General features: G+C 46.0%; 13 protein-coding genes, 1 non-coding gene and 1 pseudogene across 20 annotated transcripts in view; 5 read left to right on the plus strand and 10 right to left on the minus strand.

Annotated features, from left to right (window-relative positions):
* scpp3c (secretory calcium-binding phosphoprotein 3c) overlaps positions 1-169 on the minus strand; it is a 1,084-nt gene extending 915 nt beyond the window's left edge. The window contains exon 1 of the mRNA XM_029850113.1: positions 1-169. This exon is cut by the window's left edge and continues 213 nt beyond it. The gene's annotated coding sequence lies outside the window, so the exon portion shown is untranslated.
* Positions 170-868: 699 nt separating this feature from the next.
* On the minus strand, positions 869-1,674 carry scpp3a (secretory calcium-binding phosphoprotein 3a). Its single transcript, NM_001037853.1, is given in 4 exon segments — positions 869-1,243; positions 1,344-1,400; positions 1,485-1,546; positions 1,621-1,674. Coding segments are annotated over 3 exon segments (291 nt in total). The 5' UTR covers positions 1,539-1,546; positions 1,621-1,674; the 3' UTR covers positions 869-1,063.
* Positions 1,675-4,126: 2,452 nt separating this feature from the next.
* odam (odontogenic, ameloblast associated) lies at positions 4,127-6,124 on the minus strand. 3 transcript variants are annotated; one of them, NM_001037851.1, is given in 9 exon segments: positions 4,127-4,295; positions 4,390-4,452; positions 4,525-4,557; positions 5,073-5,192; positions 5,271-5,327; positions 5,422-5,628; positions 5,700-5,747; positions 5,841-5,876; positions 5,965-6,124. In NM_001037851.1, coding segments are annotated over 9 exon segments (660 nt in total). In that variant the 5' UTR covers positions 6,025-6,124; the 3' UTR covers positions 4,127-4,259.
* A 3,313-nt stretch (positions 6,125-9,437) lies between these two features.
* sparcl1 (SPARC-like 1) lies at positions 9,438-14,358 on the minus strand. Its single transcript, NM_001032552.1, is given in 11 exon segments — positions 9,438-9,765; positions 9,874-10,022; positions 10,553-10,701; positions 10,812-10,948; positions 11,018-11,138; positions 11,215-11,336; positions 11,641-11,749; positions 11,999-13,012; positions 13,097-13,153; positions 13,291-13,346; positions 14,244-14,358. Coding segments are annotated over 10 exon segments (1,941 nt in total). The 5' UTR covers positions 13,345-13,346; positions 14,244-14,358; the 3' UTR covers positions 9,438-9,736.
* A 1,905-nt stretch (positions 14,359-16,263) lies between these two features.
* scpp1 (secretory calcium-binding phosphoprotein 1) lies at positions 16,264-18,476 on the plus strand. The gene is given in 10 exon segments (NM_001037849.1): positions 16,264-16,355; positions 16,551-16,605; positions 16,763-16,813; positions 17,034-17,087; positions 17,168-17,177; positions 17,179-17,195; positions 17,300-17,356; positions 17,444-17,479; positions 17,561-17,620; positions 17,717-18,476. Coding segments are annotated over 9 exon segments (645 nt in total). The 5' UTR covers positions 16,264-16,355; position 16,551; the 3' UTR covers positions 18,023-18,476.
* On the plus strand, positions 18,129-18,202 carry trnai-aau (transfer RNA isoleucine (anticodon AAU)). The gene has a single exon. It is a non-coding gene; the product is annotated as a tRNA-Ile (tRNA).
* aptx (aprataxin) lies at positions 18,337-20,524 on the minus strand. 2 transcript variants are annotated; one of them, XM_011612311.2, is made up of 7 exons: positions 20,304-20,524; positions 20,061-20,107; positions 19,718-19,984; positions 19,576-19,635; positions 19,240-19,466; positions 19,022-19,125; positions 18,337-18,927 (listed from the first exon to the last, which is right to left on the minus strand). In XM_011612311.2, the coding sequence occupies exons 1-7, from the start codon at positions 20,431-20,433 to the stop codon at positions 18,773-18,775; spliced, it is 990 nt and encodes a 329-aa protein (XP_011610613.2). In that variant the 5' UTR covers positions 20,434-20,524; the 3' UTR covers positions 18,337-18,772.
* Positions 20,525-21,553: 1,029 nt separating this feature from the next.
* Positions 21,554-27,926, minus strand: LOC101070833 (WD40 repeat-containing protein SMU1-like; annotated as a pseudogene).
* Positions 27,927-28,436: 510 nt separating this feature from the next.
* On the plus strand, positions 28,437-30,027 carry LOC101077279 (perilipin-2-like). Of its 4 annotated transcripts, none has more exons than XM_029850936.1 (6): positions 28,437-28,626; positions 28,701-28,890; positions 29,068-29,150; positions 29,220-29,460; positions 29,534-29,624; positions 29,720-29,889. In XM_029850936.1, exons 1-6 carry the CDS (start codon positions 28,603-28,605, stop codon positions 29,745-29,747), a joined length of 657 nt encoding a protein of 218 aa, XP_029706796.1. In that variant the 5' UTR covers positions 28,437-28,602; the 3' UTR covers positions 29,748-29,889. The 4 variants fall into 4 exon arrangements, with proteins under 4 accessions (XP_029706796.1, XP_029706795.1, XP_011610637.2 ...); XM_029850935.1 differs by having other exon boundaries at positions 28,443-28,626; positions 29,531-29,624; XM_011612335.2 differs by having other exon boundaries at positions 28,448-28,626; positions 29,534-29,628; positions 29,720-30,027.
* A 136-nt stretch (positions 30,028-30,163) lies between these two features.
* Positions 30,164-32,829, minus strand: rps6 (ribosomal protein S6). Its single transcript, XM_003971944.3, has 6 exons — positions 32,681-32,829; positions 32,070-32,201; positions 31,501-31,711; positions 31,048-31,194; positions 30,418-30,575; positions 30,164-30,292 (listed from the first exon to the last, which is right to left on the minus strand). The coding sequence occupies exons 1-6, from the start codon at positions 32,684-32,686 to the stop codon at positions 30,197-30,199; spliced, it is 750 nt and encodes a 249-aa protein (XP_003971993.1). The 5' UTR covers positions 32,687-32,829; the 3' UTR covers positions 30,164-30,196.
* A 701-nt stretch (positions 32,830-33,530) lies between these two features.
* On the plus strand, positions 33,531-39,902 carry acer2 (alkaline ceramidase 2). Its single transcript, XM_011612334.2, has 6 exons — positions 33,531-33,883; positions 34,155-34,269; positions 35,328-35,469; positions 35,838-35,975; positions 37,766-37,903; positions 37,994-39,902. The coding sequence occupies exons 1-6, from the start codon at positions 33,770-33,772 to the stop codon at positions 38,178-38,180; spliced, it is 834 nt and encodes a 277-aa protein (XP_011610636.2). The 5' UTR covers positions 33,531-33,769; the 3' UTR covers positions 38,181-39,902.
* A 433-nt stretch (positions 39,903-40,335) lies between these two features.
* LOC101076826 (tetraspanin-5) lies at positions 40,336-45,530 on the plus strand. Its single transcript, XM_029850379.1, has 9 exons — positions 40,336-40,747; positions 41,743-41,793; positions 42,770-42,916; positions 43,007-43,177; positions 43,334-43,459; positions 43,970-44,017; positions 44,666-44,782; positions 44,884-44,945; positions 45,496-45,530. Exons 1-9 carry the CDS (start codon positions 40,664-40,666, stop codon positions 45,506-45,508), a joined length of 819 nt encoding a protein of 272 aa, XP_029706239.1. The 5' UTR covers positions 40,336-40,663; the 3' UTR covers positions 45,509-45,530.
* A 2,748-nt stretch (positions 45,531-48,278) lies between these two features.
* LOC101066241 (keratin, type I cytoskeletal 13-like) lies at positions 48,279-50,523 on the minus strand. Its single transcript, XM_029850378.1, has 8 exons — positions 50,120-50,523; positions 49,861-49,943; positions 49,627-49,783; positions 49,126-49,287; positions 48,913-49,038; positions 48,593-48,813; positions 48,498-48,508; positions 48,279-48,423 (listed from the first exon to the last, which is right to left on the minus strand). The coding sequence occupies exons 1-8, from the start codon at positions 50,507-50,509 to the stop codon at positions 48,326-48,328; spliced, it is 1,248 nt and encodes a 415-aa protein (XP_029706238.1). The 5' UTR covers positions 50,510-50,523; the 3' UTR covers positions 48,279-48,325.
* Positions 50,524-53,569: 3,046 nt separating this feature from the next.
* LOC105419536 (keratin, type I cytoskeletal 13-like) lies at positions 53,570-55,790 on the minus strand. Its single transcript, XM_029850380.1, has 8 exons — positions 55,399-55,790; positions 55,140-55,222; positions 54,906-55,062; positions 54,417-54,578; positions 54,204-54,329; positions 53,884-54,104; positions 53,789-53,799; positions 53,570-53,714 (listed from the first exon to the last, which is right to left on the minus strand). The coding sequence occupies exons 1-8, from the start codon at positions 55,786-55,788 to the stop codon at positions 53,617-53,619; spliced, it is 1,248 nt and encodes a 415-aa protein (XP_029706240.1). The 5' UTR covers positions 55,789-55,790; the 3' UTR covers positions 53,570-53,616.
* A 2,369-nt stretch (positions 55,791-58,159) lies between these two features.
* LOC115253170 (MYCBP-associated protein-like) lies at positions 58,160-60,320 on the minus strand. Its single transcript, XM_029850180.1, has 7 exons — positions 60,111-60,320; positions 59,854-59,947; positions 59,391-59,523; positions 58,943-59,135; positions 58,684-58,871; positions 58,475-58,597; positions 58,160-58,400 (listed from the first exon to the last, which is right to left on the minus strand). Exons 2-7 carry the CDS (start codon positions 59,928-59,930, stop codon positions 58,239-58,241), a joined length of 876 nt encoding a protein of 291 aa, XP_029706040.1. The 5' UTR covers positions 59,931-59,947; positions 60,111-60,320; the 3' UTR covers positions 58,160-58,238.
* Between the last annotated feature and the right edge of the window lie 5,727 nt (positions 60,321-66,047).

Raw genomic sequence — 66,047 nt, forward strand, 5'->3', positions numbered from 1 at the left:
CTGCTCCTCCACCATCACTTTTATACTCCCAGGCACCCCCCTGTCAGCCCGCTGCACTGTTTTGGGAATATCAATTATTAGGAAATCTGCCACTGGAACGGTTTGAGGTGGTACATTTGGTGGGCTGCGCAATTATCCAGGACACGCCTGAGGAGTCTGGCAAAGGAGAACGTGCACGCTCCACACAGAAAGGCCCGGAACATTTTTCCCATCAGGCCACTGTGCTGACCACCGTTTTTGTTTATTTTTTCAAGACTCCGTTAATGCAGATGCCAATTTGCTATGATAACATTTATGAGGCCATGAGCGGGTGTGGAGCGTTGCGCACGCTTCATCTCGCTCTTGAACCTGAGCCGCCATGTTTTAGGGGTTTTTTGGTCGCCACCTGTACGAGGGGGACCGCATGGGAAGAATTTCGCGTTGCACCTCCAGCGTTGCTAAACTTCGACTCGTGTTGTTGAAGCTCTGTGGTCTCGTGGTCTTGCTGTATTTGTATTTTTGTGTGTTTATCAAGAATCTGTCGGCTCATCACGTTAATGGGCTTCTTCGGGTTTCAGACACAGCAACGATTTCAAACCGGTTTCATGTCTAGACGCCATAGTGGTCAGCTGAGTTGAGGGATTTACTATTTTGTTTCTCAATAAAATATGCTTGAACATCATTCTCCTACTTTTCCCTTGGCGGGTTGGCCTATTGGCTCCGATCTGGAGAACCCTTATTTTTGTGAAATGTAGGAAGAACTCATAGTCAGCAGGAGCTTTGCGTGAGTTTAAAACAGAAAAATGCGTAAAACAAAAGGAAAATGGTCTTCTAAACATGGGGTGCATGTTTTTTTTATGCACATTGACTGCACACACCAGAAGATAAAGCTTTAAATTTAGGTTTTATTGAAGAGAGAGAGGAAACATGTATGATTACGAAACAGGTCCACATTTCTGCTAAAGCTACAGTGATTAACAGCCAACAGAAAACAACAGCCACCACAGGAAAACGTATTACTATGACTGATTTATGGTTAATATTGTTCCGCAGAGGTTGTAGCAGATGCTGCAGATGTTGACATCTACCCAGAAGCCTGCAGCAGAAGCTGCAGCAGCTGTGGCTGCTGCAGGAGCAGCTGCAGCAGCTGTGGCTGCTGCAGGAGCAGCTGCAGCAGCAGCGGATTCGGCGCCACTGTAGTTGCAGCTGTAGTAGAACCTGCAGCTGTTGTGGTTGTTGCAGCTGTGGTGGTGGCGGTCATACGCTTTAAGAAACCGGGGAAAAAAAGACATTTTAATTTCAATTTACAGCACTTCAGCACCTTTTAGTCGTGAAAAATGTCAAATTGTTAAAGAGGAGCTCACCTCATTCGATCCTGAACCAGAGTTGGAGTCTGAACGAGCGAGTCGCTTGCGGGCCATCTGGATGGAGACAGTCCATAAAGGTGCATGTTTAATATTCCCTCATTGACTCAAATGGCGTCTGTACGCCCATGTTGCACTTACAGGTTCAGCCAGAGTGAGACTCAGGAGGCAGAGGAGCACAAACACCTTCAGCATGGTTACAGCTGCAAGACAAGAACAAAGACAGTGAGATACCAGGAACCTCCAAAAGAACACCAAGGAAGAAAGTTCTAGTTACATGGAAGTGGTCACAAGCTCTGCAGGCTGGTTTGAAAAGAACTGAGAAGATGCTGCTGCTGTCCTGAACATTGAGGTTTATATAGATGTGTAGAGGACGGATGTTTACCTTGACACCGGGCAGCCTGGTTGTGAAATATCAGGTCAGCTTTTACTCAGAGAGTTCCAGGTGTGGTTGATTAAGACAGAAGAAACCGCATCTGGAACTAAAGCTCACAATACCAATACTGACTTATCCATTTAAACCCTTCCAAGTGTGTGTGTGTGTGTGTGTGTGTGTGTGTTCTCATAGTTGCATAAGGGGCACCAACATCCGCATTCTACTAATTAACTGAGGACATGAAGACAAAGTGGGACCATTCTGCTGGTCCTCAAAACAGGACTGAGGGTAAAGACATGCTTCTAAGGTTGAGGTTAGACTTGGTCTAGGTTAGGGTTAGGGGTGTAGCTGCAATGGTCGGGGTAAAGGCTTTAATATGCTCGTGCCTGCCCACAACGTGGCCGTGTTTCCTGTGAAGATGGGTTTTGCCTGAAAGAGCAAAGAGGGGCCACATTCTTCACTAACATTTAACACCAGCCACTTTGGACTTAATCAGAAAGTCTTTGGTTGGCAAAGAGCACACAACAACAACACAAGTCTATGTAAGGCTTTATGACCAGGCTTATAGTTTACTATAGATTACTATAAGCATGAACCAGGCTAAAGGGTAAGAAGTTGTGTTTTGTCTGCAAAAACCCACACAAAGACAGAACTGTGAGTATGTGTGTGTTTTCACGCTCTTGAAGCCATTTCTCACCCTGCATGTGTGTCAGAGAGTATTGTTTTATCTGTTTACTTCATAATTAATATGAGATCACTTGCTGGCAGCTGCCGTCGCTATAAATAATGGATGAGCTGAAATATTTGTCAGCCTTTGTTTTGTGATGCAACTGGGTGTGAGAAGTGATTTCAAGTTCCCACTAAACCCTGATAAACAGAGTGTGGTCAGCTGAAGGCAGACAGTTACATCACTGCTTTAAAGGTAGTGCACTCGTATCTTTAGGGATCACATCATCAAAGATTTTCATATATTATCCATAATCCTCCAGCTTTTGGTATTTCACTTTAATGACATTGGGCATTAACATTAATGGATGACATCAAACAAATCTTTCGTCAATCTTATTAGTCAACTTCTGGATCCAGTGGTTTGGTTTATTGGATTATAGTCAATCGAGTAAGATCCTATTCCTGCACAGGAACGCCTCGTGTCATTATGATTTAAACCAATAGGGGGCGCGATTCCATCCTTTATCTTTGCACCTCTCACATTAAGCACAATTCTGCAATATCGTGAGGGAATTTTGATAATGGTAAATCAATAATAACCCTCAGATCCCTGAAAGTTGGATCATCTGGTATCCTACTAGTTATACCGTAACATCTTCCATCTTTATTATGTGTGTTTCTGAAAATAAAACACACACCTGCTTCCCTGTGTGTTGGGGCTGTGTAATATTTCAACATTGTTAATCACAGGGCTGATGAGGGAGGTAGGCCTTCTGCAGGTTTGTTCTAACCTGTGTTGGGTTGGGTGAACACGCTTTTCTTAGAAGATGACGCAATGTTGATGAGGGCAACATGATATTTCTGTCAGGATTATTTCAAATTAATAATTTAAAGTAATAGGTTGGACCTCATTTTGCTTTCAGAACTGCATTAATTCAGCTACTGTTGCCTCTTTAATCATGTGGAATCAGTCTGTCCATTCGCCTCCAACCTCTCACATCAACAACACATTTTTGTCCACACAACTGCCCGACGGGATATTTTCTCTTTTCCAGGCCATTCGCTATAAATCCCAGAGAACGTCCCAGTAGATCAGCATTTTCTGAAACACTCAGACCACTCTGTCTGATACCAGCAACAAGTCACATTCAAAGTCACTTAAATCCCCTTTTGTCCCCATTCTGACGCTGCTTTGATCTTCAGAAAGTTGTCTGGACCACGTCCACAAGCCTGAAGGAGTTGAGCTGCATCCACTGATGGGCTGATTGGCTGCAGGTGTTACCAAGCAGGTGCCCAGGTGGCTGTAACAAACCTGTGCACCCTGCAGTGAGAGGATGGATCAATGTAATAGTGCAGGTGTCACTTTACGTAATATTCCACTTCTTTTCATAAAGAGAACGTCTCTGATTTTACACCAAACGAGGTTAAAATGTTGTCAAGCATAATCTTATTTGATTGCCTTTGATACGTTCGGTAGGGAGGACATTTTCCTAATGCCAAAGGTGCTTTGACTTATTTAAAAACTTAGAAAAGGTGACATCATCGCCATACTGTTTTTGCCGTAAGGAAAAATCTGAAAAGAAATTGCCACAAATTTCCACAGGCAAACCACAGACGTCCCCTTGAGATCACCTGCATGTGGTGAAAGAATCTTCTGGATCACCATTCTGATGATTGTGATCTAAAATTTACATATGCCACAACAAACCTCATGAAAGCAAGTTTTTTTTTCAAATATTACATTTATTTGGTTGAGATTTCCCCTTCCGATATAACAGGAGTGCAAAGAAATTCCTAGAGTCGCAGAACTCGGCAGTTTTCAGAAGAGTTTTGAGTATTTAAGCTTCTGAATAACATTTCCCAGCCGACGTCTACGGCTCGAATAGGAACGGGAAGTTGGATTGAGCCTGGTGGGGAAACAAGAATCAATTAAACCGAGAAATGTGATGTTTTCACCCAAAAAGACGCTGATGAAAGGATCATAGATAAGAAAAGCCCCACCTCATCCACCCCAGGGCCGGACGCATCGCCACGTGGGTGGGGTAAAATGGTCGTAGGCTCTGTCTGTGTTCCCAAACAGGTAGAATTTTAAAAACAGAGCATCAATTTGTAGCATTTAACAGTCAACAGGCTCACCTTTTCCGGTTGGACCTTAGACTGGGAGGACTGCTAAAACAGGAAATATAGCCAAAGCATTAAGGAAGACATTATATTGTACACCGTATATGTGACAGCAACCTGTGGCAGCCAAAAACCTACAGGAAGTCTTACAAAAAAGCATCTGGGGAAATGTGTCTGATAAAAACAAGAGATTTCAGTTGTTCTTTTAGTCGCTTTGCTCGTATGACATAACAACATAATTCAGTGCAATGCAATAAAATCCTTATACAGCAAAAAAAAAATCACCTACTTATATGAGCACTAACCAAGATCAGTTACATTTGCCCTCTTTTGTTCCATTCTGCTCTTCTAATGTCATTTGTGTGACGTTGTGCTGCAGGAATGCTGCCAATTTCCCAGCTGTGGGATAATTGATGGTTATCTTACTCCCGTTCTTATTCAGAAATCTCAACAAAACAAACACGATGGACAAAACTGCCAATTATATGTTAATATTTTACTGGTTTATAAAACTGCAGAAATCTAACACTCGAAAGGTGGGAAACTGTCTTCTCTCATCTGACCTGCAGAGGGAGCTGTGGTCTCTGCGTTGCCCTCTCCAAATTCTGTCCGTTGTTTGGGGGCAACAATGCAGTGCTCCTCTGCTGAGGGTAGCCATAAGGAGGCATGAAATACCCAAAACCCTGCAGGGGACGGGATCTCTGTAAGTCTTTGCTGAAAAAAATGCACAATCAATGGAGGTATTTGCTCTTGGCGTGCACCTGTTGTCCAGGCAAATGAGGGAATCCATACGCTGGGTACTGGAACTGTGGGAACATCTAGAGGATTTTCCATACAAGGATTATACTCAATTTACAGTAATCACATGTAAATGAATGAATAACCATGTCAAACCTGTGCTGTTTTTGGTACCTGGACAGGATTTAGGGGTGGTTGAGGGCCATTAGCAGCATTTGGGTCCTGTGGCTGCTGCTCTTGACCATTAGGTAGGAGAACTGGTGTAAGATGACTGGCCTGATTGGGGAAGAACTGGGGATTGAAGGGAGCCACCAGCTGTGGATTCCAGTTCAGCAGCAGCTCAGGCTGCTGTAGCATCAGCTGTGTTAAAATGGACGACGCCTGTGGATTAAAGGCTCCGGTTCAGTCTCAGGTTGGTGTTTAAGAGCCGTTATGGGTGTTGAAGAACCTGCCTGTGTTTGTCCAAGCGCTGCCAGAGTCAATCCATTCAGCCTCAGGACCTAAACAAACAATAAGATTGCGCTGAAGGAAGAAGCCTCAGGGGAAATCTTTGATTTCCTCGTCTAGTTTTTCTTTTTTTTCTTTTTTTTTACCTCGTTGCTGTTGCTGGCAAGGATTCCAATCTGCACCTGAGAGGGGAATTTTGAGTCAGACATTTGAGTCATTTTAGTAGATATGACAGATATTTTTGTTAGCAGGTCACAAGTGCCACTATACCGGAAGAGTGATGCTCGTCTTGAGCAGACAGAGCAGCAGAATGACGGTCTGGAGCTCCATGATATCCTGCAGTCCACAAACCTTTGTTAATAGCGTCAGTGGCACAAATGGCAGCAAAATACGTATTTACTGCCTCTCTGCCTCTGCAATTCCTGTCTGTGTCCCCTTCGTGTCCACCTGCCTTTTAAATCCTGTCCCTCAGGGACGCCCAGCCTCTGACAGACACCCGTCCTGACACTCAGACACAACACCGGACAGGTGAGTGTGTCATTAGGCACAGGTCACGTCTCTGAGCAGCGTGTGGCCGTCTTAAAAGAATAAAGAATCTTTGGCCGTGTCACATGGGCCAAAAAAGCTCTTGGTCAGACATTGTGTCAGGGGTTATTCTTCAGATAATGGCTGTTGTGCGTTTGCTGACTAATGTTGAGGACAGTGGGCAAAATACTGAAGCACAGTGATGTCACAGAGGTGAGACATAAAGGCTTTAGGTCATTGTATCAGTGAACACTCTGGTGGTCATAAACTCATCCCAGGTATCCACACCTGGCTTGATGTAGTCAAACCTTCTCCTGCAGCAGCAACAGTGACTTGAACCAAATTAAAGCAGATTAAATCGTTACTTCTTCCTCACTCGAGCTGGATGAGCGGGTGTATTTCCACTCCACCCCTGTAGGGGGCAGCATTGGCTCATAATTAACTGGTCGAGGAACTTCTTTTAACTGGTTTCACAGGGAGACACTGGCAGACCCTTTGAGTATGAATCACCTTTATTCTCAAATCAGAATATAACTATAGTTTAGGTATATGTGGAACACGTAGACAATTACAACCCGTTGCCACAACAGCTGTATCTTGGCACCTATAGTGACAGGGACAAGAGCAGGTTTAATCTAGCAGAGCCGTGAAAATCAGTTTTCATTAGTCTGACTGGAGTTTAAAATATAACAAATTTTATTGGAGTTGGAAAAAATTCAATTACAGTCATTTTTAATTGAAAGTGAACAAGTAGTGAACACTCAAATCCAGCAGTGTGGTGGACATGGACATCCTTCTTTGGGAAAGGGTCCCACGTGTATCAGACTCTGAGGCTGCAGGTGGGACTGTTTAGTCAGACAACTGTGGATTAAACTTTATTGCACGCGATTGTTTGCAACATTAGCAGAGCATCAATTTCGCAACATAGAAGCAGGTTTGGCGAGAGGCTAATGTCTGCCTCGACATACAATACAGGGAATTAAATCCAGAGCGCCACAAAATAGAGCTCCGGAGCACAGGGCAAGTTTATTGGGGCGCCACGCTGGAGTCGGGACCCAACGACCAATCTGCCAAATCAGTTTCGAGGACATTTTGATGTTTGTCTCACATTTGCAAGGTGAATGAGACGCCAGCGCTGACTGTCGCAACCAGGAAACATCAGCATTAACTTGTTCAAGTCTATTTCCTCATCTCGACATCATGAGAAGTCCTATTTTCAGCCACAGAAAACAGCAGAGGTCATGCGTCGGTTTTTTGGAGGCTTTTGGGAGCTTCTGACTAGAATCCAGCTTGCGATGCGTCTAAATATTGTGGACTGTGGTCAGCGGGAGGCAAACAACTGACATCAGCATGAAACGACGGAGGAGGCGTGAAAACAATCGGGTTTACGCCGAACCGGCCTCTCGCAGACAGAATACTGTTTACGAAAAGCAGAAAAACGTCCAAATACGGCAGAGAGACGTGCAAAAGCAGATCCATGTGCAGAAAACTGGTCGAACGTTAAGGGAGAAGGTGTGAAAGGCTCCAAATGCTGCCTTCAAACGCAAGAACAACTCCCAACTGCAAAGGCAGCGACCGCGAGTGAGGCTAGCTGGGTGCGTGGTCACATATTGAGGTTGTCTAGGAAAGTTTGTTGGGGTTTTTTTTTCCTGTTGCTGACTGCGCAGACAAGGTAAACACCCTCGGTGGCAGTCTGGGCTGCAGCTTTGTGCTGAATACACACTGTCATCATCGTAATTAAGTCACATTTCTTCCTGTTTGCCAGCTTAGCGACACGAATCAAAAGTCCTAGTTCGGTCCGCAACAGCGAGAACACATTAGCGCGTGTTTGTGATGCGTAGATCTCTGCAGGTTTACACCCAGGGATCCGTCTGTTAAGGTTAGTCGCACCGATCCACTGCAATCTGTCTGGGCTATTTTTAGATCCAGACAGCTGAATCACAGCGCTGCGAGCTGCTCCAAAGTAAATAGACATTTGGTTTATTTCTTCTATGGCAGGGAAAAAAAATAAATAAATGTGTCATATCAGCAGATTTCTGTGGTTTGATGTCGCACAGTGGGAAGATTCGCGATTCGGTGATATGGAAGAATAACGACTCAGCATTGCCTGGTTGACTTGGCCAGGACAGGCGTTTATTGATTACAGTATAGAAGAAGAAACGTATATTATGCAGCTACTCTTGACACCAGTTCGTTTTGGGACGTCCTCAGGGGCCCTCATTCGATTAAGTCTTCGTCCGTGTCCATCCCAGAGTTCTCTTCCTCTTCCTCCTCCTCAGTCAGCAGCTCAGGCGAACGCCTCCTCCTGATGGGAGTCTCAGCCGAGCGCTGGAACCCCGGCGGTCTGGCGGTGGCACCCGACCGTGGCTGGTTGCTCAATGTGGCTGCTGGGAACAGGTCGGGATTCAGGGGGGCAGCCTGCGGGTCTCCGCCGGCGGTTCCTTGTGGCAAAACAGGAAAGAGTGTGACCGTCCCCCCCCGCGGCGCCCTGAGCCAACAGCTCCTGCAGGTTGAGATTGTCTGGCTGTCCCGCGGCAAAGGTCCCGTCTCGCTGGACTGTTCCGACAGGGATTAGCGGTACCCGACCTACTTGCGTCCCGACCGGCTGGATGAAAAACGACCCACCCAGTTGGATGAGTTGTACTGAAAGGCGTTCAGCATTTGGTTGGGTCCCGGGGTTGGGACCGGTCCCGGCCGCCGCTCCGTTGCTGTTTGCGGCCAGCTTGGCGAGCGCCTCAGGGCTGGCTGAAAACACCCCCCCCTCCACGGCAACAGCCCAGGCCTGAAACACAAGCCACAGCGTGCAGAACATGTTGGCGCTCACAGCAGGTGGTCGACGGGCACCTTCGCCTCGCTTAAGTAGGCAGCGCCGCGTTGGCCGGCGACCAACGGCGGGCCAATCCGCCTTCGCTACTTTATCATCAAAACAGCAAGTCATCGTAATCACGGCTATTTTAGTGCTTTGTGGGCGTCAGTGTTGGGGATTAAGCGGTAAACCAGGTATTAGCCACCGTGTTTTGGCCGTGTTGTCGTTTCTCCGGGCCCAGGTTCCGACATCATGACCCAAGAGCTTTATTTCAGCCCAAGGAAACATGAAATCTTCTGACGGTCAACAGAACAAATTGTGATTAACAAGAACGAGCGTCACGGCGTCGCTCGCGTCACTCGCTGTTTTTAATGAATTATAAGATGCCACAAAAAATAAAAATAACCTGGTTGAGCTACAATCTGCTTTTATGTTTTCTAACAATACAAAACTGTGTTTTATTGGCTTTAACATACAAAAACAACTACAATCAAAGTTCTTTTGGTCATTAATTGCTACACTTTTTCCCCCTGGTAGTCGACGTTCCCGGTGCGGAACATAACCAGCTACGTGTAACTCATCCTTACAATCTATTTAAAACTGAATCACGGAAACTCTCAACAGATGCAGATGTAAAGCGTCTTTCCACATTTACAGAGGTGAGGGTGGCTTCTCTCCGCCGCCGCCAAGAGACGAGGAACAAAACGAAGCTCAGAATAACTGGTTGACGTCCATGTCCTCTGTGGAGACAAACATAGGCATCAGAAAATGGCAGCGTGGGTCAGGTGATGCTTCCTGAGGGTAGAGCGATCGTTTGGGGACAGTTTAGTGCAAAGACATGCTCTCACCGTTCTTTATGCCAAAACAGGAAGTCCACTCTTTAAAGGAGACCTGTTTGTCCTTGTCAGCGTCGCACTCTTGGAAAAAGCGGGAGGTGCAGTGTTCCATAGGCACCAGAGGGACTCGAAGTGGAGCGAGCTCTGAGTGCGACAAGAACCTGGAGGACAGGACAGGTTAAGGCCACAGGCAGGGTCTGGTCCCACCACCGATGTCTTTAATCTTTTAACAATCCAATTCAATCCAACTTTATTTATTGACTCTCTGTAACAATCAAGATCTTGTGTAAGTGCTTCACAGTAACCCAGAGACCCCTCCCCCCCCCCCACCACACCCCCCATCCCCACCCCCCCGAACAAGCAGGTGTCGGGAAAACCTCCCTTTTAACAGGAGGAAACCTTGAGCAGGACCAGGCTGGTTCGTAGGAAACTCGAGTGAAGGAGGAGGGGAGGAGAGAAGGAGAGGGATTGTACTGAAGATGAAAACTGGGTCAGCGGGGTCAGAGGTCAGTGGGCAACTATGGGGTCAGCGATAGCTGTAGAGAGACACTCAGAGGGAGAGAGATGCTACCAGCTTCTCCAGCTTGGCCTCTAAGGGCCTTGTATTTTAAAAAATGCTCTGGATTTGGCAGCCAAGGAAGGGACGCTGGCTCCGTCCTGGGGACTGTGGAGGGACACGTATGAGGCGCACCTGTCAGATGGGTGCTGGTCCAGCTGGGCGAACTGCCAATGTACTGGGTAGATGTACATGTTGTAGTTCTTCTCAAAGTCCTGCGCCAGCAGCTCAGCCGAGTGATTCCCGGCATGCAGTCTCCTCTCGCTCTCAAAGATTTTCTTCACCTGCGGGACAGAGGGGAACAAATGTTCTTATTGACCTTTTCCCACAGACTTTAGGGGGGTTTTTCTGCCCGGGCGACCGTTTCAAGGGCTGCGGTGTTCACGCGCGTTACTTTGAAACGCTGCTTGGCGGTGAGGAAGCCAGGGGCGGTGGAGTCGTGGTCGTAGAGCTGCAGCAGCACGTTTTTCAGCCAGTCGCGCATCCGCAGAGGGAACTGGACCAGCTCGGCGTCCAAGCACGAGGGAATGACTGACGGAACGGAGAGAAGCGTCAGCGTTTTGCCAGCACCTTTAAAACGACACAGCACCTGAGGCTCACGTTTGCACGGGCCGGTGTAGTCCAGGTGGAGCCTGTGTCCCCTCTTTGTGCCCTCCAGGTTACATTTAGCCGCAAAGAGCTGACAGGACGAGTCGTACGTCTTGTTGTCCGTCCCGCACACCTGCGGCAGGAAGGACAGGATGACGGGGAGCAGCGGCGAAAGTCGCCCGCCCGACAGCATCCTCCTCTGTACTTACACGGTCGAAGTCGTTCACGCTGGGGGGACATTCCGACGCCTGTTGGCACACACACCCCGGCTTATTGTCGGCATCGAGTTTGCACGTCTTTCCACGCTTACAGGGGAAGTTGGTGCACGGATCTAAAAACAGGGAACCACATGGCAATGACTCCCGAGCTGTACTCTTGGGGTGTTGTGCTGCCTTTAAGGAACGAGTGTAATTTGAGTGTAATAAGGTGAAAGATGCGTGTCAGTCCTCTACATTCCTACGTCCCCCCCCCACCCCTTTGGTTTGAACAGGGATCGAATTCGACTTGGTCGCTCTTATTCACTGCCTAAGCCTGTTTTGGTAGTGATGAGACGCTCCATGTGGAACCCTTCGGAAAAAAACCGAGCCAGTCAGCGGATTCCTCTGTGGGAATGTTGGGAGAGTGAGTCCACCAACCAGCAGGAGCTTCTGGGTGATGCACGTGACCAGCAAGAGCGGACCTGGTACTGGGGTAAAGATCGACCGTGGCTCTTATCTGCACTGGATTCATCCCGACTATGGAACCCTGGGGGAAAGAAACATAGATGTGACATTTGAAAATGACATGTTCTTGATGGGTTTGCCTTTATTTCAGCAACTTCAAGTGAGAACGTGGGTGAAAAATCACGTTTTAAAACTAAATTCTGCCTTTGGGAAGTGTTCACTTATCTGATGATTCTCCAGAACTACAGATCACCGGTCTGAGAGTGGCCGGTGAAGGTTCTGGGCTGAAGAAGCACAGTGTCAGCAGAGACATAGCACAAAGCTCCATTACCCATTTCCCTGCCCTCCTCCTCTTGGCCTTGGAGCCTGTGTTTTCAGCGCTGCTGCTCTCAGACTCCTGTTGACTCTGTTCCTGTCCAGACTGCGGTTGTTCGCTCTGAGGAAAGTGTTTCCCCACCATGTGGTTCCTCTGCTGCTTTTTTGTTTTTCTCTTTGAGTGACGTCTGCTTTTCTCTTCCTCCTTTCCGCCCATCTTAGACATTGGGACATCGGCGCTCTCCTTCGGGTCTGGAGTGACCCCGTCTAATTCCTGGCCCTGCTCGTCTTTAGGCGTGGCCTGTTGGTCCTCGTCGTGTTCAGACATTTCTCCGCCGTCTGCTGCCTCAGCAGAGTCGTCTGAGGCCGCCGGCACCTCTTCCTCGCTGGTTTTCTGCTCATTACCTTCTGTTTCCGGGAGCAACTGGCTGTTAGGGTGTTTTGCAGGAGTTAGGGTGTGCAGAGCTTGTAAGAGTCCGCTGTCGGCAGCGTAGTCGAGGTCAGCCGGGATCTCGGACTCGGCGCTGCCGTCGCTTTCCTCAAACAGCGCTCCTCGCTCGTCGGTTTGGGCCACTTGCTGAGCAGCTTTTTCCACGTTACTCTCAAGTGGCATCATTTCAACATCTATCTCTTCTTTATCCAGCATCTCAGCATCCTCCCCGTCCTCATCTGCCCCCTCTTCAGCATCTTCCCTGTCTAGCTGGTCGTTCAACATCTTCTCGGAGTCTTCGCTGATCTCAGCAGACTGTTCCTTGCCTTCCTCCACCTCCGCTTCCTCCTCCTCTTCTAGCTCTCTTTCTTCCACCTCCTGCTCTTCCTTCTTTAGGAGCTCTGTCAGTTCTTCATCGCTCATCAGGACTGCTTCGGTTTTGCTGCTCCTTTTCGGCATCTTAATGCCTCTAATTTCCTTATTAGCATTCGCATTGTCTTCGGAACTCAGATCCTCGACTTCCTGTTCAGTGCCGCTCTCCTCCAATGGAAGGAGCGTAGGCAAAGCCTGTGGCTCATTAGCCTCCTCTGCAATAATATCCTTAATCAAGAATCAGAAGACACATTTATTTAACCATGTGAAGGCGCTGCTAGCTTTTATAAATCATTTACAGTTATACACCACCTTGTCTTTGGCCACATTTAGAGTCTTATGATGTTTGCCATGAGGTTTGCTTTTAACCTTGATATATTGGGGGGAATACATTATGGACATCTGTTAATTTGCAGCTTTAATACATCAATATGTGACATGAAAATACATCTAAAGGCTAAGTTAATCAATTGAAAGGGATGTTTTTAAAAATGGTTCCCACTCACAGAAAGGGCAAATGTTGCCGCTAGTAAGTACAGAAACACGCAGCAGGCCCTCATACCTGGAACACAATGAAAATGGGCTCATTGGTGGGAAAAAAGCAGGTTAAGAAAGCCTGGTAACAGACAGGAGATTTTTTATTTGACTTAAAAGATGTGAACAAAAGTTTCAATGTAAAATAGATAATGTTATGTGTTGCCAATGACCCTGACTGTTGTCAAGGTTACTGTCTCTGAAAATGCCTCTCTCTCTCCCTCTCTCTCTTCCTCTCTCTCTCTCTCCATCCCTCTCTCTATCTCTCTCTTTCTCGCCAAAGTCACATTCAGAACTAAAGTAAACATCAGAAGCTAGCAGACTGGAAAAAATGTTAAATCCACAAACGTTTGTCTTCCTGCACGGCGGAAGAAAAGCTCAGCGCTCTGTTCCAAAGCATGCCAAAATATTTGTGTGTGTGTGTGTGTGTGTGTGTGCGTTGTGTGTGTGTGTGTAGTGTGTGGTGTGTGTGTGTGTGTGGTGTGTGTGGTGTGTGTGGTGTGTGGTGTGCGTGTGTGTGTGTGTGTGTGACAGAGAGAGCGATAAAGAGAGATAGAACCTGATTTCACCCTAAAACACAATGTTAAATTTCCGTAACATTAAGGAAAACTGGTCTATGATCAGTTAAAAGTCAATTATGAAACAACTTTTAATTATGAAACAACTTTCTCTATGTCATTTACATTAAAATGCAGAATAGAATAAAAATGACTATATTGTCTGTCAGTAGTATTAATATTTTTTTTCATTTTACCAAGCATTACTTTCTGATATCAAAGAGTGCAGTAATAGTTGTGCTTTCCTGATGATCTGAACAAATACTTCAATTATAAATATCAATATGAAGACTGACAGTAATTTTTATTCTCAATAGTTTTAGGTTTTGTCTTAAAATTAAATGGAAAAAGTCTAAATGTTTTGTTACCTGAAGCTGGCAGATGCAAAAAGATATGAGAATCCTGCACAAACTAAAGCAGTGAGCGTGGTATGAACCTGCGGAGATGATGTCCTTTTGTATTGGAGACAAGGCTCCCAATGCACACACACACACACATGCACTCACACACACACACATACAGAGGGTCAGGGTCTTTTTCAGCCTTTGGGAGGGTCTTTGGACCACAAAGGGGACACAAAGAGATCTGTCAAAAGTTATATATTCTGATAAATAACATGAATAAAAGTATCACAAATGACGTGGAAAATTAAAAGATTAAAGCTATTTATTAAAATATATAATGTCTGAGCGGTCCCTAAACATTGGTGTAGTGCACACATTTGACCGCTAGATGTCACTATGTCAATTCACCTTATGGCGCGCATAGAGGAAATAAATATATTTAAAATATCAACATATTTTCTCACATTTTGGAATACGTTTTTTTTTTTTTAAATAAAACTCTAATGATCCAAAATGTACAGCACCATTTGAGGAATTATACGTATATATTTTGCAGAGATTGGATGTAATCAGTGATGTGTAATTTTCGGTGTAGCTTTGACAGCTTTGAGCACTAAACAAGCACCATCCAGTAAGCATCTTGCAACTGTGCAATGTTTTGCTGGGAAACCTTTTGGTCTGCACTACTTTGTGGATTTTTAATTTGACATGTTCCACCCACACAAATATTGCCCAATTTCTATTGCAATGGCATTCCCAGTCCACCACCAAATATCACAAATGCCATCCAGGCCCCCAAATCTCCCCAAATCCTCACTCCACAGACCAAAAAAAAAAAAAATCATGACATGACCGTGGCAGAACCGCCTGCGGAGGCCATCAGAGGTCATCTGTCTACATGAGAAGGGTCAGTAAAACACAAGGCAGGAAGTCAAGGCACAACATATAGTCAATGTATATTACCAGTGTTCCTGTATAGTTTTACATTCTGCCCACAGCTGAGGGTGAGACACCATATTTAGCCAGGCTGTGACCAAAACCCACGGTCATGATGGTCTGTGGCCATCACATCTGCTGTAAGCGTCCAGGGGTTCCGAACTGGCCCGTGCACCATTAGAAATGAAAGGAGGGTGGATGCCGTCACGTTCCAGACGGGGCAATAACAAGCATCAATCATCCGCTCTTCGCTCCTGCCCTGCTCCAAAGCTGCAGCTTCCAACAACGGGTGGCTGTGGTTTTAGCAAACAGCTCCAGACTGGCGTGGATCCAGGCTAATTGCATGCTTCCTCCGCGTGGTTCCAATGCACAGAGAGCTCAAACAAGGAATTCTGTCTTCCTATTTTAGCGATGACCGTGTATGGACTTCCAGGAAGCAGCTATGAGCTCAAGAGAGGAAATGCATGAGTCTTTATTTTCTACTGTGAATGGTTTTCAAAGAGAAAGGGTTGTTTTAGTAACTGCATGGAACAGTTTAAAAAAGAACCAGGATGCTGATATTTACATTTGTCCACATCCCATAATCTTATTTTCTCTGCATGCTTGTGCATCAAAGGGTTTTTCTACTTTAAAAGGTACTTAAGGGGAATATAGAACAAGAGCAAGGCCCTCTGGTCCCCATAACTGATCAATGAGACTATTGATGGGGCAGACAGCGCACCGTAGAGTCTCTTTACATTTTTTTTTATAAAGAAAGAAAAGAGAAGAGAAGGTCGCAGGAAGCGTGACCACGTCTGGGCCGCCGTTTCTCTCAGTGGGTGAGTTTGTTTTCCAGCAGGCCACAAACCCTGTGGTTTACTACGCTGGGCTGTAGTTCACTCAAGACTGGAGAGGGGGTGGAGGAAATTTACAGTATGTCTGAATGAAACCGTGTGTGTGTGTGTGTGTGTGTGTGTGTGTAATTATCTTGCCACATTGTGTTTGTTTTTTGCCATCCTAAAAAAAAAAAAAAGCCTTGGATAGAGAGAGAGAGAGAAGCGGAAGGAAGTGATGCAGCAGCTCGGTGGCAGGGCGACTTATATAGAGCCATCTTTGGAGTTCCCTGCAGCATTTTCCTCAAACTGGGACTTCGGCGACACAGACACTGGTTTGACTCTTCTCCCAGTACATAAGGACAGTCAGGCTGTAATTGGTCGACAGGTATTTTATCTTATACTGACTCATTGTAACTTTTCTTGCGATGATCTTCGTTCGCGCTGGTTGGTGTTTAGTTTCCATGGAAACAGCCTCAATTACGTAATAATGGGGTCATTCTGAATTTCCTTTAAATGTCTTTTAATGTCTAAAATGTTCAAATATTAACAGCGGGCCGCTCATACTGTGCCTCTTTACCAGAATGAAGGACTTCATAATAACAGTTTGCCTGATTGGAGCCCTTTTGGCAAACCCAGTAGTAAATGAAACATCTTCTTAAAAATGGTGTTTTCCTCCATTAACACGCCAAAACAGCCTTGGTTCCTGCGCGTTTGTAAGGAGAAGTGTCTGAATGGGTCTAATTTTCCATAAAAATCACACCATCCTGATCTTTATCACCTCCTTCCTGACAGATTTCATATGACAGCACTGCTTCGGAGACTACGGAGGAGGACTCGGACCTGGTGGGTTCTGCAACTTCGTCTCACACCCCAATGTTTACACAGAACCACAGAACTGATGCAGCTGTTCTGACAGGCTGTTGTTACTGTCTGGACGTCTGTGGGGGTGTATGACAACAAGCCGTTCAAAGAACGTGATAATTGTTGTTTAGGCACCCTTGGAGCATAATTAAATATATTGTGGTTTGTGATTGTTGGGTTTTTTTCCTGATTTTTTCACCAGGTGTTGAGCGTTTCTGTCTCACAGTCGGCGGAAAATGACACAACTGAGCTTCAGGTAACAATCTTTTCTCCCCGAACGAGGAAACTGTCGTGATCTTCACCTTCTAACTTGTTTGTCATGTCTCTCTACTGCAGAGTTCTGAGGGAAAACACGTCCAACCAGGCAAGTTGTGCATGAATATCTGGGGTCTTCACCACCCAATCAGCTGTTGACCAGAACTTTGTGAACGTGTTTACATTTGATTTATCAAACATGTGTCTTTGCAGAGCCCAGAAACATCATCAGAATCATCCGAATCGGTAGAATCGACATCAGAGGACAATGTGGGTGCCACTATTGCACACAGAGATGTAAATGCTCAGATAACTTCAGTGATGCAGATTAATCACGTTTCTTGCACCCTTCCACAGACATCAGAAGAGAGTGACAGTGAATCAGATGAGAATGTAAGTCTGGCTACTTTCAGCAACTCATGATTTACATGTGCTACATTGTTTCTTATGATATGGACACTATTGTGTCCACAGTCAAACCCTATGGGGGAAACCAGAGATGACAGTATGGGGAGTGAGGAGAATGTCCGGAAGGTGAGATGATCAAGTTCCCCCTCAACCTGAAATCCAGCCATGCCCAGTTTCAGAGAGATCTGGCCGACGCAGTATTCTTTTTATTATTATTTTCAGAATTTGATTGAGGTGATTCCAGACAACCTGGGCACGGAGGAGAGCACCGAGGCTCCAACGGTGGAGACCCCCACTGCTGAGACGACCGCCGCCACCAGCGACAGCAGCGAGAGCACCAGTGAAACCAGTGAGAGCAGCGAGAGCAACGAGACGCGACGAATCAACATCGCCGACTGCGTGAACGCAACCGAAAGCTGCGAGAGCGACGAGTATTTCTTCCAGGGGATCGGAGACGACGGGCTCTACACGGTGGACAACCTGATGGCCCCAGATGACGGCGAGAGGGAGTTGCAACTCAGGAGATGATGGACCCCCAGGAACCTAACTGTAACATCTGTACGGAACCTGTCTGGAAAGCTTGGGATAATATATTCCGCCTCAGAAAAAATGAAAGACTTGCGGGCCTGCACGTGGCCGGTTAGCTCAGTTGGTTAGAGCGTGGTGCTAATAACGCCAAGGTCGCGGGTTCGATCCCCGTACGGGCCATTACCTTTAGTTGTTTCAGATGGGAATTAAATGCTGGTTTTCTAGCTGGGATTTCCTGATATAATATATATATTATTAAAAAAAAAAGAAGTGTAAACTTTGATATTGTGGTTGACATAAGGAACAGCGCAGCATTTGCCATTTATCAACTGTGTTTTTATTAATACGTGGCACATTTGTAATACAATATTGTCAATATAAACTGTCTAGAACAACATTTGTTCAGGATAACATCATTTTAAGTCTGTCAAAATTAAAAATTTTATTGTGTTAGTGAAATGATATGTACTTGTGGTGTGCTGGTTATTTTCATCATCCTGAGTTTGTAAATACAGGGGACTCTTTTGACATCAACATACCAAGTAGATTAATACAGTTTCAAGATGTAAAATAATCCACTCTGCCAGAGGTATCTCCACACTAATGACCCTTCTAATGACAAAAGAATAGAAAACAAACTGAAGGTGTCCTGAAAATTTCACAGGTAAAATAAAAACTATAAATGAGGCTACTATTGGGGGGGGGAAACCCAAACATTTTTAACATTATGTCAGCTTTGAAGACACTCTCCTAACTGGGAAAGTGGGAATTTAGGTGTTGCTTCAGTGCTGGTATGTTGGAAAACTCTTTGCGGCATACGTGACACCGGAGAGGTAATTTTAACAACTCTGTGGCTCCTTCTTTGATGGAAATGCTGCCATCTGTTTCAAGCATCTGAATAACCGCTGAAAATTATTTTTAGAAAAAAAGAAAAAAGTGAACATAAATTAAGACTAACTACAAAATTTGACAGTCTGGAAACGTAGTACTCTCCTTTACCTTGAGACTCAATGAAGTAATCAGTCGTGAAAGAATTCCAGTGTTTTTTGTTCTTTAAACAAGGAGAGTCAAAGTCTTGGCTGATTACATGGAGGTGTACATGGCTGTAATAGAAAACAACATGTTAGTTTTAACATCTTGATTTCAAATGCGTGCCAAGCACAGGGTCGGACATGGACAACGGATCATTTAAATCATCACATCTAGTTTATCTTTACCTCATACTTGGGATTGCATGGTACCCTGAACGGAAACGTGGTGTGCTTGCATCTGGACACTGCCGAATCATCTGCTCAGCGACCTGCTGCATGTGTTTCACCAGGTCACAGTGCTCCTTACGTAAGGCCTTCAAACTGGAAATGGACTGCCATGGCAGAACTAGCCAGTGGTAGCGAGCTTTAGGATATTTATCCTTAATTACAACTACTTTATCATCCTTGTATACCTAGGGGGGGGGGGGGGGGAAATGTTTCTCACTGACAATGAAGTCAAGCAAATGTGATTCAGATCGTTGGACATCAAATCACAGAAAAATCCCCTTTTTAGAGATTTACCTGCATCTCTGGGTCTTGCATTGAGGCCTTCAGACCTAGGTTCCAGTGTCCAACGCTTCCCTGCAACATTTTACCAACACCCCTCAGACAGGAGTCCAGACAAGAGGATAGATAGTAGAGAAAAGTGGACATTGCTTCTTACACTCATTTTTGGAGCTTCCTTGTGGCTGACTGAAACAGAAACCTCTCCCTGTTTGGATGATTTCCTACAGGGCTCCTCTTTGTCATTGTGTCTGGTGTCTGAAACTGCCTCTCTTGATCTTTTAGTGCTGCCAGAGAGATCTTCCTTGAACTGGACAGTGTATGGGTAGAGCTGATTGACAATATAAAGCTGCTGCCCAGGCTTCATTTTGGACACACTGCCTTTACCAACCACCAAAGAATCTATGGAAGTGGGGTTCAAACCCAGCTAGAAAGAGTTTGGTAGAAGAATTTGGTAAATAATGAGTTACAGGCTTACACACAAGTCCAGGTAAGTTGCTCACCTGTTTAACTTTGACATATCCTTTGTTGCACTCTGCTTGCAGTTCAACTTTAAAAGGGGATCGTTGCACAGGTTAGTTTGTCTTGATATGATAACAGTAGCTTTTACAATAAAGAATACACAATCTATGGACATATCTAAAAATGTCTGTTGTGATAGAATGTAAATATACACCTAAATGTATATATAATGTATCATGCTATTAGCTACTGTCCAAGAGGTGCGACAAAGTAAGATATGTTACCTTGTTCTCGGGAACATTTCTTGTCTTTAATAGTCGTTTCTGGACCTCGACCCAGGACAACTGCTTGTAGGTGAGGCAGTAGAATAGGTTTATGATTCCCCTCTACACTGATAAGCCAGCAAAGTGGCATTTTGACATGTTTGTGCCACTTAACCGTATAGCAAAGCTGCAAAACTCGTGCAGCCCACAGCTTGTTTTGGCGACGTCCGTCGCACGCATTCTACGTCATCGCGTCAGACTTGTTTTTCCTTTTAATTTACTTTCGCAACCAGTTTCGTCGTCTGTCTTTATAAAAGGTGTGAAAATAGCAGCATATTTTGATATTGTTTTTAATTTATTTTGTAAGTATATCTCAAATGCTCAAATTCAAACTGACACTAAACATTTAGGGTTTCAACAGTCTCATAAACTGACAACTATGATGGTTTTTGACTTTTATTTGTTAATTTTTTAACAGATACACGTGGTATAATATACAAAATGAATGCAAATATAGTCAAGATGCAAACATCATCTCTCAAGTTACAGTAGATGGATATTTATAATGCTAATTAAAAATAAATTCTGGTCAATGTGGACTGCACAAAGACTGATTATGGTCCATTTAAAATCTGTGGTTTATCTTCAGTCAACATGCACATTTTAACAAAAACAAAATACTACATATTTGGCCATTGTTGAGGTAGCATGCAATGGACTAAACCACACATTTACCAATGACTATTATATCATTGTAACAAAAGTTTTGTAAAACAAACCTGAAACATATAGTACCTGATACCATTTATAGTCAAAGAAGAGGCAGTTAATTATTCAAAATGTTTGAATGTTCACCACTGTTCACAGTCATGCAATTTCATGTCTAATGCAGACAGAAGAGATTAAAATGGGGATTCAAACTGCACTGATGAGGTTGGATCCACATGTGTGTGCTGTATGGAGGACCTAGAGAGTGCTGCAAGGCATGTAATCAAATCATCATAAAGCAATTATCTAGAAATGATTTCCTAATTTATTAAAGAGCTCATTTTAGCCCAATGGCACCTCTGATAAAGATCTCTGTTAATGTGAACAGCTAAGCAGCTCTGTCCAACTAAAACCATCTCCAAAAGGCATAAAGTTAAATGTGAAACACGATTTCCAACATTTTAAGCAATATTGGTGTATTGACGTTGTTTTGTTTACTATTAGAGTAAAATAGGGAAAAGAAAACGTGAGGTCTCAGAGGAGAGGAGATAGCAGCCTTTTCAGGCGCTCTTTCCTCAGTTAGGAAGGTTATTGGAATTGGTAGTTAACAGGAGCAGTGGGAGTAAGGGAACTGCACATATTATTGTTAGAAAAGCCAGAACCTCCATTTGACTGCAGAAGACTTCCAGAAAGATCTGGCAAACTTTTGGAATTTTGGTGAACAAAGAGAGAAGAAAATTCTGGATCCTAAACATACCTCTAAATAAACAGTGGTCCACCTGAAGGTTCTTGCCTAAGAATCACACAGAACTGGAAGACTTTTGTGAGTAAGAATGAAGGAAAATCCCTCAAATGAGACCTGAAAAACTCTTGGCTGCTACAAAAAGTACTTTGCTGCGATAGTGGCCAGAGGGGGCGCTACTAGCTACTCACTATGAAGGGTACAAACTTTTGCTGTGGGCCCCTTACCTTTCCTGTTATTTTGAAAATGGAAAAGATCCAAAAAAAAAAAAAAAATTTAAAACATGAAGGGAATATGTCATCAGTAACTTTATGAATTTTGGAGATCATTTTTTATCTTTCACTTGCTAAACTTCATATTAACAGACATAGTTTAATATCTCCACAAGGGGGCGATAAATGCTCTAAGACTTGTTTTACAATGGAAGCTGTAAAACAACTGGAGTATTACAGTTTCCCTGTCATTAGAATTCAGTCTTTTAGGTAGTAAAAAAACAGAATAATTAACATTTTAAAAATGCACTAACGGCATGATAAACAGCTGCCGTGTCATTCTGGATTGATGGGCAAAGCTGCGAGATCTTTACCATAAAATAATTACTTTTTCTTTCTCACATGCTTAGACGTGACCTTCAAAATGGACATTATGTTTTTAGCTGCCTGTTAGGAGAATAATATACCAACTATATTATGCATGGGTATCGACAGATCTTGGTGGGGAACTGCAGACTATTTATGCATCTTTGTACCACCCACCATCACAGCTTCTTACTCTACCTGCAGGGTGTCAGAGGACACCCCTCCCCCATCTGTTTCTAAAAGAATTTGGAGTTATGAAATCCTCCCAAATTATGTAGTACGTCAATAGGTTAATTGACACCACACATCCATAAATGTGCTGCCTTGTTGGTTTGTCTGGGGGCCCTTTTCCGTAGGCCCCCAGTCTAAGCAGGTTTTGTAAGATCACTTACAAACAGCACCACACACTTGATGTGTTCTTATGATTCTTGCACACGAAATACCATAACGTCAACACATACATGGGAATAAATGTTGCTCATATCTGTGTTAGGTCCCCAATAGTTGCATAAACTGAAAGAACTGCATTTTAACCATGTGTACGGCTCCCTGGGTCCTCCATAGGGGATGCTGGCGACGCTCTAAGGTTTCCATAACCTCAGGAGGCCGTCCTCGCTGTACGTAGCGATCAGGTTCTCGTGTGGGTGGTGGGTGATGCCGATGACTTCTTTCTCATGAACCTGGAGATGCAATAGATCAGCACACGCACATATGTCTTTATTTCCTTCCTCTACGACTCATTTTGAAAGAACGTTAGTACATTAGCCTTATTTTATGAATCCTTCAGTAAAGCGCGCCTGGTGCTCCCGGATTTAATGCTCACCGTCAGCGTTTTCTGCAGCTTCCCCGTCTTGTAATTGAAGCAGTACAGCACTAAGTCTTCCCCCACACAGTAAATCCACTCTCCGCGGGGTGACACGGTGCTGCACACAAACTCAGCTCCCTCCTGCCTGCCAGAGCTGAACGTCTTCACAGTCTGAGGAAGAGGAGCGCCAGAATTTGGACTTTGTTGTTGCCACAAGGGCCTTCGACTAGGAGGGTGCCAGTCAAGGGTCCTCTTATAACTATAACTTTGGATTTTTAAAAATAATCCATGTGCAAAACTTTATGCGAAGGTTTGTATACGATTCACTCAGTCACCATATGTGAAAGGCGTCTCACCTGACCGCGCATGTTCAGGACAACCACCGTGTTGGAGTGGTTACAGACCACAAAGTGCTCTGGGTGTTGAGGGAGGGGAATCACGTTGTTGACCGGGACTTCTGATGCCCGGGACACAGACTTGTGAGTGTGGATGCATTCCCAGGACTTTGTGTTCCAGATCTTAAACAGAACAAAATATGCACATATGAGAGTTGTTCTAGCGCCACAACAGTAGTAAATGACACCAAAACGCCACGAGTGTACCTTCACTGTGCCATCAGCTGAGGCACTGATGATGTGACGTCCATCTTGAGTGAAATACGCATCATTTACAAACGACAAATGTCCCGTTAGCTCCTTTAACGTCTTGCCTGATCTCAGTTCGTGTATCCTGAAAATCACATTAAAAATGGCCTTCAATAATTCTGAAATTTATATAGCTCCAACTTTACAGCAGGAATAAATACACAATAATACTCTGTTGTAAAGTTGCAAAGGCCCGACTGTAGTTTAAATTTACAATCAAACAAAATAATCATGCAACAATTCTTTACCTCTTCTTATAGACGTTCCACTAAAACCTTATTTTAAGGTTAGTTAAGAAAACAACTGATTGACTGAACAATATGATTAGCTCCATGACGATATCTAATGTGCCATTTACTACAAAAAGGCTAAACTAGCTAATATATATTTGACTTTTCAATTCTATTTTAGGGAAATCTGTAAATGTGCGAATGTTTAGAATCTCAATACAAACTGAATAACAGGGGGAAGCAGTGCGATGTGCTATTTATAGCTCCTGTGGACTGACTGGAGTGCGGTTTAGCTGAACCGTGACAAAACAGCTCACGCTCGCTGATTCATTCCTTGTCTGGGAGGATGAATCTGCGTATCGGTCGCGTGGAATTGCAAGTGGAGGAACACGTTGCATCTTTGTGCCTGAGCACATGGTTTCCCAGTTACACCCACGCAGCACATGTGCTTCCATCAGAGTGGAGGAGCTCAGCCCACACGCCTCGGGAATAAATATTTACCCCCTGCACGCGCGTGTGCATGCGTGAGTGTGTGAAAGAGAGAGAAATCAATCCCAGGAGGTGTTTGCTTGTCTGAACAATCGGTGATTTTTTGTGTGTGGTATTGACATGGATGGACGCGCTGTGCTGTTTGTTGTATTTCTGCTATTTTAAACCCTTATTTTGTCACCATTGCCTGTGAATGATTATGATATAGCAGCAAGGTTGCCAGTTTGTGGCCCTGGGGGGCCGGGGTGGTGCCATTCCTGGGGCATATACAGCCTTTCCTATGGTGTCCACCCGGCATCTTGCCCCTCGCCACGTCGCCATGGGGACACGTGGTAAGAGTGGAGGAGTTACCTGGAGACCTTACCTGGCTTCATCCTTCACGCTCCATCTGCCGGGTTTCCGACAGAGTTCAGCAGTGTCGGCTTGTTGCCATGGCAGCCTTTAAACTATGGAAGACCTCAGCCCTCTACATCTAATGACCGTTGTCTTAATGTATGTTTTATCTCTGTTTATTCACTTATGTAGAGCGTGTAGAATCTATAGACTGCGCAGCGCATCAGTGTACAACAAGAGGTGAAAATCAGGGGGATTTAAGAGAGGCTGGCTCTTAAATGTGTGATTAGCAATACTTCCTTATTACGCAACCCCTGCATGTGCATCTGGAAGCAGCGGATTCTGGGTGTGAGCTGCTGCTACACGCAAGGGTGCCTTAATCCTACTCTCACCATTTAAAACTCAAATACCTCAACACGCTGCTTCAGTATTTGGTTAGAGCAAACGTGCTCGTCTACCCGGCAGTAGGCGATGGTGCGTGCTCACGCTCAACCCCACCTGATGCTCTGGTTAAAGGATGCACTCAGGATCTGGTTGCTGTCCTTGGAGAAGCTCAGGCAGGTCACTCCTTTGTTGTGGGCATGCTCAAATCTGCGCAGGCATAAGCCGCTCTGTATCGTCCACACCTTACCAAGAACACAGGGTTCATTTCAAACAGAGCTACACAACAGTAGGGGACAGTGAAGAAATGTCACACCTTTATTTTGCCATTCTGAGCTCCAGTTGCCAGCAGCTCTGCATCCTGGCTGAAGCACATGCACAGCACAGCATCATCCATCATCATGAAGCTTTCCTGGGCCTGATACTTTAAATCCTGACACACAGCGCCAGAAGCAGCTTTTGCTTAAGGATTTGCAGTTAAAAACAGGGATTATTTAACGGTGCGCGGGTGTCAGAGAGACTCACCTTGCTAATTTTTCCAGTGACGAAGTTCCACACCTCGATGAAACCATCCACCGAGCCCAGTGATCAAGTACCTCCCGTCCGGAGAGAAGCGGGCGCACTCCACATGTGACCGCCTCCCAAACTGCAGTTCATGAGACACGGCAACAACACAGGGGTTGTAAAACTGTCATCAAACACACACGTTAGCTGTTGTTGCTGCAGTCTGACGTCAGTTATCACTGTGACCACTATAACCTTGGGTGGAGGCAAACAGGGACAAGCATGAAGCTCCATCTGGATGGACGTGAAGAAGGCACAGCCAGACATTGAAACAAGTGCCCTCAGGTATGTGTGTGCGTGTGTATCCCCCTTACGCCACCACAAATATTCTGTTTTTATGACCTCTATGATGCAGGGAAACTGTGATGGCTCTACCTTGATGTGACGGTACAGTTGTGTGGGGAAGGTCTCTTTCTCCATGTGTCTGTTCTTGTTGGCTGATACGTCGATGGTCATTTCTGGGGAGAGCTGATCCGAATGCGGCTGTATCTTCATAGACTGTTTGGAACAGGGATGACGGTACTGTTGGTTCATCAGTATCAGATTAACAAGACAGCCAAAATGTATAAGGTAGTATGTCTGAATTTCTATAAGGGATCGGCACACTCACGCTGACTTGCTCCAGGAGCCCCATGAGGCGAGAAGGAGGCACGACGCTGACTTCCCTCACAAGAGTCTCTGCTATCGCCAGGCGCCGCTTCTCCTTGCTGCTGCCCTTTGGGTACGCCTGCCGAGAGAAGAACGGAATATTTCTTTTCTTTAAAAAAAAGAAATGCTTACGGGGGTTCAGATGTGTTGTTTTTATTCACTGCCATACTTCAAGAGGGTCAAAGTAGGAGCATGTCAGCAGGTTCTCCAGGTGGAGGTAGCGCTGTGGCTGCGTCTGTTTCAGCATGATCATGGGGTCTGTTTGTCTGAGGAGTGAGCGAGCTGCTCCCACCTCCCTCATTTCAATCAGCTCCATCACGACCTGTCGAGGAACCCGGCAGATGTTACCAACTTTAAATCTCGGGAGGTGAGAAAATGCACCTCCTGGCTCAAACAACGCTTTACCTGCTCGTAGAGATCGATAAGAGTGCTGTCGGGTAACTTCAGGGACTCGATGGCCATCAGGACAGAGTCCCAGTGGCCACAGTTAATATCTGCTATGAAGCTGTCCAGGCTCTCCACGGTGTTTAACGACAGAGTCGTTTCCTCCTGTAAGGTGGTCAGCGTTCTGTAGAGGTTGTTCTCCTTCAGGTACTGCATTATCAGGCGGATCACGCTGGAGGAGGAAGGTCAGGTTACCCAAGCTGAGCGATGTTCTCGATCACAACAGAACGCGCAGGCACCCCCGTGGACCCCCTCCTCTCTGCAGCGCAGCGTCGCATTGGCACTTTTGTGGTTTTACACTTTACTCCAGAAACGAAACAGGGGGTGCAGGAGTGACATCACTGGTAAAGAGCAACATGCGCTTTTGCTGAAGAAAACTAAAAGCGAACGTGCCAGTCGCGCCCCTCTTTACGCACTAATCATTGTTCGCCATGCCAACGGAGGCTTTTTGTCAGTCGAATGGGGAGAATAACATCTTTTCTTTTAAATCGTCGGAGACAATTAATCCAACATCAATAATTATAGTGCGTCAGAAATCCGCACCCAGACCTACTAAAGGTTCCGACGTTTTTGATAACGCTAAGGATAACGCATTTTTCTTTAAGGTACACCTTTAATATCTTTTTTTTTAAAATTTACACCGCACTTTAAAAAAAAAACAAGGCAGAGTTCGTTTGATTTCATGAACAAACAAGTGATGCCATAACTTTTAGACTGAACAAAAACCCCATGTGCGCAGTTTCTAATCCCACAGGTGGTCTCGTCATCATTTTATCATCTTACCCCTCCAAAGAGAGAAGATAAGGTAAGAAGAGAGGACTTACTCGGTGGGCTCCATCTCTGTAGCCATGCTGATGTTGTCTCTGGCTCTTGCCGCACTGGACTGATGCTGAGGCGGCTCGGATCGAGCTCGGCGCTCGCTAGAGCCACGTGACGCCCGTGTACAGGGTACCGCCCCCCGCACGTGCCTCCCAAATTTGTGACCGTGCCCTCCTGCAAAGTCGTTTTAAACCCACCCCCGTCATCATCAGCGGCAGCCCTCCCCCGGTCCGTGACGCGTGGCCATGCACAGATGCGACTGCTGGCACGTTGCGTGCGGGAGGCGCGTCCGCGCGCTGAGACGCTGCGGAGGCAGCAGGCAGCCGCATCAGCACCACGGACAGACCCTCGTGGCTCAGAGCGTGCTCGCCTTCAGTCTCCACCGTGCGGGAGCACCTCGGACCACGTCCTCAGACGAGTGCTCATTAGTACGCGCGCCGATATGGGAGCATATTTAGAATATCCCGCACATCCCCGCATTAACCCCATGCTGTCACTTTAGGGGAAATGCGCGTTACGCAAACCTGTTGAGGTGGTTTCGGTGAAGCTGCAATAATATGCGCCCGAGATGGACTCGTGACAGTTGGGTTCGAGAGAAAGACACGTGACCTCTGAGGTCTTATTGTCGCTCAGAAGGTCACCTCTGCGTGCAGGTGCGGGTAATTCAATAAAATCTGTTTGAGACAGACGTGGGTGCTTTACCAGAACAACAACTATCCACGTCATTAACTGCGTTAACTCGCGCCAACAGGTGGGGGCTCGTGAGCATCTTCAGCTCAGGTGCGCACTAATTGCCGTGACGCAGCGTCGCCACGTGAGCGTGTCCCTGTAAAGCGGCGGTTTCGGCTTAATTATCCAGAAAGAATCCTCTTTGTCAAGATAACTTTTGTTTAGAGGGGATTCCTTTGTTGTTTTGCCCGATCTTCTCGAAGAACATGCCAATTGGCAACAGCAACCAGGTGCGTTACGGTACAGGTGACTTCTTCTCGGCCTCGTGCCGATTTTTAAGATCAATTGTTTGGTCTCTGTGAAGCTCCAGAGGAGACCGAATGCGGCTGACAGGCTGGCCGCGCTGCCTCTGGTGGCTTCGGCTCGCACTAAGCTCTCAGTCGTCTACAGCGGCACCAAGTGCAGCCACCCCCGCCTGAGGTGCGTGTGCGAGGGCCTGGAGAGATGCGTGACCGTGGTGCTTTCACCCGTCGTGGATAAACTACAGCCCCACGGTGAGTACTGGGATACCAGACTGGACATGGCCTTCAAAAGTCTGTATTTTTGTAACTTTGATTAAGGTGTTACTAAAATATTTGGACCATTCCCCGGGTGGTGGTTGGATGAGTTGTGGAAGGCCAAGCCTGATAACGGATTATTGGAAAACCACTTTTCTGATGTTTCCTTGCCAGTTTCCATTGCTAATGAGGTTGCATGCAAAGGCCTGGACTGGTTGGAGGCCGTGTTCCCGATGCTTCTCGCGACCACCGAGCAGGTGACTTGTGACACTCGGTGCGATTCCCAGCAGACAGAGCGACTTCCTGATGTTCATCTTTGCCCCCAGGTGGTTGCGACTGCCAAGGACAAGGTAGCGGAAATCCAGGACGCGGCGAGCGTTGCAGCGAACGGATCTGCAGACTGTGTAAACATGGGGGTGGCCTGGCTGATGGTCAGGCTGGAGGTGGCTCAGGACCGAGCTGGACAGCCTCTGGTCGACAGAGCCATCGCTGCGGCCGCTGCGGGAGTCGACTCTGCACTCGCCATGTCGGAGGCGCTTGTGGACCGAATGCTTCCTCCCACTGAAGGTCTGTGGATTGATGTAGTGTCAGAGGTGATGTCCTGTGTCACTCCAGAGGTGCATCCTCCTGATTTCAGAAGAGATTAAGACGGCGCAGGGGTTTGAGGTGACCACGCTCACAAGTGTCCCTGAACGACTGTTGGCACTCGCCGCCAAGTTGTACAAGAGGATGTTGGTGAGGTCCAGAATTCATTGTGTAGTTGAACTGACGGAGCTGCACTCAGATTTCACGTTCTTGGTCTTTGCACCGACTTCTGGTCTCTCAGGGCTTTGAGAAGAGCCAGTTTGCTTTGATCTGGACCATCCAGGAGATGCCCCAGTACCTGCATCATCAGCTGGTTTCCGCCATCATCTTTATCTCTCAGATGGAAAATTACCCACCAAGCAGATGCCAGAGGTCCAGGAAACCGAGCCGTCCCTGCGGTCCAGATATAGCTTACATGGATTCCATTCAGATGCTGCCGGACACTACGCCCCCGACCGGAGGACTGAGGACCAAGTCGGAGGAGTGCAGCGTTAAAGGATGTGTCGACCGTTGATTACTTGTAATAAAAACTGAAAGATCATGAACTCATCTGATTCTTGACATTTTTATATTAAGCATGGTAGCATTGACGCAAAACCTCTTGCCATAACAAGTAGCTCTAATAAATCATTGTAGTTCCACCTCAGACCTGAACTAGTTTCTCAGGAAGTAAAACACCCAAAGCTTCAGCAAAAAGGCTTTATTTTTCTTTAGGATTTCACTTCTGGCTGGACTCTGATTTGGATGTGGAGGCTCTCAGCGAGGAAAGGCGGCGCCTCTTGGCGATCTGTTCCTGGCGCTTCTCCTTGGCCTCCTGTTGGTGACAAAAGGTGTCAGAACTCATCTGGAACCCTCAAACGTTGCATGTTCAATAAGTGAAAGTTTCTGCAGCTCAATCTAGATGTACCATGGAGTCAGTGCGACTCTAAGTCATCATACCTTCATCCTCTTGGCCAGCAGCTTGGCATATTCAGAGGCCTCCTCCTTGTTCTTCTGAGTGCGCTTTCTCTTCAGAGCAATGCGACGGCGCTTGTGCTGCAGCACACGGGGAGTTACCAGTCTCTGGATCCTGGGAGCTTTAGTTCTGGGTTTCTTGCCTGTAGGAAAACCATCATACCCCATGAGGAAAACGTTTTAAACTGGGAAATAACTCTTCTGCTCGATGTCAAGCCTTGTAGTCTAGTTCTTGTACTGCCAATGTATTTATACAAGGCTGGAGTTCAGACTTGTATCAGTGTTGCCACAGAAAAGGATGTGGCCACGGCAGGATATGGCTGCGACGCTGCAATACTGAAGATAAATTTAATGAACTTTTGGAGAAGTTATTTTCTTCCCAATTTGGGTAAATGCTAATTACAGAAGTCAGCACAAGGCCATAACAGAATTAGAGTAGATGGATAGCCACTTGATTAAGTGGAATGCAATAAGAGATTGTTTTTGTAGACACGACAGGAATTACCAGGAAAGTGAATTTACCAGTATGTGGTACAAAGAAATTTGCAGTGTAAAAAAAAATACAATAAAAAGCTTGGCATTTTGCCATCAGGAATTGTTTAACAAGTGTCTCACCCTCTTTATTCAGGGGTCTCCTCACAACATACTGCCTAACATCATCTTCCTTGGCCAGGTTGAAGAGCTTGCGGATCTTGCTGGCCCTCTTGGGACCAAGACGGCGAGGGACAGTGGTGTCGGTCAGACCGGGAATATCCTTCTCGCCTGAGGACGACAAGAACAGCTTAGTCGAAAACATCTTTTTCCCCCTGATCCTGTAGAGATATCGTTAAACATCTAGCGACAAAGAAGATACAATGAGAGAGCAATGCTGTTTCAACCATCCACTGAGCCAGGACGTGGTCACATCTGGTAAGCAGCTCCTCAGTTACTCTGGCACATACTGTCCCCCCTTGATGACTACAGGTGAATCAAAAAGGGTCTACGGATGTGCCACCAACAGTTGCAGGAATAAAGTATTTGGGGTTAGTTTTTGCATGCCGTCTACCATTTCAAAACCAAAATGAGTACCTTTCTTGACAATGACCAAGTTCAGAACACTGAGATTGGCATCAACGATGCAGCCGCGGACAGACTTGCGCTTGCGCTCGCCAGTCCTGCGGGGACGGTAGCAGGAGTGTCCCTTGCTAAGCAGCAGACGCACGCGACCGTTGGTCAGCACACCCTGCTTCATGGGAAAACCCTGCTTGTCGTTGCCTCCGCTGATGCGCACCACGTATCCCTGGACAAGAGAAAGGTGCATCAATAAACATGGAACATTGTGAATACAAGTCATACTTGAATGGAGCAACCCAGCCTTAAGATTCTTATGTATGAGACCTATGCTGATCATTTGAAAGCACCAATCGACCAGTTTCTATATAGTCATTAACTGAGAGAGTGGCACTATTATACCCGGACATTTATATTGTCCGACCAATTTTGATGCAGCTCTGCAGCTTCTCTAGCAACACACTGTCCCCCCTTAATGACTACAGGCTCGTCAGAAAGGGTCTACTTGTGTGCCACAACACGAAACAGATTATTAAAAAGATTGGCAGGTGAAATCCTTCACTGCACGTTTAAAATAAGACACTTGCCTTCCACTCATCTCCCAGAGGATCAGCAGCTACCTCAGTGGCCATACGTTTCTCATAGAAAGTACGTAGTTTACGTTCATCGTCAACTTCGATGAGCTTTTGGCAGCCAGTTGCGGGGAATGAGATGTTCAGCTGAAGGAAAGAAGCAAAAAAAATGATGAAATTGCATATTTATGGTCTACACGTTTGGGTAGAACTTGTGGGTTTTTTCTACAATTAAAGCCGAAGGACATTTACTGAATAGAGCGAATGTTAGCTTCTACTTGTACACCCCGTCGTTACCGACATGTACTTACGAAAATAACCCAAATAGGAAGATTACTAGCTAATAACGAAGCAAAGGCATTCCAAGAACAACCCTGAAATCGTACATCCACAGTAATCTAGAACGTTAACTCTGCACATTTTACAGTGAGCGGCCATGTTTCTAGGGCTCAATAGCTGACTAAAGTCGGCAGCGTTGACAATCAAACCTCATCCGTTGTGTACAGGTCCGTGACTATTACATCGAACCGATCGATTTAAAGTTCAGGAACACAACGTTCACTGACCGCTAATATTATTTTAAAACTACCAGTAAAAAACAATTTACAGTTAGTGAACGATTGTACCTTCATTTTGCTAAACCGGCCCTACGAAGGTCCGCCACGGAAAAGAGACCGGACTTCCGCTTCGAGATCTCACATAGGCCCTATATGTTATCGCGAGAACTGATGCGACGTACATTTGTCACTATATTCAAGCTGAAAGTTATTAGACAAATGAAGCAGCGAATATAACTAAGTGAAGCCAGCAAAAAAATTAACCATCCGAATCAGATGGATAAAGTTTATGGCATTTTTTTCTCCAAGATTGTCCATGCCACACGGAAGGGATAAAGAGACGCACAACAGTTTCATTTTTAAGCAAAATTAAGCACGCAATATGACCAATTCAAACCAATTATTTAAAGCTTATTATTTAATGTTCAATGTTAGTGAGCTCAATAACAAAACACGAGGACATTATGACGGTGCCAGAGAGCAACCAGTAAGATATTAACCATCAAAGTCCAGACAGCGTTGGTGGACGGTATAAACAAGTAAAAGACTCATTTTATTTACACGAATTACAAACAATCATGTAGTTTTTTTTATATTAAAGATGGCTACCACTTATCTTAATACACAATATTCTTTTATCGGTGGAACTGTGTTATTTAGGGGATTGCGAGCTATTCACACAGAGTGATTATGATGAACAGGCATCTAAAATTAACCACGCAGTTTTCACTGATGCAAACGGTTGATATGGAAATATTTCTGACTGATTTATCGGAAGAAACACATGTAAGTGTTTCTTGACTCGAATGCGTGCCAAACGTTTGGATTATTGCTCGTTCTCGGGGGGCAGGACTGTTAAGTTGCGAAAACGGAAGGTAGGGAGGAGTGAACCCTCTTGTCGTCCATAAGCGCTCTTTGTTGGGGGACAGCTGTCAGTACAGTAGGACAGCGTCACGACAGACAGGAGGCTTTGTGAAGTGGACTTTAAAATGCACCTCAGCGGCGATCCTCGTCCACTATTGCATTTTAGGCCAAACAGGACGTTATAGCCTTGTGACGGTGGAAACTAGCGTGCGAGGAACAACCCGTCAGAGCTCTTTAAAGCCCTTAGCAGCACTGTTTGTTCTGCAATGTCTATCGGACATAACTAGTCCAGACATGAGTAACGTTAATCTGATTTTTTGGGATCAGTTGCAAGCTGGCAGTTCCGACGTGGACTGGTGCGAAGGCAACTACCTTATTTACCCCACGATCGCTGAATTTTACAACACGGTAGGTTTTAGGTATTCTAGCTAGCGCGTTTCTTTTGTTTGTGACTTTTGCATAACGCAGATGTGTCTGCAGCTAAGACTGCCTTTGTTTTTCTTCTCTGTTGCAACGTTAAGTGCATATTTTTTCCTAAACACCGCTTCTAGTTTAGCTGCAGCTCGTTGAAAGCTGTTCTTTTAAACAGTTTGGCTGGCTTATTTTTCCTGCAGCATCATGCTTTTTTTTACTGATTGCATATGGCCACAAATGGTGTTTTTCTGTTTTGTCATTTCAGATCAGCAACATTTTGTTCTTTGTTTTGCCGCCCATATTGATGTGTCTGTTCCGCCAGTATGCCACCCATTTCAACAGTGGGATTTACCTCATATGGAGTCTACTGGTTGTGGTTGGTAAGTTGACACACTTTGTGATGACCTATTGACCTGTAATATTCCCCAGAGAACCTTCATCGTTATGCCACTTTAACATGCACCATATGAAATAAACGCATGTTTAAAACAAAAAGAAAAGTCCACTTTTTATATGAGCTGATGGAGAACCTCGAGTGTGCTCATAATGTAAGTGTAATACACTGTTGCCCATAAAGTTGCAATAGTTTTGCTTTCAGGCACATTCCTCTTTTATAGAATCACCTTTTCCCAGCTTGAAAATATGTTCAGCTTATCTCTCGTAATAAATCACATGCAAAGTCCAAAAAGGTGTTTTATTCCAACTTAATGGGCAACAGTGTAATAAACACTTATCCATCATCAACATTGTATAATATAACGATGTCAATAACTACAATCATAATAATGACGAGCTGCAAAAGGACATTTCCCTGAAATGTGTATTTATAGTTTTTGATGAAATATGCAGTTTTTCTAGAGGGGCCTTGATCATTACTGGGACGAATATACGCTTGTGACAAACCGGTGCTGTCGATCGGCAGCGTGACAAGTTAAACAGTCGAGGGAGGGATTATTTTTCTGCTTTTCTAGTGAAACTGGCTGTTAACTTTGTGGTTTTGTGTCAGGTTAAGCATGCTGCATTGTCCAGAACTGCGGGACTGTTGGTTGTACGTTGGTTCCGTTCCATGTGAGCTGATCATGACACATTTGTAGCTGAGCAGCCTGTGGACACAAATGGTCACACTCCAAACGACACGTGCTTCTTTTAATACAAACTGACAGTCCTGGCGATCGAAGGCGCCATTTCTAGGTTCTACAGTGAAGTGGAGGATACCATGTCCAAATCTCTCTTAGCACCTTCTCTCAAAACAGATAAGACAGACAATGAACTCCTGCCGGGCTGTGATAACAGACGGACTCTAACCGATCCTGCAGCACCGTTGAGGGAAAACGCTCAACGCGCTGAAATGTTTATAGAACCTTTATGGAAGTTTGTTAGCTTTTGGACAGTTCACCTTGAAGAATCTACCTTCTCCCTTTTCCCCCGTTTCTCTCAGGCATCGGTTCAACATATTTTCACGCCACCCTCAGCTTCCTTGGGCAGATGCTGGATGAGCTAGCCATACTGTGGGTGCTCATGTGCGCCATCGCCATGTGGTTTCCCAAGAGATACCTGCCCAGGATGTTCAGGAGGGACAGGTATGACGACCACACTGAGGCACCCGTTCACATGTGGAAGCTCTTCAGCCAATCAGAGTCCAGATTCTCTGCATCTGTCTGATGCTTCACCGTTGTCTTTTGCTATTCAGGCTCAGCTCACATTTATTTATACTGTAGGCGGAGCTTATAGCTGTCATATGATGTTTCCACCGCGGTTTAATAATAGGTCGTAGTGGACATAGCTGACACCAGTAAAGTCTCTGTCACATGTCTGTACTTCTCTTTCCATTGACACAGTTGCCGCGGCTGCACTTTCGCCTCAGGCGGTCACGTGCTGTGGCGGCAGGAGCCGCTGTCGTTCATTAATTGCCGCGTTTCTGATTCTCTGACTTTTCCTCTCACATCAGGTCAAGGTTCAAAGTGGTCATCGGCATCTTGTCAGGAATCACCACCGGGCTGGCCTTCGTTAAACCCGTCGTCAACTCGCTGTCGCTGATGACCCTGGGCATCCCCTGCACGGCGCTGCTCATCACCGAGCTTAAGAGGTCGGTAAAAGAAAAAGCCCTTTTCATTGTGAAGAGGCAGCTGTCAAGCGCTTCCGCCGTGTCCTTGAGTCAGTCACAACTTTGTAAATCAACGACGATCCGCGCTGTCTCCTTGGCTGGCAGGCTCTGAGTGAACCTCTGTCACAGCAGACGCTGCTGCCGTGCATCCTGTTGTTATCGTGATGGACGCGGCCACGAGGTCCCAGTGTTGTGTTTGACCGAACAGTTAGCCTCTGTCCTTTGACCTTTTGTTCCCTTGTTTTCAGGGATGTTGCCTTTTCCTCGGGCTTATGATGTGAATGTTCCCGAAACCTAACAAGTCGTTTGTGCCCATTATTCTTTGGGTTTAGGTCAGCAAGGTGCTTGTCTGTCGTTACCGCAAGGCTAATCCACTCTGCGGTTTCCTTTCCCACATTCCTTATTCACACTGTCGGTGTCCTAACCTCCAGTTATCCATTGTTTCAACCTGTCAGCATTTCTTGACGCGAATGCCAAAAGTATTCACCAAGAGAAGCGGCTTGTTGTTGACCTTCTACAGAGTCTTCTACAGAGACTTCCTGTGGCTGCTGGACTTTTGCCCTCAGAAATTAAAGTGTTGTTATTTGCTTTTTTAGTACCCCGGCTGGACTGCAATTAGGCCACTTCCACCCCTCTGGTGGGCAGGAGTTTTATAAAAATACTAGACTACAGTAAATGTTACAATAGTAGAGCTGATAATGGACAAACCAAATGAAGAAATCCTCTAAAAATGTTGTTAGTTAAATGCACGTTGGGTTGACTGGAGAGTGAATTTATCTGCAAACCTGGATGTTTAACTCCATAACTCTGTTTTCTGTCACTGCGACGTTCTGATCACTGTACGTCCATTAATCTGCTGGTTCAATCTATTCCTTAATCATGCAGTATTCAGGATTATGAACGCACCTTTGCCTGGCCCAGTAACGCGTCACGTTTCTTATCTGACATTTGAGTGGGTAGGCGCGACCGTGTGGTTTTGGTTTTGTCATTCCATGTTAATTAGCAGGATTGAGCTTATTTAGTCGTTCCAGAAAGATGCTACGGCTGTCATTTAGTGTCTTCCTTCGTGGACATTGAGAAATGACTCCCGCATGAATGTAATAGATGGAAACACTTAGACAATAATACAGTATTCATGGTTATTTAATAGCCTGTTTCCCTGTGGGAAGGCCATCACTACTTATCTATTTTGGCACATCCTGCCACTGCGACATTCCTCCACCTCTCTGAACCATTACATAACAGCCAAATTTCCAGTCAGACTCTGCGTTTCACTTAATTTCACGTCAAGAGACTCTGATTTTTGAACAATATAACTAACTATGAAGCCAAAGTACATAACCAGTCTGGGGGGTTGTTTTCAGAGGTTTATGTAGAAGTTAGCACTGGAATTTTAATTGTCTTTAATACTGCGCGGATGTTAAGTTTATAACTGATAGGTAATTAAAAGGAATATTAAACTTCAGATGCTTTTATGCTTTTGTCTGACCTGGGCTACTGTCCAATCAAGGGAGACTCAAATCACTATTTATGTGATTATGTTAGTAGGTAGTGAACAAAACGTTTGTGCATAAAACAGTTCTGGTTCAAATGAAAGGCTCGTGTAATGGAATGACTTTCCCTCGAGACCTTGAGGAAACAAGGAATCATCATCATCATTGATGTTGTCATCACATTATCATCAGAGTTTTGGTACTGAAGCTTTGCCTCATGTTGTCTGAAGGTCTAATCTGTGTAGGTCAGGGGTGTTTTCTCATCTTTCGTATTCGCAGGTGTGAAAACCCACGTGTCCTAAAGCTGGGCCTGGTCTCGGGCGTCTGGTGGGCTCTGGCCCTGCTCTGCTGGATCAGCGACAGAATATTCTGTGAAATGTGGTCATCGGTCAACTTTCCCTACCTGCACTGTGCATGGTGAGTCCAGGCGCTTTCTGAAGGATCATCAAAAATCCTTCCACTTTGTACAAAATGTCCTAATTGAATCCCTTCTTTATGTTGCTACAGGCACATCCTTATTTGCCTGGCTTCGTACTTGGGCTGTGTCTGCTTCGCCTACTTTGATGTTGCAACCGAGGCCCCCGAGCGAGGCCCCGTCATCATGTTCTGGCCCAACGAAAAGTGGGCCTTCATTGGGGTGCCCTACGTTTCCTTCCTGTGTGTGCACAAGAAAGCTGCAGTCAAAGTCACTTAAGTATGCAGCTCTGCTCACGGCGGGTTTGTGTCCCCCGTTGCTCTCGTTATGGCGATAATATGCATTAAGTAGGCAAAAACCAGGATAATTTTTGTCTTTTTTGTGCCCGGTCTGGTTTTAACTGCACAACACTCTTAATGTCAAAAAGGTGAAGGTGTCAAACATCTCATTTATAAGATGTTCGCAGGAGCGCTTGGATAAGCTCCGCCCCCCCACCGTGACCCCAATAAGGGATAAAACAGTAGATGATGGATGTGACAATAAAAAGAGCTCTTTGAACAAAGCAGCATCACACCCAAGACATGTTTTGGTGCTTCAAACATCTTCTCAGGCTTTACACAAAGTTTTACAAAATTCAAACCTATTTGAAGGTCTTCTACATTTTATAGCAACTCAAGAGGCTGTTGCCTTCACAGCAATATTACAGCATTTCTGTGGTGCGTTTTTAGCCAACGAAGCACTGGATTGATTAAACTGTGATTAAGACTTCATGTTATCTTTAAATGAGCTCTTAGCTTCTTGCTGTGTTCCAAAAGAGCCGAGGAAGCTGTATCACATGAGCCTTACGCCTTTACGTTTTTCTTTCAGCATGCAACTATAATCGCTCAGATTTGTATTGTGTATAGTGATGCATATGTTTTAGTAACTAACAATGTAATCTGCAGTTATTTTTGCGTTATTATTGCTAAAAGAAAAGGTACCCTTTAATAACAGTAACAATATGTAAAGAAACAAAAAAAAACCATTAAGCCAAAATGCTGATACAAAACATGCACAAAAAAGAAGCTCTGTTTTTGTGTCATGTTTAATACTAAAAAGTATCTATATTGAGCTTGATTAAGACAATTATTTTGCACAGACTGAAAGGTTCTCATTTTAAGACGTCTCAGCTTAAACATTTTAATTTTGGGGGGGGGGTTTGTTCCATACTGCATGTGTTAAAATGTGTTAATCGTAAAGGACAATGGACTCCAAACGTAGAAGAAAATGCTTCTCAAGCATATATTAGATTTTTTTTTTTAAAGTACAGATTACAAAGGGAATGTGTGTAACTGAATTAGATGACAAGGAGCACCAAAGCTTTTATGTAACCTCCAACAGTGATTTGAAATGTCAATGATAATGCCTCCAAACTCCTCCTTCAGGGGCATAAAAAATATAATTTGCACACAGATGAAGGCTCATACGGAAGATTGTGATAAATTTAAAAAATATATATATTTTATTAGATTCTGAAATGCTTTTTTTCCCTCTAAACTGCATCGAAGTATTTTGTGAAGTAGAGAGGTGTTTATTTTTGTACATGAAGTGTAGCCAAAATCAGTGGTGATACTGCACGATGACGACCTTTTAGGTTGTGTTTTCAGGGGGAACGCGAAGGTGTTCAGTACCCATACAGTGCAGACGTTGCTGCTGCAAATAATCACATGTGATCCATGAAGATGGATTGCTTGTGTAGAGACTATGTCAGTGAGTTTGTGTGAACAGACTTTCTAACCCTGCAGTCTGCATCAGGGTGTTTGTCCTTGCATGGCATATGATTGCATAATAATGAATTGTGTTTTTATGGACTGTCATTTCATTTTCCCTCTGCTTGCATTGACAATACAAATTCCAGAGGTATTTATTTTCATAATTTATCCTGTTTTTTTAAAATATATATATTTGTAATGCATAACTATGGAGTTGTATTTTATGCAATAAACCAAACTGCCAAACGATTGTTGCTGCGTTGTTGTGTAATTGTACTGCCCTGCCACCAGGGGGCAACAATTATCCCACCGTCACTGGGATTAAATTCCCACTTTCCGCACAATTTCTCATTTGTGTTCCTCTTTTAATCCGTGCCGATGAGACAGGTGTAATTGAAATAAAGTGTCTGAATCAACGGTTTTCCTATGGCTTGTAATAAACTGCGTACTAAAATCAGATCTTTATATTTATTCGATCTTATTAAATATGACTTCGCCTGGGATACGCTTTATCATTCAGTAATTCCCTATTTTACAATAATACACCAATTATTTAAACCGAGGGATTAAATAGACCAACTCTGGTTTTAAATGACGTTTTTGAAGTGACCGGTCTGAAACAGGTAGTCCCGCCCCCTCCGACCAGACCAGCCTCTCATTGGCTGCGACACCTGCCACTCAAATAGCAGCGGAGCCTCAGTAATGGCTCGGATAGCGGAGCGTCGCCGTTAACCAGCTTGGGTTCTGTGGACCGTCCTCACCGTCGAACCCTCGGACGTCCTCGGTCGGGAGCTGTCGTGACGGCGGAGGAGCAGACGCGGCTCCGTTCCGCGGATCCATCTGATGTCAGCGGAAACACGGCGCGATGTTTAGGAGCAGACACCCAAACAAGCGCTGACGGCGGCGCCTTGTCGAGCCTCGCACGGACCCGTTCGGAACCTTTTCTCCCCGAAGCACCCTGGATGCGATTCCTTCTCGCAGCGGCGGCGTTAAAGTCGAAGATCCAGCCAGATGATGTCAGGGAAGCATTTTAAAGCTCACGAAGTGAGCTGCTGCATCAAGTATTTTATCTTCGGATTCAACGTCATATTCTGGGTAAGCCCCCCCTCCGTCACCGCTGCTCCCCGGGACCCCAGGCCCGCTGTCACCAGATGTTCTGGTTCTCCATCAGTGTGAAGCTGCTTCTGTTTCTCGGTGGTCGCTTGTTTCCCTGATGCACTTGTCTCCTGCTGTCCTCCATCCATCAGCTTTTTTAGCCCTCTTCCCACTGACTCTGTTCCATTTAAGTAGTTTGGCTCCCCCACCCAAGGAAAATTCCCCTAAATTTGTTACTTGTTTCCAAATACTTTGCAATAGCTGGATACAGCCTATTTTAGAGGCTGAGCACTGACATTTGTGTCCGCTGAAAAAGGGTTTTTGCTTCCAATTACCATTTCCATAATACATTTCACAATAATTCAGTTGGAAGTAGTCGAATCAGATTAATTACATGTTTTTGAAATATGTTTTGCCTGATTTATCGCTGGCCAGGCCTGAAAGAGCGGACGAAAATGAGAGGAGCTCCCCCCTCCCCCGAGGACACAAGGCACAATGGTTGAGGAAGGGTCGGAGGAGGACAACAGCAGCTTTGACCTTTAACCTTTGACGTTTATGGGGCCGTTTCTGAGTAGGTTGACATTTTAGGGCATTTTCTGTTGGAGGAAGAGCCATCTCAGATGAAGATGAAGATGAAGGCCGTCTGTCGGGCTCACGGTGGATCCCAGCCGACCAATCGGTCGGTCGGTGACGCCTGAATCTTCCTGTGTGAAGTCGCGTGTGTCAAAAGCATCTGTTCTATTCGCTCCGAGGGAAACCTGTTGTTACCGCACGAGCAACCCCCAAACCACTAACACGACTCTCCAGCACCAGGCGCGTGCGTGTTCCGCACGTCTTTTCACCCCATCAGAATGTCCATTTAGCTTAGATTGATCATTTTCCCAAATTAATGCTAATTTTTTTTGCTGCGTTTGGTCGTTCGGGGTGCGTTCAAGACCTCAACATCCGCGCAGCAAAGTGACCCCTCATCTGTGTCTCTCTTCTTTGTCCGACAGTTCCTCGGAGTGGCGTTCCTCGCCATCGGGTTGTGGGCGTGGAGCGAAAAGGTGAGTCGTCCCAGTGGGTGACGGAGACTGTTGCCCCCCCCCCCCCCCACTGCATCTGGACTCCTCACTGAGGCGCCACTAAAGCTGAGAGGAATGTCACGCCTCCCAGAGCGACGCCCCTCTGAACAATGTGCATGGAAATGGAACTTTCACAGATTCTTTCGTGTGGTCTCAGTAGTCGGGGGAGGGTGGGGGGGGGCAATAGAGGGCCACAGTCTTCATTCAGATGCAAGAAAGTTTATGCCATAATCTATAGTGCAGATGGTCTGATGACAAAAGCAGCAGCTGTGAGATAAAACAGGTTAAACGTCTTCATTTAAGTTGTTTTTCTCTCTGGAAAGTGAAACTTGCTCATGGGTCACATGATCTGAATGACGTGGGTGCGCTGGCGGCCAGGAAACGGAGCGATCTGGCTTTTGTAAGCAGCCTTTGACAGTCGAGGACGTCGGGCGAGTTCATGCTGCTGTAACTGGGAGGAAATGTGTCACCATTCCCCTCCCAGTTCCCAGCGCCAGCGCTGTGGGGATCAGATGTTCTGCCCTCCGCCCCTTGAGAACTGCGTGTTCTGGCTTCCTCCGAGAAAAAAAAAAAAAAAGAAGGAAACATGATTATTTTTGTTCCGCTCGCTTCGGCGTACTTCCTAACCCCAACTCCAGACTGAAGAGCGCAGCGGAATGCTGCTCTGTTCCAGAAAAGTCCTCACTCAGATTCCTGGGAAGAGATTAGAGGCAGAAGTGGCACGTTTTAACGGAACAGACGTATCAAATGACCATAACCGGTCTTAGCTCGGCTTCTCTGCTAACTTGAGATGTTATGAGCTCATTATGGGATGGGAGGAGACTCTATGTTCACCTGTTTTGGGGCTCTTTCCATTAAATAAACCGACTCATGACCCCAGTTTAGGGATTCATTTAAATCAAGCGGGCGATCGGTGAGTTTAGCTGTTGTCTAATTCTCATGGTTGTTTGGTTGCCAGGGCGTCCTCTCCAACATCTCCTCCATCACGGACCTCGGGGGTTTCGACCCGGTGTGGCTGTTCCTGGTGGTGGGCGGCGTGATGTTCATCCTCGGGTTCGCCGGTTGCATCGGCGCGCTGCGGGAGAACTCTTTCTTGCTCAAGTTTGTACGTCGTCCGCTGACTTCCGATCTCGGGAATTCTTTTGGGATCCTGTTTATGAAGTTCTCACAGCTGCGAACGTTCCGCCCTTTTCAGTTCTCCGTGTTCCTGGGTATCATCTTCTTCCTGGAGCTGACGGCAGGGGTCCTGGCCTTTGTCTTCAAAGACTGGATCAAGGACCAGCTCAACTTTTTCATCAACAATAACATCCGGGCCTACCGAGACGACATTGATCTGCAGAACCTGATAGACTTCACCCAGGAATATGTGAGGAAACTGCTGCACACGATCCCATTCCCATTTCACCCCAGTGTTGTCTTTAGCTTGGGTTCGTGGCGGCGGGTTATTTCAAGGGATTCCTCTGCCGTGTGTGTGTGTGTGTGTGTGTGTGTGTGTGTGTTTGTGTTTTCCCTGACCTTGCAGTGGGAGTGTTGCGGAGCTTTTGGAGCCGATGACTGGAATTTGAACATCTACTTCAACTGCACTGACTCCAACCCCAGTCGGGAGAAGTGCGGAGTGCCCTTTTCCTGCTGCACCAAGGACCCGGGGGTACGTTCCCCCCCCCAAAACAACACATCACTCGCGTCCACAGCGGATTCCCGTTTTCTAGCTAGGTGCCTTCTAGCTTGGCCTCTCTGTGGCCGATAAGGTCGGTTATCTGCCTCCTGTGTGACCAACGTTCACCTTTGGATCGCTGAACGGCTGCGGCTGTCGTCTTTATTGTGTGTCTTTGAAGCCAGATCTCCATCAAGAGTTGTTTACTTTGATCCGGCAGCGCCCTGGCTCATCTCTAACTGTGTCACGTCGGGGGTGTTCAGGGGCAAACACTTGGAATTGTCATCCAGTCGTCCACAACCGTGTGGTCGCTTTGTGTCTTTAACGCCGGTGAATCAAAGTCAGTCAGTTCAAATAAGCCCATTCTGGCATCAAGCCGCGCGTGGTGTGTCGTGATTTGTGGGATTTCGATCTTTAATTTACAGGCCGTGCAAATCGGGAAGGAAAAAAAATTCCATCTGTTTTCCCACATTGTCTGTCCCTGAAAGCTCCGTCTCTTCACAGGAGGACGTCATCAACACTCAGTGTGGCTACGATATACGAGCGAAAACGGTGAGTACGCCAAGCTTCGGGAGCAACACGGCACTGAGCATTATGGGCTGCATGAGGACATCTGGTGTTCCCACCCTGGAAACAATACTTCCTTACGCTTTTCAGCCTTGTAGCCTCTCAGCTGCCTCCCCATCAGCACATTGGCCCGTTGCCACAAGCGTTAACGTTCGTTGCTAGTAATGACGGCTAATGTAAGATTAGCCTGTAATAAAGTTCATTTTCTTCCTGGAGAAGCCTTGCACTGAATTCCTACATTTATAGTGCGGTAATCTAATTGTAACATGTATTTGTTACATGTTTTGATGCATTTTTATGATTTATAAAAAAAATTATGTCTGAATTTTTGGGGGCTTGGAACGGATTAGGGCATTTATATGGAAAACGCGTCTCTACTTACATAATTTTCAGGTTACGAAACAACTTCCGGAACCAATTAATTTCGTAAGTAGAGGTCCCACTGTACTTCTTTATTCTCTTTCATGCATTAAGTGTTATAACATCACACCGTGTGGTATTACTCAGGCCCCCCCTCCCTCCCGCGGGCTTTGGCCTCTCCACAGTAGCACAATTCAAGGGAAATGCTGGGGGGGGGACATGGTTTTACAGCGTTAAGTGCACGTCTGACCTGCTGCTTGTTGGTGCCACCAGGACTCTGAGCAGCGGACGCACATCTACATGAAAGGCTGCGTTCCCCAGTTTGAGAAGTGGCTTCAGGACAACCTGACGGTGGTCGCTGGCATATTCATCGGGATCGCGTTGCTCCAAGTGAGGACCGATATGAGTTTTTCACGATTAAATTTCAGCTTTTTCTATTTATTTTTTTTGTCTCTCCACCCACTTTTTGTTGACAACTGTTGTTTTTGCAGATTTTTGGCATCTGTTTGGCGCAGAATCTCGTGAGCGACATCGAAGCGGTGAGAGAGAGCTGGTAAGTGTGCGGGACGTTTAACGGGTTTTGGCTTCACACCTGCGTTTTAGCCCTTTAGGAACTCGGCGGAGACACTCGCGTCTCCCTCCTGCTGACTTTGTTGACATTTCTGCTTGTACGTGGAAGCCTGACAGAGGGCAGGCGTGTGATGCTGCAGTAGGTGGAGGTTTCCATGGCAACTGCCGCTGAGAGGAAGGAATAATGAATTGCTTTATTGTTCATAGTGGTCGTGGTCCTCTAGAAAAGTGGAAGTCAGGAAATGGTTTCGCCCAGCAGGAGCTCTGTGGCTTGATTTGTTATCATTTTAAAGTAGTTAGCATCGCGCTCAGAGTTAGCACATGTTGACAGGCAGCCACGCTGAGACAGTGCGCACATCCTCGTGCACATTTATGTGTCCTGGTAGCATTTAGCCCAGGGTAACTGTGCCTATAAGGGCAGTTACAGGGACCAACAGGAGTAGATGCCTAATCAGAATAGATATTCAGTAATTCAATTCTAATTTGTGACAGATTTATATCTAATATGTGTTTAAATTTTCATTGTTTTGCAGTTTGTTCACCTAAAACCTGCACAGAATCTCCAAAAGAAAAACAAAAAAACATGCACATGGTAAGAAATCACATTTTACAGTTATTATAAAAGTTATTAAAAAGTCTATTTGTTCCCTTCTGATCCGTTTTTTCTTCATAGGACCCTACTGAGTGGATGCCAGACAGAAGACAGTCTGTCCAGAGAACCTGTAACTAGTAAATGTAAAATCATTTTTAGAACAACGCGCGGCCCTGGTTTTGAATGTCACAGAACCTCCACGGTGGCCTGTCGTCCCCTACGACAGACGTCAGGGCAGCTTAGTTCATACACTAACTTGCAAAGGTTAATAGTGGGAGGCAGGAAAGCATGTACAGTAGAGCTGTTGTAGCAGAGGGGCTTATATTAGAGGGGGGGGGGGGGTCTTGAGTTACGTCTCACAGCTGCAGTTTTTAACTCTGCTCCTCTGCAATGATTCTGGAAATGCACTGCATGCCTGTTTTCTACCGGCAAATCATCGGCACTAAATGTGTCTCGTGTATCTTGAATATTTTCAGAAATAGCTTAGATGGATTCGCCTACTTAGCACTTTGTTAAATGTTAGTGGCTCGACTTCGTGCTCGGGAGAATTCATTTCCGTACTGGAAACCTTTCTGATCTTAAACCGCTACAGTTTGTAAGCCATACAGTGTACAGAAATGAGTATTGTTGTTTCAAAACGGATATAAGATGGGGTTTTTTTATGTTTCGGTTTGGAGAAAAGCAGCCTGCAACCGTTTTGTGGGGAGATTGGCCACTAGGGGGCGCACATCTGCCTCACCCGTTCAAATTCGTTTACAGTGGGACCTCTACTTACGAACGTCTCTACATGCGGAGTTTTCAGGTTACGGAACGCCTCAACCGGAAAATATTTCCTCTTGTTACGAAAGAAATTTCAGGCTACGAAAGGCAAAAATACGCTAGCGCTGCTACTCGCAGCTCGCGGAGTTTAGCGAAAGCAAACATGCTTGTAGCTGCTCTGCCATTGGCTATCGCCTAGCATCTTCCTGTCATCCCATTGGCTAGGAGGGACGTCAATATGTACAAGTTTGTGTGTATCCCAGCGTCGCCTTCGTTTAACTTTTATTTATTGGGGGTGTTCGTATGTTTGTCCATTAGATGGCGGTGTTACCACAAGTGTTAGTAATGACGGCTAATGTAAGATTAGCCTGTAATAAAGTTCATTTTGTTCCTGGAGAAGCCTTGCACTGAATTCCTACATTTATTGTGCGGTAATCTAATTGTAACATGTATTTGTTACATTTTGATGCATTTTTATGATTTATAAAAAAAATTATGTCCGAATTTTTGGGGGCTTGGAACGGATTAGGGCATTTACATGGAAAACTTCTCTACTTACATAATTTTCAGGTTACGAAACAACTTCCGGAACCAATTTCGTAAGTAGAGGTCCCACTGTACTTCTTTATTATCTTTCATGCATTAAGTGTTATAACATCCTTGAACATTCTGTTATTGTCAGCATTAGACAATTATTTCCCTTTCTTTGCGTGTGTTTTTTTTGTTGTTTTTTTTAAATGTCGCTGGTGTTTTTTAGAATCTGTCGACTTCTTATCTGTTGCTCTTGAGCTTTTCTCTGAAGTCGAGGGTAAAAGCTTTAACCAGGGATCACGGTAGGTAAAGAGCTACCGGCGGGCACGCGTATGCATTAGAGAGCAGCCTCGGTCACCAGCGTTGTTTCACCAGCGTTGTTTCAAAGTCCATCTTTGAAGCCAAGTTTTACAGTTTTAACATTTGCCTTCATCGACGTTATCGACAAGCATTTGATTTGAGCTCATAGCTGCATGGCGCAAACTTTTAACAGGTGCTGTCACCATTTTCCTGCACTTAAATGCATTTTAGCATCTGCAAACCATCTTTCTCTTTTACACAAGGCCTCATGATTGTCGTTTAACTATATACACTTTTTCTTGCCGCTCAGTGCCATATTTGTGTTTTTGCTTGTATTTATCTCCTTCTGCTTTCTTTTGATTTCAAATGTACTCGTGATTCTTGTAAAAAAAAAAAAAAAGTGGATTGATGACAGATGTAAATATCTACGGGAATAAATGAATAAATGTGATTCTTTGTACACTTTTGGCTGCTGTTTGAATGCAGAGCAACCTTGTTTTCACACTTTTCTGCAGGACAAAAATCAAAACATGACCCTTGTCATGACTTCTGAACAATCTTATGTACTAAAAGTTTAAATGGTAAAAAAGAAATGACGACTTTTGCCACGCTGAATGGTCACTACCGCCCTCTAGCGGTTGTTTGATGCAATTACGCCACATTCTATATTTAGCTGGACTTGCCCTGCTGACCTTTGACCTTGACTTAGCGTGATGGACAGACGCAAGTGGCATCAGCTTAAATCAAATATTACAAGAGATGTATTTACTGAGAGTCACACACATCAAATATGTGTGTAATACATTTTTAATAAGATAATGCCATTTGGCTTTACTCTTACTAAGACAAGCTGGCCCGTTCTGAGCAAATTATGTGTTGTAGCCTGTAAAATGTGCCACCAACCCTGGCAATAAGGAGTCTCCCGTGGTTCTGTTTACAGTAATGGAGATTATTGGACCATCCATTGTCCCCTCGGTCCGACTCTTTAGTCCTCTGTCACATTAAAAATATCCTGGCATTTAGTTCCCCCCAATAATGCTTGAAAAATGCTTCATGGAGACGTCAAATGTTGCATTTCTGGGAATCACTGATGGATGTCAGGTGTACCAGGTATTAGAAACTTGGAGACATCAGTAGCTTTAACTGCAAGATCTTTATTGATGTTTTCATCATTCTCTGGTTCACTCGATCTCATCCACGTCCACGTCCACAGTCTTGCTGCTCTGTACCACCCGTCCGTCCACCACTGTCTCCACCACGGTGATGACCTTTGTGACCACTGTTGAGATGCAACAGCAAGGTGAGACGGCCGCCACGCATCTCTAAATGGATTAAATATCAAAGAATGCTTACCTTGTTTTGAGCTGGTGAACGGAAACAGAAAAAGAAAGAACGTTACATAGATGTTCGATCGTTAACGGCTCTTAAATCCTCGCTGGTCGTCCTACCTCTCGTCCTCTCCGTCCAGCAGCCTCCTGTATTCTGCAATCTCCAGCTCCAGGCGGGTCTTGAGATCCAGCAGGATGTCGTATTCCTGCTTGGTTTTGCTGATGTTGGCGTGGATCTGAGACATTTGGTCTTCCAGGCTTAGGACCATGTTCTGGAGGCATCCCAGCTGTGCAGCATAGCGGGCCTGCGTCTCTGCCAGGGTTCCCTCCAGGGAGGCTTTCTGTTGAGGTGAGGAAACGAGGCGGGGAGGTCAAACGTATATGTCACTGTGTCAAATCGGATATGAAGCCTTCAGGCCGATTTGGCGTTGCTGACAAACCATGCTCGAATGGGACTGCAGTTCGATCTGGAGCCTCTGGAGGGTGCTCTTCAAGTCTTTGATCTCCGTGCGGGTCGTTACCAGAATTTCCGTGTGCGTGATCACCTCCTGTTCTACTGCTGCGACCTAAAGATGCCCCAAAAAATATACCCACGGATTATAAAAGGTTTCATAAATAAGGTTTCTCTCTCCTAGACATTAAAGAGCTCCCACCTTGGTCTGGTACCATGTTTCCAGCTCCTTGCGGTTCTTTGCAATGACGCCTTCATAGTGCTCGCGGATTTCTGACATGACCTGGTTCAGATCTGTGGAAGGAGAGGCGTCGACGGCCACGTTGACCTGGCCGCCCATCTGGCTCCTCAGGAGAGCCAACTCCTGCAGGCAGAAACATCCGTCAGCTGTGTGTGTGTGTTCGTGTGTGTGTGTGTGAGAGAGAGAGAGTGTAAAGGGGTGAGGAGGAGACTGGCCTCTCACTCAACATGGAAATTCCTCAGATATCGTAGAAAAGGTTGAGGTCATGCGTGCGCAGACTAATTGTGGGAACTTGGAGACAATGACAAGATGGATGCTAATGTGTTTGAGCAGTAAATGCCTTTACAGGGTGTGTGTGCGTGTGTGTGTGCGTGCGTGTGTGTGTGTCGGGAGTGATGGCCGCTGTCATCGCTCTGCACCTTGTGCAAACACCCGCCGTTCACGCTCCCTCCTCCTACTCACCTCTTCGTGATTCCTCTTCAGCATGAGGACCTCTTCCTTCAGGGACTCGCACTGGCCCTCCAGGTCCAATCTGGCCAGGTTGATGTTATCCAGCACCTTCCTCAGCCCAGCGGTGTCGGCCTCCACGGCCAGCCTCATGGCCAGCTCGTTCTCGAACCTGGAAAAGACATTTGAGCAGGACGTGAGGCGCGTTTCCCCCAAAGCGGGTTGAGAGAAAAGGGGACGATGGCTCACTTCATCTTGAAATCATCAGCAGCCAGCTTTGCGTTGTCAATGTCCAGGACCGTTTTGGCGTTGAGCTTGGTGGCAATGCGGATCTAGAAAGAACAAAAGGAGGCGAAAACAATTAAAATACAGGCTGAGACGAACCCGGGAGAAGGCGTCTGAGTAAACAACTGAAAATGTGGCCTGAACGATGTCAAACGTGACTTTGACAGAGCTCCTTTCACGGCAATTACTGAGGAGTGACAGTGACGGGTGAGTAGAGTCTCACTTTATCCTTCAGGTCGTCGATGGTGACAAAGAACGAGGTGTAGTCGTGAGACGTGATGACCCGGCTCTGGTACCATTCCCTGATCTGCTTGTCCAGGCGGTCGTTCTCCTTCTCCAGGCTTCGCACCTTCTTCAGGTAGGAGGCCAGGCGGTCGTTCAGGTTCTGCATGGTGGCCTTCTCGTTGGCGCCGACATGGAGGTCAAGGCCGTCGGCAAGGTTGAAGCCTCCGGATGTTGCCAAGTAGCTGGGCTGGCTGGAGGAGATGCGGGTGCCGCGGCCGCCGGCTCCGCCGTAGACGCTCATGGTCTTGTGGCTGTAGGATATGTTGCTGAAAGACATGCTGGAAGGTTTGGATCTGAACGGGGAAGCTCGATCTGCAGTTGTGAGCATCACCTGCTTCTCCCGGCTTATATACCTGCCAAATGTATCAAAGTGGGCCGGGCCAGTTGACAGGGAGGAATGCATGTGTCAAACCCCCCCCCCGCCCCCCACCCTCCTCCGTGCAATCTCGTTATCACCGCGGGTGCGGCCGCCACTGGGTGGGGGTTTAAATCATCAGGTCAGACTTGTGATTCTACATTTAATCCTTTCTAAACAGCAGCACATTCTTCGCATGTAGAATGTCAATTGTGTTGCAGGACAACTAGTTTCTGACCCTGTTTTGGTTCCGGAAAACCTGCTGCCCCTGGGGGGGCGGATGATAAAAGTGCCATGGTAAGAAATCACATCTTACAGTTATTTCAAAGTTATTAAAAAGTCTTATTTGTTCCCTTCTGATCCGTTTTTTTTCATAGGACCCTACTGAGCGGATGCCAGACAGAAGACAGTCTGTCCAGAGAACTTGTAACTAGTAAATGTAAAATCATTTTTAGAACAATGCGCGGCCCTGGTTTTGAATGTCACAGAACCTCCACGGTGGCCTGTCGTCCCCTACGACAGACGTCAGGGCAGCTTAGTTCATACACTAACTTGCAAAGGTTAATAGTGGGAGGCAGGAAAGCATGTACAGTAGAGCTGTTGTAGCAGAGGGGCTTATATTAGAGGGGGGGGGGGGGTCTTAAGTTACGTCTCACAGCTGCAGTTTTTAACTCTGCTCCTCTGCAATGATTCTGGAAATGCACTGCATGTCTGTTTTCTACCGGCAAATCATCGGCACTAAATGTGTCTTGTGTATCTTGAATATTTTCAGAAATAGCTTAGATGGATTCGCCTACTTAGCACTTTGTTAAATGTTAGTGGCTCGACTTCGTGCTAGGGAGAATTCATTTCCGTACTGGAAACCTTTCTGATCTTAAACCGCTACAGTTTGTAAGCCATACAGTGTACAGAAATGAGTATTGTTGTTTCAAAACGGATATACGATGGGGTTTTTTTATGTTTCGGTTTGGAGAAAAGCAGCCTGCAACCGTTTTGTGGGGAGATTGGCCACTAGGGGGCGCACATCTGCCTCACCCGTTCAAATTTATTTGCAGTGGGACCTCTACTTACGAACGTCTCTACATACGGGATTTTCAGGTTACGGAACGTCTCAACCGGAAAATATTTCCCCTTGTTACAAAAGAAATTTCAGGCTACGAAAGGCAAAAATACGCTAGCGCTGCTACTCGCAGCTCGCGGAGTTTAGCGAACGTAAACATGCTTGTAGCTGCTCTGCCATTGGCTATCGCCTAGCATCTTCCTGTCATCCCATTGGCTAGGAGGGACGTCAATATGTACAAGTTTGTGTGTATCCCAGCGCCGCCTTCGTTTAACTTTTATTTATTGTGGGTGTTCGTATGTTTGTCCATTAGATGGCGGTGTTGCCACAAGTGTTAACATTCGTTGCTGATGACGGCTAATGTAAGATTAGCCTGTAATAAAATTCATTTTGTTCCTGGAGAAGCCTTGCACTGAATTCCTACATTTATTGTGCGGTAATCTAATTGTAACATGTATTTGTTACATGTTTTGATGCATTTTTATGATTTATAAAAAAAATTATGTCCGAATTTTTGGGGGCTTGGAACGGATTAGGGCATTTACATGGAAAACGTCTCTACTTACATAATTTTCAGGTTACGAAACAACTTCCGGAACCAATTAATTTCGTAACTAGTGGTCCCACTGTACTTCTTTATTCTCTTTCATGCCCTAAGTGTTATAACATCCTTGAACATTCTGTTATTGTCACCATTAGACAATTATTTCCCTTTCTTTGCGAGTGTTTTTTTTTGTTGTTGTTTTTTAATGTCGCTGGTGTTTTTTAGAATCTGTCGACTTCTTATCTGTTGCTCTTGAGCTTTTCTCTGAAGTCGAGGGTAAAAGCTTTAACCAGGGATCACAGTAGGTAAAGAGCTACCGGCGGGCACGCGTATGCATTAGAGAGCAGCCTCGGTCACCAGCGTTGTTTCACCAGCGTTGTTTCAAAGTCCATCTTTGAAGCCAAGTTTTACAGTTTTAACATTTGCCTTCATCGACGTTATCGACAAGCATTTGATTTGAGCTCATAGCTGCATGGCGCAAACTTTTAACAGGTGCTGTCACCATTTTCCTGCACTTAAATGCATTTTAGCATCTGCAAACCATCTTTCTCTTTTACACAAGGCCTCATGATTGTCGTTTAACTATATACACTTTTTCTTGCCGCTCAGTGCCATATTTGTGTTTTTGCTTGTATTTATCTCCTTCTGCTTTCTTTTGATTTCAAATGTACTCGTGATTCTTGTAAAAAAAACAACAAGTGGATTGATGACAGATGTAAATATCTACGGGAATAAATGAATAAATGTGATTCTTTGTACACTTTTGGCTGCTGTTTGAATGCAGAGCAACCTTGTTTTCACACTTTTCTGCAGGACAAAAATCAAAACATGACCCTTGTCATGACTTCTGAACAATCTTATGTGATAAAAGTTCAAATGGTAAAAAAGAAATGACGACTTTTGCCACGCTGAATGGGTCACTACCGCCGCCTAGCGGCTGTTTGTTGCAATTACGCCACATTATTTAGCTGGACTTGCCCTGCTGACCTTTGACCTTGACTTAGCGTGATGGACAGACGCAAGTGGCATCAGCTTAAATCAAATATTACAAGAGATGTATTTACTGAGAGTCACACACATCAAATATGTGTGTAATACATTTTTAACAAGATAATGCCATTTGGCTTTACTCTTACTAAGACAAGCTGGGCCGTTCTGAGCAAATTATGTGTTGTAGCCTGTAAAAAGTGCCACCAACCCTGGCAATAAGGAGTCTCCCGTGGTTCTGTTTACAGTAATGGAGATTATTGGACCATCCATTGTCCTCTCGGTCCAACTCTTTAGTCCTCTGTCACATTAAAAATATCCTGGCATTTAGTTCCCCCCAATAATGCTTGAAAAATGCTTCATGGGGACGTCAAATGTTGCATTTCTTAGAATCACTGATGGATGTCAGGTGTACCAGGTATTAGAAACTTGGAGACATCAGTAGGTTTAACTGCAAGATCTTTATTGATGTTTTCATCATTCTCTGGTTCACTCGATCTGATCCACGTCCACGTCCACAGTCTTGCTGCTCTGTACCACCCGTCCGTCCACCACTGTCTCCACCACGGTGATGACCTTTGTGACCACTGTTGAGGTGCAACAGCAACGTGAGACGGCCGCCACGCATCTCTAAATGGATTAAATATCAAAGAATGCTTACCTTGTTTTGAGCTGGTGAACGGAAACAGAAAAAGAAAGAACGTTACATAGATGTTCGATCGTTAACGGCTCTTAAATCCTCGCTGGTCGTCCTACCTCTCGTCCTCCCCGTCCAGCAGCCTCCTGTATTCTGCAATCTCCAGCTCCAGGCGGGTCTTGAGATCCAGCAGGATGTCGTATTCCTGCTTGGTTTTGCTGATGTTGGCGTGGATCTGAGACATTTGGTCTTCCAGGCTTAGGACCATGTTCTGGAGGCATCCCAGCTGTGCAGCATAGCGGGCCTGCGTCTCTGCCAGGGTTCCCTCCAGGGAGGCTTTCTGTTGAGGTGAGGAAACGAGGCGGGGAGGTCAAACGTATACGACACTGTGTCAAATCAGATATGAAGCCTTCAGGGCGATTTGGCGTTGCTGACAAACCATGCTCGAATGGGACTGCAGTTCGATCTGGAGCCTCTGGAGGGTGCTCTTCAACTCTTTGATCTCCGTGCGGGTCGTTACCAGAATTTCCGTGTGCGTGATCACCTCCTGTTCTACTGCTGCGACCTGAAGATGCCCCAAAAAATATACCCACGGATTATAAAAGGTTTCATAAATAAGGTTTCTCTCTCCTAGACATTCAAGAGCTCCCACCTTGGTCTGGTACCATGTTTCCAGCTCCTTGCGGTTCTTTGCAATGACGCCTTCATAGTGCTCGCGGATTTCTGACATGACCTGGTTCAGATCTGTGGAAGGAGAGGCGTCGACGGCCACGTTGACCTGGCCGCCCATCTGGCTCCTCAGGAGAGCCAACTCCTGCAGGCAGAAACATCCGTCAGCTGTGTGTGTGTGTTCGTGTGTGTGTGTGTGAGAGAGAGAGAGTGTAAAGGGGTGAGGAGGAGACTGGCCTCTCACTCAACATGGAAATTCCTCAGATATCGTAGAAAAGGTTGAGGTCATGCGTGCGCAGACTAATTGTGGGAACTTGGAGACGATGACAAGATGGATGCTAATGTGTTTGAGCAGTAAATGCCTTTACAGGGTGTGTGTGCGTGCGTGTGTGTGTGTCGGGAGTGATGGCCGCTGTCATCGCTCTGCACCTTGTGCAAACACCCGCCGTTCACGCTCCCTCCTCCTACTCACCTCTTCGTGATTCCTCTTCAGCATGAGGACCTCTTCCTTCAGGGACTCGCACTGGCCCTCCAGGTCCAATCTGGCCAGGTTGATGTTATCCAGCACCTTCCTCAGCCCAGCGGTGTCGGCCTCCACGGCCAGCCTCATGGCCAGCTCGTTCTCGAACCTGGAAAAGACATTTGAGCAGGACGTGAGGCGCGTTTCCCCCAAAGCGGGTTGAGAGAAAAGGGGACGATGGCTCACTTCATCTTGAAATCATCAGCAGCCAGCTTTGCGTTGTCAATGTCCAGGACCGTTTTGGCGTTGAGCTTGGTGGCAATGCGGATCTAGAAAGAACAAAAGGAGGCGAAAACAATTAAAATACAGGCTGAGACGAACCCGGGAGAAGGCGTCTGAGTAAACAACTGAAAATGTGGCCTAAACGATGTCAAACGTGACTTTGACAGAGCTCCTTTCACGGCAATTACTGAGGAGTGACAGTGACGGGTGAGTAGAGTCTCACCTTATCCTTCAGGTCGTCGATGGTGACAAAGAACGAGGTGTAGTCGTGAGACGTGATGACCCGGCTCTGGTACCATTCCCTGATCTGCTTGTCCAGGCGGTCGTTCTCCTTCTCCAGGCTTCGCACCTTCTCCAGGTAGGAGGCCAGGCGGTCGTTCAGGTTCTGCATGGTGGCCTTCTCGTTGGCGCCGACATGGAGGTCAAGGCCGTCGGCAAGGTTGAAGCCTCCGGATGTTGCCAAGTAGCTGGGCTGGCTGGAAGAGATGCGGGTGCCGCGGCCGCCGGCTCCGCCGTAGACGCTCATGGTCTTGTGGCTGTAGGATATGTTGCTGAAAGACATGCTGGAAGGTTTGGATCTGAACGGGGAAGCTTGATCTGCAGTTGTGAGCATCACCTGCTTCTCCCGGCTTATATACCTGCCAAATGTATCAAAGTGGGCCGGGCCAGTTGACAGGGAGGAATGCATGTGTCAAACCACCCCCCCCCCCCCCCCCACCTCCTCCGTGCAATCTCGTTATCACCGCGGGTGCGGCCGCCACTGGGTGGGGGTTTAAATCATCAGGTCAGACTTGTGATTCTACATTTTATCATATCTAAACAGCAGCACATTCTTCGCATGTAGAATGTCAATCGTGTTACAGGACAACTAGTTTCTGACCCTGTTTTGGTTCCGGAAAACCTGCTGCCCCTGGGGGTGGGGGGGTGGGGGTGGGGAGGGGGTGCGTGGGACCATCTCGTAAACGCTCGCACACACCAGCGAGAGAAGTGGCACATAGCAGCGACATGTTCATCACAGTGAAGCCCCAGGCCAGAAATAGATGGGGAGACATTTTCCGGATGATAAAAGTGGCAATTATGCACGTCGGTTAAACATGCTTTACATTCTTTTATTTAAAAAAAAACCAAAAAACTCTTTTATTGATTCTTTATTGTGTGGAGGGGAAATCCTCCCCGATCCTGATAAACTAACCCCGAGCTTGTTAAAATGCACTCACCTGGATAACAACGCCATAACCCATTTTTTTTTACCCCTAGGCGGGGTATCTGTTGACTGCCTGGGCAGCCTGCTTTTCTAAGACGTGCCGGAACAGGATCAACGGGTGAAACGGTAGTTTTCCTCATTGCAAGTTGACCTCATCACAAAGGTTGCAGGATGTTCCTTCCAGCCACAACCACAGTCGGATGCTGCGCTGAAAGTGCTGCGCTGGCGGCGTCTTCCTAACTCTCACCCATCCGACGAGGGTTCCGGAAGATTCCAACATCTCGGCGGAGGTCCCGGGGCATCTCGGTGACCTCCCACGGTGACCTCAAGGAGCATAACCCCCACATTTGTTAGGACCACGTGCTCTCGCCGCGCTTACACGTTATATTCTTTTACAGATGTCGCGTGTGAGCAGCGGGAATGCTGATTAACCAGTGACTGGAGATTCCAGACCCGCGTTTCCATGCAGTAATTACCGGGACGCGGTCACACGCTCAGGCATTTCTGTTACTACTCATGCCACATAAATGCTCTCCGTCATTCCTCTAAAAGTCGGAGATCGATGTAAAGGAATGTATCATTCCAGCCTCTAATTAAGCCTGTGATGTGAGGAATCTTTGGGAATCCTGGGTTTTGTTTTGCAGCTCTTCTGAATAACATTGCTGGGCTGCCAGACTGACATTTTACCACCCTTCCGGGGGTGAGGCCTTAAGAAGCGGATGACTGACACGTGGACCGTGAGCTAGCCGTCCGTCTGCCTCTGCAAATGCTGCATTCCCAAGAACGCTACTGTTGCTACAGCGACATAGCAGCACTCTGCACCCGTGCGGAAGTCAAAACGGGCTTTTCAGTTATCCTCTTATTTGCTATTCTAATGGGGGGGCGCTGGGACAAAGATACAGTTGGTGATTCACGTTAATACTCTGAGTAGGACTGAGAGACATAAATCTGCAGGTCGATCGGTTATTGTGTCAAAGTGCTTTGTAAAACATCTCTGTGGTGGATTGTAAACAGGGTCTTTTGTTCACTGGAATGCCCTCAGAAATGCTGCCCCGCCTGTTGTCTCGGTGCTACACCGACACCTTTGGCCTTACTAGAAACTCTTAAAAAAGGTGTTGTCAGGATAATCGGGAGTTTCCCTTGTGGTTCCACCCATTTACAACCAGCCCATGATGACTGAGATAGAGGCCTTGAGCTTTAACGTTGGGGACGAGGAGGATTATTATGGCAAAGACTTGAATTCTCTATTAAACAATGGAGCTTGATTTGATTGAAACCTCAGTCTTTATCTCCAGATCTGCAGCCGCCTCCCCGACAATCTGATTCTCCATCGGCCGCCAATGTTGCACCCAATGTTTTCCTTCACGCGCGATGGGAAAATGATAACATCTCCAAACAAGCGGAGAAACAGGAATGGCTGCATTGTTTCCTCTGGATTCTCAGTGATTAGCAGGTGTGCTGCTGGGCTACAGGACACAGACTGGTCCTGCGGGCTGAAGAGCCCCCATTCACCTGTAGAATTCTCACACTTGTAAGACATAGAGGATTTCTGCTGCCGAGGGCAGTAAATCAAGTTTTGAGGTTTGGGACGTGCTGCTGGATGGAGGAATTCTCATCATTAGGGCCTCAGTCCGACCGGGATTTCCTAAAACACAAGCTCAGGACGAAGCTAATGCTGGTGCACAACTGGACCTTACTGGTCTGACAATGTTCAAAATAAATTAAAAATACATTAAATATATCAGTCGGTGCACAATGAATTTGACACGGTTCTGCTTTATCGGTTGAATGAGTGACATTGAATAATTTATTGATCAAGTGTTACTCTTTGTTTCCTTCGCAACAGGAAAAAATACATTTCACATTGGAGATGTGGAACCAGAGAAGGATCCAAACGCTGCGGAATAGGCTTCCTCCTCAAATGGGGTGAAATCCGTAAATGTCTGGTCATGGGCGAAGTCGCGGCCCAGGCTTTGGTCGGCCGGGTCCATTTCCCCACTTTCTTGTCTTTCTCGCTCCTCCTGTGAGGGATGAAGGTGAAGAGTGGGAATAGAAGAAATTCTGCTGAGCCAAGAGAACTTGTTGACCACCTCACCTCGGGGCTTCCCATTAAAAACTCTACGAGGGAGCTGGATCTCTCTCGGGTCTGGACCCCCTCCAGGATCTTATACACCATCGACCGGCAGAACTTTTCCGTCACTGTCTTTTCCAGCCTTGTCTGTTTGTGCGACAAGAACGGGGTGAAAATGGACCGGCGGGATGGGAAAAACCCTGAAAGGCTCAAAGGCTTTGATCATACGACACCTCCAGGTGGCGCCGGAGCTCTGCCGTCCTGTCCTCGGACACAGCGAAGCCCATGAGCGTCACCTGCACCGAGGCCCCCTGCAACAGCACCGGGTTGGTTTGGAGCTGCCACGACTCCGTGTGGAGGCCCGGCACCCCGGATTTAAACATCAGGTCTATTTGTTGGGTGACGCCCGGAAGGATCACACCTGTGACGGGAGGACACGGCATGACGGGGGGACGGGGGGACTCAGGACGCCTGGTCGGGGGCCGCACGTACCTGAGGACTGGTTGAAGTAGAAGCAGCTGCGCCTTCTGTGTGAGAGCAGGTGCGACAGGCTGGAGGAGACGTCCAGCTGCTGCCAGCTGTAGAAGATGGACGTGTTGCCCTCGTTGCGCAGCTCCAGGCGGGATGAGGCCACTTCTCCCGGCGAGGCTTCAAAGAAGATGGTGGAGTTGATCCCCACGTCCCCCTTCCACACAGACAAAAGCCCTTCCATTATATTTAACTTATTATGTGGATCGCTCCTGTTTAGCAATAAGATGTATTTAACATTTAACAGACAGAACCGGACTATATTTACAACCTGCCGCACGCTTCAGTGCTGTTGCTAAACTTTGGACGTTTCTTAGTCCTGATGGGTTTGAGTCCATTTGGAACGGACCAACTTTGCACAGCGGACATTCATCGAGGTGGAACTAGTTTAAAGAGACGGTCTAAAGCTCACGACAAGGGTGGCGTACGCGGCCCGGACCTGGTAGTTGGTTGAGTTTCCTGTCCATTGAGCCAGTTGACCGCAGAACCTCAGGGCTGGAACTGGAGGGTCGGTCTGAGCACCATGACACTGCGCTGGTGGATCCCTGTGGAAGTCAAAGGAACCGGTGCTGACGTCTGTACTTTTGAGGAATTGTTGCATGGGAATTTTCTAGTTTTGCCCTCACTGATTGTGTTTCATTGTGTTTGAGGAGGGAGCAGAAGGTGCTGATTCTTTAGATTAGCCAGGTTCTGGATGGGGTGTCGGTCAGGACACATCAATGAGAAGAGTTCAGTGGGTTCTAGTTCTATAGTTGCTGCTGCGGCTGAAGGCAATGCGTACCAGCAACATCAGTTGTAATAGAATCTAACGCGCTTGTAATGTCTGTTGCTTTCCATCAAAGCTTCTTTGATCTTTCATCCCTGAAAAACCTCACCTGGATTGTTTGGTAGAACCAAGAACCTCCAGCCCACCGCTGTCCAGTACTGACGAGGAGCTACAGGAGTGGTCCATGTTCGGTCCTAAACCACCTGATAAAGGAAAATCAAGTCAATGCAAGCACATTTTGGCCACAAAATTGTAGAAATGTTACATATTTACGTCCCTCTTTGAGGTCTATGAAGCCCGAGACGCGCAGATTACAGCCTCATTTTGAACAGGGCAGCGCTGAGTTGGAGCTTTATCACTTCATACCTGGATGAAGATGATTCGGTAACTCAGTTTCGTTCAAAACGCCCCAGAAATCGAACGCGACTCGCGTCAGAGCGCCGCGCTCAGCGTCCGTTTACCCGTAACTATGGCAACGGAGCGTGGAAAACCCAAAGCAGGAACCGCTACTGCAGTTTATCCCTACCAACCAGGAACAGAAATAAAAACTATTATCATTTATACATGATTATATATAGGTCTTAAATTTGGGATGCTTACACACACACACACACAGCCCTGGTGTCCCAGTTTAGCCTGCTGGATGACGGCGGTGTGTCAGAGCGCCCCCTGCCGGTCGAATCCCGCAACTGCTATCGGGGGAGGGAGTTGAGGCGTGCGGGCTGCAGCCAATTAACCAGGTAAACTGCTGCGCTTTTAGTGCCGTTTTCCTGTTACTGCTCATGTTGGCTTCGTTTCTTTTAAGGCTTCTCATAGGCCGCTGTTTGCCCTGTCGTGCCTCTTGGTTTCGTTGGTTTTATTTTCTGCTGGTGTGTTTTTATTTCTGCGTTTCTCAGACATTTCGTAAACAGTGGTTCGGTTGCGTTTAACTTACACCCTGACCTGCCCGCGGAGCCTTCTGACCCGTAGGTTAGTACGGCAGTTATTGCGGAGGCCCAATGAGCTTGTACATAGACATGTGGTTGTTTTTTGTTTGACCGGTTTGCATTAGTATCGTTAGTATTTAAGGGTGCAGTGACCTTTGTCGCCACTAGTGGGCGGACTTTCCCTCTATTTCGCTGCAGCCCTGCGGTTTGGACTTTACATCCCTTTCTCGAGCTATGCACACTTCTTTATCAAGAAGTAAATAATTAATTCATTGTGTATTTATCTGTGCCTCAGATGGCGAGGAAAAAGTAGTCTTTAGATGCAAGTCCTCAGGTGATGAGTAGCTTCCTCAAGATCTGCCACTTGCACCTTTGCTGGTTTTGCCACCTGCCAGGTCGTTGACTTAAGTGACCATTTTCTCCCACGGAGCCTCCGTGTTGGCAGTGCAGCATATCTCATATCCTCAGGATTTCTGCAGTTTCCACCCTGTTTATCACCAGCTCGTAAGAGTCTGCCACCTTCTTCCTTTCTTGGAATGGACTCTAAATCTGTGGTCTCCGGTGGTTCAGCAGCAGCCCTTCCATGGTCTTCATCACATGTGGCATTTAGCAGACTGGGAGACTATAAGATGGTTTCCACAGACCCTCTGATTCAGCATGATGTGCTGCAGAAGCCCATTGCACCGACTCTCAGGAGTCGAGCGAAACTCCATCTGGACCTGCTGCTTTGGGATGAGGCCTCCTCAGCTACAGGTAGTTTCACAAAGCTGTTATTGATGGCCTAAACATGTTTCCACCCTCGAAGCGATGAGGCTGAAGGACCATTTACTAGCGATGGCTGTTAAAGGGTAGATGTTCAGATGAGCTCATCTCCAGGCGCCTGGTTCCGTCTCTCTTCCTAGTGATCCTGCTGGTTTTCCTGTCGCTGCTTTAAAAGTCTGCAGTGAAATTTTTTTTCTTTTTCATTTGGAAGACAAAATGTTCAACATGATAATTTTTGAGGAGATGAAAATACGACACTAGAGGTCAGAAGGTATATTAACCAGATCCTCCTGTAATAAAGAACTAAAGGCTGACTGTTGTCACGTGACCTGTATCCGTCTGTCCCATGATGGAACCTGCCTGGAACATCTGGTCCACAGAAAAAGCAAAACAGCTCACAGAACTGGCCCAGTTTAGACCCAAAAATGACAATAAATAATGAAAATGTGTGACACAGTAGAAAAATGGACGAACTTTCTATTGGTCATTGACAGTTTCACTCATCGTCATCAGATTGCATCAAAAATATTTAAACCAACAAACTACACACAGAACCGCAAAGTTTAGAGCTTAAAGGGAGCGACAGGTGAAGATTTAAAGCTCAACGCAGCTGAAGAAGTTCCAAAAAGGAGAAATATCACGTGGTGCTTTACCGCCACCCGGTGGACACGCGTGGGACCGCAGACAATAGTTAAACGCGCTCCGACACATTCTGACCTCTGCTGCTCCTCCTGGACTCCAGGGCTGCAGAAATATGATGCTTTTACAAGTCTTTCAAAATCTGTGAGGCATCATAAATCTTATTTATTTAGCTTGGTTGAATAACGGTGGAGAATGGTGTCCGAAAAGCGTCTTTATTTTAAAGTGAACAAGAACAGTTCGGTCCGCGTTCACAGAGAGGCGGAGAGACCTCGAGAGAGTCCAAAACAAGTCCGCAAGGAAAACTCTCAAAAATAGTCAAGCCACAGAAGTCAGGGTTTGGCGATGAGGCCGAAAACACTCCGCCGCTGGCAGACGGGAGTTCTGTCCTTAAATCTAACGGGAGATTGAAGAGAGACCGCAGGTGCGTGTGTCTGCGGGGCCAGCGGTGGCTGATGAGCGGCTCCTCCACGCCCCCTGCAGGTAGACACCAGCAACAACGGTCCCAGAAACTGGGAACCCAACAAACGAGTTTTTAAAAGTATTCCTTTCAGACTAAGCAGGAAGACTGAAGACCGACAAGGTGAGTAAACGAAGAGCATTATTGAAAAGAATTGACATTTGTGTTTGGAGATAAAATCAAGATTTGAATCAACTAGACGTTATATTAAGTTTTAGCACAAAACATCGTTATACATTATAAATGAATCGGTCTTATTTAACTTTCTTATAGTCTGGCTTTAGTTATAGTTGAATAGTCCTCTAGTTGAATATCCGGTTCTCCTCACGGATCCATGACTACAACATGTTGCTGCAAGTGCAGAGACGTTTGCTCTGGAAAGAACTTTAGAGCACATTCAGTGCTGCAGGATGAGGGGCTGGAAAAGGTGCCAGTTCTTTTCTCACTGCAGGGAACAGTTAAAAAAAGCAGCTTAAACTCTGAAAACATGAAGATTATACATATACATCATTGATTTATTGATTCAGTTATTAGCCAGAATGTATTAGAAATGTTCCTGTTTGATAAAAATGCAGTGAATTGGGATTATTTAACTACAACCTCTACAGATTATTTACCTTCATCACAGTCTCATCACTATTTCTGATGTTTCCTCAGGATGGACGAGGACAGAGCAGAGTCCACAGTGCCCAGCTGTGTGTCCCTGAACAGTGACCACTCCAAAGGAGGGGAAATAAACTTCAGAAGTTCAGACCAAATGTAAGAAAAGTAAAGCGTGATGATGTGTTTGTGTGCCAGCTGTTAGTCACATTAACAGCAGCAGGTTGTGAGTTTATTATTGGAGATGTTTAACACTGAAACCTCAGACAGTCATATAGTTACATACTTACTGTGAATATTGTTGATTAGAAACAAGGATCGATGAATTCAGACATAAATGCTGGAACAATATTGAGTCTTGATCAGGTTCTTTCATCCTATAAATCAAAGGACTAATAGAGATGTGTTTCATAGTGAGAGGGGGGAGCACATCCTATCAAACTGGGACCAGTCGGCTCCACCAGGAGAGTCCTCTTGTTCACAATCTGGAAGCAGCTCTGGAGATGCTGAAATGAAGCCCAAACAAAGTAAAACTGTTCAATATGAGATTTAATTTGTGATGTCATGAATTTGTAGTTGTGTTGATGATTTATGAGAGATGGAAATCATTGGTTTACTTATTTTCAGGAGGTGATCTGCAGGAGCTGATAGAAGGTCATAAGATCAGTCTGAAGAGAAGATGTGAACATGTGACTGAAGGAACTAATGAAGCAGGAAGTGGAACCCTGCTGAACAAGATCTACACTGAGCTCTACATCACTGAGGGACAAAGTGAGGAGGTGGACACACAACATGAGGTGAGACAGCTTGAGAGAACCTCCAAGAAGAACATCCAGGACACTCCAATCAAGTGCCAGGACATCTTCAAAGTCTTATCTGAGCAACAGAGACACATCAGAGTGGTTCTGACCAACGGTGTCGCCGGCGTTGGAAAAACCTTCTCAGTGCAGAAGTTCAGTCTGGACTGGGCAGAAGGTTTGGAGAACCAAGACATCAGTCTGGTGCTTCCGCTCTCATGCAGGGAGCTGAACTTGATCAGAGATGAGCAGCACAGTCTTCTCTCACTGCTTCATGTTTTCCATCCAACATTACAGAAGATCAGAGCAGAAGATCTGACTGTCTGGAAACTTCTGTTCATCTTTGATGGCCTGGATGAAAGCAGATTTTCACTGGGTTTCAACAAGCATCGGGTCATCTCTGATGTCACACAAGTATCGTCAGTTGAGGTGCTCCTGGTGAACCTCATCCAGGGGAACCTGCTTCCCTCAGCTCTCATCTGGATCACCTCCAGACCTGCAGCAGCCTATCAGATTCCTCCCTCGTGTGTTGACAGGATCACAGAAGTACGAGGCTTCACTGACTCCCAGAAGGAGGAGTACTTCAGGAGGAGGTTCAGTGATGAAGATCTGTCCAAGAGAATCATCTCACACATCAAGGCCTCCAGGAGCCTCCACATCATGTGTCTGATCCCAGTTTTCTGCTGGATCACTGCTATAGTTCTGGAGGACATGATGACCAGAGACCAGAGAGGAGAGCTGCCCAAAACCCTGACTGACCTCTACTCACACTTCCTGAGGGTTCAGATAAAGAGGAAGAAGCAGAAGTATGGAGGAAAGCAGAGACCAGAGGAACTGACTGAGGCTGACAAAGAACTCCTTCTGAAGTTGGGTTGTCTGGCGTTTGAACATCTGGAGAAAGGAAACATCATGTTCTACTCTGAAGACCTGGAGCGATGTGGACTGGACGTCTCCGAGGTGTCGGTGTACTCAGGAGTTTGTACAGAGATCTTCAAAAGAGAGAGTGTGATCTTCCAGAAATCAGTCTACTGCTTTGTTCATCTGAGCATTCAGGAGTTTCTGGCTGCCGTCTACATGTTCCACTGTTACACCAGGAAAGACACAGCGGTTATAAATCAGTTCCTAAAATATTCGAAACCAAACCGCTTTTTCCGGTTTGCTGGGTTGTTAAATAACGATCCAGTCACATCTCTTGATGACTTCCTCATGAGAGCACTAATGAAATCTCTCAAAAGTAAAAATGGCCACCTGGACTTGTTTGTTCGCTTCCTTCATGGTCTCTCTCTGGAGTCCAATCAGAGGATCTTGGGTGGACTGTTGGATCAGACGGAGAGCCACCCAGAAACCATCCAGAAGGTCCTTAACAACCTGAAGGAGGTGAACAGTGATGAAATCTCCCCAGACAGAAGCATCAACATCTTCCACTGTCTGATGGAGATGAAGGATCAGTCAGTCCATCAGGAGATCCAAGAGTTCCTGAAGTCAGAGAAGAAATCAGAGAGGAGACTGTCAGAGATCCACTGTTCAGCTCTGGCCTACCTGCTGCAGATGTCAGAGGAGGTTCTGGATGAGCTGAACCTGCAGCAGTACAACACCTCAGATGAGGGACGACGTCGCCTGATTCCAGCTGTGAGGAACTGCAGGAAGGTCGTGTAAGTCGAGATGTGATTAAGAACACAGGCTGTTACAGCAGACATGAGTGACTCTGTCAGGAAAAGGCTCCATTGAGTGATCTCACCAGACACTTTGTTCTTCTCGTGTTGTCCAGTGTTAGAAGCTTTTAAATTCCATGTCTGAAGGTTAAAGGTCATCTTGTTCACAGCGACAGCTGGGAATTTAACTTTAAAGCCATCTCTGTTCTGTTTTATACCTCCTGAAGAACATCTCCATTTCTGACTGATTATTTTTGGGTGACTATCTGAAACACCAGATGCTCTGTCGACTGTTTTCCTGTTCAGGTTTCCAGAAACGAGTGTGGACTCAACATATCTGCTCATATCTAACAGGTTGTATTTTGTCTTTATTCAGTTTAAGGCACTGCAGGTTATCAGAGATCAGCTGTGACTCTCTGGCCTCGGCGCTGAGGTCCAATCCCTCCCATCTGAGGGTTCTGGACCTG

This window comes from Takifugu rubripes, chromosome 17, assembly GCF_901000725.2.
Source record: "Takifugu rubripes chromosome 17, fTakRub1.2, whole genome shotgun sequence".
In the NCBI taxonomy this organism is placed as follows: Eukaryota; Metazoa; Chordata; class Actinopteri; order Tetraodontiformes; family Tetraodontidae; genus Takifugu; species Takifugu rubripes.

Coding starts and splice junctions, on each gene's coding strand:
- odam (XM_029850110.1), bottom strand. CDS start 6,024: ATGGAGCTCCAGACCGTCATTCTGCTGCTCTGTCTGCTCAAGACGAGC. Junction 5,877..5,964: donor AGACGAGCATCACTCTTCCG/GTATAGTGGCAC, acceptor TTCCCCTCTCAG/GTGCAGATTGGAATCCTTGC. Junction 4,558..5,072: donor GACCACAGCTCCCTCTGCAG/GTCAGATGAGAG, acceptor TTCCTGTTTTAG/CAGTCCTCCCAGTCTAAGGT.
- aptx (XM_011612311.2), bottom strand. CDS start 20,433: ATGCCACTTTGCTGGCTTATCAGTGTAGAGGGGAATCATAAACCTATT. Junction 19,467..19,575: donor TGCAAGACCCAGAGATGCAG/GTAAATCTCTAA, acceptor CCCCCCCCCTAG/GTATACAAGGATGATAAAGT. Junction 18,928..19,021: donor TTACTTCATTGAGTCTCAAG/GTAAAGGAGAGT, acceptor AATAATTTTCAG/CGGTTATTCAGATGCTTGAA.
- LOC101077279 (XM_003971971.3), top strand. CDS start 28,603: ATGCCAATTGGCAACAGCAACCAG. Junction 29,151..29,219: donor TTCTCGCGACCACCGAGCAG/GTGACTTGTGAC, acceptor CTTTGCCCCCAG/GTGGTTGCGACTGCCAAGGA. Junction 29,629..29,719: donor AGTTGTACAAGAGGATGTTG/GTGAGGTCCAGA, acceptor CTGGTCTCTCAG/GGCTTTGAGAAGAGCCAGTT.
- rps6 (XM_003971944.3), bottom strand. Junction 31,712..32,069: donor CTCTGGGAGATGAGTGGAAG/GCAAGTGTCTTA, acceptor TCTCTTGTCCAG/GGATACGTGGTGCGCATCAG. Junction 31,195..31,500: donor CTTGGTCATTGTCAAGAAAG/GTACTCATTTTG, acceptor TGTCGTCCTCAG/GCGAGAAGGATATTCCCGGT.
- acer2 (XM_011612334.2), top strand. CDS start 33,770: ATGAGTAACGTTAATCTGATTTTTTGGGATCAGTTGCAAGCTGGCAGT. Junction 35,470..35,837: donor AGGATGTTCAGGAGGGACAG/GTATGACGACCA, acceptor CTCTCACATCAG/GTCAAGGTTCAAAGTGGTCA. Junction 37,904..37,993: donor CCCTACCTGCACTGTGCATG/GTGAGTCCAGGC, acceptor ATGTTGCTACAG/GCACATCCTTATTTGCCTGG.
- LOC101076826 (XM_029850379.1), top strand. CDS start 40,664: ATGATGTCAGGGAAGCATTTTAAAGCTCACGAAGTGAGCTGCTGCATC. Junction 44,018..44,665: donor ACGATATACGAGCGAAAACG/GTGAGTACGCCA, acceptor TGGTGCCACCAG/GACTCTGAGCAGCGGACGCA. Junction 44,783..44,883: donor TCGGGATCGCGTTGCTCCAA/GTGAGGACCGAT, acceptor TTGTTTTTGCAG/ATTTTTGGCATCTGTTTGGC.
- LOC101066241 (XM_029850378.1), bottom strand. CDS start 50,509: ATGCTCACAACTGCAGATCGAGCTTCCCCGTTCAGATCCAAACCTTCC. Junction 49,944..50,119: donor TCGACGACCTGAAGGATAAA/GTGAGACTCTAC, acceptor TGTTCTTTCTAG/ATCCGCATTGCCACCAAGCT. Junction 49,784..49,860: donor GCTGATGATTTCAAGATGAA/GTGAGCCATCGT, acceptor TGTCTTTTCCAG/GTTCGAGAACGAGCTGGCCA.
- LOC105419536 (XM_029850380.1), bottom strand. CDS start 55,788: ATGCTCACAACTGCAGATCAAGCTTCCCCGTTCAGATCCAAACCTTCC. Junction 54,579..54,905: donor TGAAGAGGAATCACGAAGAG/GTGAGTAGGAGG, acceptor TTCTGCCTGCAG/GAGTTGGCTCTCCTGAGGAG. Junction 54,330..54,416: donor AAACATGGTACCAGACCAAG/GTGGGAGCTCTT, acceptor GGGCATCTTCAG/GTCGCAGCAGTAGAACAGGA.
- LOC115253170 (XM_029850180.1), bottom strand. CDS start 59,930: ATGGACCACTCCTGTAGCTCCTCGTCAGTACTGGACAGCGGTGGGCTG. Junction 59,524..59,853: donor GGTTCTACCAAACAATCCAG/GTGAGGTTTTTC, acceptor TGACTTCCACAG/GGATCCACCAGCGCAGTGTC. Junction 59,136..59,390: donor CCGCGTACGCCACCCTTGTC/GTGAGCTTTAGA, acceptor TCTGTGTGGAAG/GGGGACGTGGGGATCAACTC.